General features: G+C 33.8%; 5 protein-coding genes across 10 annotated transcripts; 3 read left to right on the forward strand and 2 right to left on the reverse strand.

Annotated features, from left to right (window-relative positions):
- Positions 1–558: 558 nt before the first annotated feature.
- Positions 559–2,215, reverse strand: LOC148195742 (uncharacterized). Its single transcript, XM_088095274.1, has 6 exons — positions 1,828–2,215; positions 1,538–1,725; positions 1,235–1,458; positions 897–1,154; positions 708–810; positions 559–621 (listed from the first exon to the last, which is right to left on the reverse strand). The coding sequence occupies exons 1-6, from the start codon at positions 2,213–2,215 to the stop codon at positions 559–561; spliced, it is 1,224 nt and encodes a 407-aa protein (XP_087951400.1).
- A 4,428-nt stretch (positions 2,216–6,643) lies between these two features.
- FSD3 (Fe superoxide dismutase 3) lies at positions 6,644–20,037 on the forward strand. 6 transcript variants are annotated; one of them, XM_088095450.1, is made up of 9 exons: positions 6,644–6,792; positions 8,198–8,307; positions 9,098–9,178; positions 13,571–13,762; positions 18,737–18,908; positions 19,138–19,211; positions 19,292–19,318; positions 19,437–19,502; positions 19,593–20,037. In XM_088095450.1, the coding sequence occupies exons 2-9, from the start codon at positions 8,212–8,214 to the stop codon at positions 19,608–19,610; spliced, it is 726 nt and encodes a 241-aa protein (XP_087951576.1). In that variant the 5' UTR covers positions 6,644–6,792; positions 8,198–8,211; the 3' UTR covers positions 19,611–20,037. The 6 variants fall into 6 exon arrangements, with proteins under 6 accessions (XP_087951576.1, XP_087951577.1, XP_047171078.1 ...); XM_088095451.1 differs by having other exon boundaries at positions 19,599–20,037; XM_047315122.2 differs by having other exon boundaries at positions 19,437–19,460; positions 19,538–20,037.
- A 9,885-nt stretch (positions 20,038–29,922) lies between these two features.
- On the forward strand, positions 29,923–33,798 carry EMB1379 (embryo defective 1379). The gene is made up of 6 exons (XM_047315128.2): positions 29,923–30,274; positions 30,567–30,763; positions 30,981–31,061; positions 32,323–32,562; positions 32,981–33,058; positions 33,151–33,798. Exons 1-6 carry the CDS (start codon positions 30,157–30,159, stop codon positions 33,487–33,489), a joined length of 1,053 nt encoding a protein of 350 aa, XP_047171084.1. The 5' UTR covers positions 29,923–30,156; the 3' UTR covers positions 33,490–33,798.
- Positions 33,799–40,273: 6,475 nt separating this feature from the next.
- Positions 40,274–47,804, forward strand: LOC124839335 (uncharacterized). Its single transcript, XM_047315126.2, has 6 exons — positions 40,274–40,431; positions 41,395–42,541; positions 43,071–43,142; positions 43,507–43,721; positions 45,946–46,169; positions 46,582–47,804. The coding sequence occupies exons 2-6, from the start codon at positions 41,452–41,454 to the stop codon at positions 47,345–47,347; spliced, it is 2,367 nt and encodes a 788-aa protein (XP_047171082.1). The 5' UTR covers positions 40,274–40,431; positions 41,395–41,451; the 3' UTR covers positions 47,348–47,804.
- A 3,500-nt stretch (positions 47,805–51,304) lies between these two features.
- Positions 51,305–54,390, reverse strand: LOC124839337 (protein ETHYLENE INSENSITIVE 3-like). The gene is made up of 2 exons (XM_047315129.2): positions 54,233–54,390; positions 51,305–53,566 (listed from the first exon to the last, which is right to left on the reverse strand). The coding sequence occupies exon 2, from the start codon at positions 53,430–53,432 to the stop codon at positions 51,609–51,611; it is 1,824 nt and encodes a 607-aa protein (XP_047171085.1). The 5' UTR covers positions 53,433–53,566; positions 54,233–54,390; the 3' UTR covers positions 51,305–51,608.
- Positions 54,391–72,089: the final 17,699 nt, after the last annotated feature.

Below are 72,089 nucleotides of genomic sequence, written 5' to 3' on the forward strand. Positions count from 1 at the left end.
TACCTGGCAAAAAACAGATATAATTACATAATATCACTACTTCCAAATATCACAACATAATATCAATACAACTATAATAACATATTGAATTAAAGTGCTTAATAAGAATTCAACATAGACAATTAAAGTGCTTAATAAGAATTCAACATACACAATTAAAGTACTTAATAAGAGTACAAAATACATCCAAATTTTCATTTAAATCTATGGATCTTTTCTTCTAATATTTAACTTTTTCCTTCGTTGTGGCTGACTTAAATCTCGGATGGAATCTTGACTTGGTTGTGGTGGGTGAGGAGATTGGGGACTTGATGACTGTGAAGGTGCAAGGGGTTGTGAACTTTGTGCCTGTGCTGGTTCTGTTGGTTCGATGATGGCTGGACGTAAAGGGCACAGTTTTTTGTTGTGCCCCAGTTCACGGCAGATGCTACATTTCTTTCGCTACCCACCAACACTCATTTGGGTCCCATCTTTCGTTAGCTCCCATGGCTCCATTCTTCTTTTTTTCTTTGGTCTCCCAGGCATGTTCCTCTTAAGTGGTGGCAGTACATAGGAGAACTAGTTTTTTCCCATAGGAGGTGGCCATTCACAGGATAGATGATGGACGCATATGTGGATTTCCTGAACCAAATTGGAATAAAAGTTTCTAGATCTACATTTGAATAGTTCATTGATGCAACTGCATGACAACATGGGATGCCACTGACCATCCACTTCCTGCAGCTACATTCTTCATTGTCCAGGTCCACTGTGAACTTGTTCCCAATGACTGAAACATGCCTAACCTCAAAAATCCTTCTTGCAGACCAGCTGCATATCAACAATTGGATACGAACATCAATAAGGCACAAGAACAACTGCATATGAACATAAATAAGGCACAAGAACAATATTACCTTGGGATCCAATATCTTGACAAATTACATTCCTTCATAAGTCTCTTTTTGATCTTTGGACAGACATTGAAATCCATAGATGCCACCTTGGTTCTGTTCATGGCCCATCTTTTCATCAAATACAGTCTAATATCCTCCAGCATGGTTATAATGGGCTTTCCTCTAGATTGAACAAGAACACTATTGAATCCTTCACTGATATTGTTATCCAGAGTATCACACATTGCTTGAGTTCTGAACCTACTTCTTGACCAATACCTATTGCACGAGAATGAAGAAAATGGGTTACCAAACATTAGTAATGCAGAATCTTTGTGCATGTAATGGAAAGAATGTACCTTGGGGGAATGGCTATGAGGTATTTATATGCTTCTTCATTCACTGCTCTGATATTCAACATCTCTCTCTCCCAAGCTTGGGGGTATGTGCTTGTGGCAGCCCTCCACATCAAATTCTTCAATATCTGACCAGAAAATCTTTTCCTAAAGTTAGCATAAAGGTGCCTGATGTAGAATCTTTGTTCTGCCCTAGGCAAAAGCTCTTTGATAGCTGGCACCAACCCCTGCCAACATCAATTTTTTAATCAAACACACATGATTAATAAAGTATGCATAATAAAATAATTTAAGTACTGCATGTACCTTTTGTTGGTCAGACATCCACGTGTACGCCCCACAAACTTCATTGCCCCCAAGGTCATCAACCAATAATTGCAAAAACCAGGACCAACTATCTTTATTTTTGACTTCAACTACTACATATGCAAGGGGTAGCATTTGCTCATTTGGATCCCTCCCAACAACAGTAAGCAGCTCTCCCTTATAAAGACCTTTCAAAAAACACCCATCTAAACAGATGATGGGCCTACAACTAATAAAAATGTCCTTACAACTAATAAAAATGTCCTTACATCTCTCGAATATGGACTGACCATTATCACTGTTCACTTTAACCTTAACCGTTGACCCTGGGTTACTTCTCAATACCTCATGTGCATAGTCATAAATCCTTCGAAATTGTTCTTTAAAATCCCCTTCACGTTGACTTGATGTCATTAACTTCGCCCTTCTTGCTTTAGAAATTGATACATTGGTGTTCCATTTCCTTAATGCTTTGGTACGTATGTCTTGGACCCTTATACTAGGATTTTCATGTAAAGACTTATCTATTTCATGACTCAACCACTTACTATTCATCATTTTAATGTTCAGTTGCCTGCTGCAAGAATGAACATCAACAATCTTCCTTAACTGCCAAATCTTGCGTGATGGCAAATACCCACAGTAAGCTACCCATGGACACTTTTTTTGCCCACCCATGTATCTCACCCTTACCCTACGGTATCATTTTTTACAAACGTAAGAGCCCTCCCAGCATGAATAGCATAGCTTCTAATGGCTTCCTTAAACTCATCCTTATCGGTAAATATAGTACCAAGTTCCCATTTGTAATCTGACATTGACTTCTTTTTCCCAAATGTAGGAAAGGGACCTCTACTTGGTCTGTCCTCAGTTTCATCCTCCTCACTTCCACTATTATCTGGAGTTAACAGCAAATCTGACTCCCATTCATCATCTGACAACCCCCTACCATGTCCTTGTGCTTCGTTATCACTATCTTCCATCCTGTATTCTGAATCACTATTGTCCAAAGCAATACCCAAATCACCTACCTCCTCCAAGTTCTCTTCAACAGTAAAATGTGCTTCATCCTCAGTATCCACTTCCACTTCTTCCTCACTATCCACTTCCACTTCTTCCTTAGTGTGCAGTTGTACTTCTTCCTCAGTGTGCAGTTATACCTCTTCCTCACTGTGCACTTGTACCTCTTCCTCACTCTGCACTTGTACATCTTCCTCACTGTGCACTTCTACTTCTTCCTCATTATGCACTTCTACTTCTTCCTCCACTCCACCCAGTTCCTCTATGTCAACCTGTACTCCATCATCTCTCTCCAAGTCACCACCACAGTGAAGAGGACCTTCCTCAACCTCCTGTTGCACTTCAACAGGACCTTCTACACCAACCTCAACACCACTACCCTCACCACTCTCTGCAGGCCCTTGGCAAAGGTAAAGAATTTCATCCTCATTTTCTACAACCACTGCTTCGCTCACTTTATGTACAACATACAAGTTGACTTTCCCCAACAATTTTCCCACATTCATCATGTTCAAAGCTCCTTTATCGTCATATAGCTTATATAAAACATGTTCAATATCGTAATATAACTCATGTACTTCAATTTAACCCAAATCTTTAAGTGAACCTACTACTCCAAAATAGCTCCATGTATCGGGGTCAATGTCCCAATAACATATCTCCCCACCTATATAATTAAAGGGCACTTCCTTTATCAAGGTCCCACCGTGGTGGACCACTACCTCAAACCTATCGTTAGACATCCCTACACTGCAAATGGAAAAGGGGGACCACTCATTAACTTAAATTAACACACCATGGGATCAATTTCAACACCCAACGCCAGTACTTTTTCCATAAACCCCCCACCACGCCACAAATATAATCATATTTTAAACACAACAAATATAGAATCCACCCATTAAATACAAATCTGCACTGACAAATATAGAACAACATAAAAACAGTAATGCGATCACTAACCTCACTAGCACTGACGAACGAATGATGCTCTTGGACGAACCACGAACTTGATTTCACCAAAAATCAAAATCTGCATTCTTCGAAAGGTGATTGTTGAACCCTAAATCGCCCCGAAATCGCTAAGAGATTTTACCCCAAATGTAATTAATCCTAAAATTATTTGTAACCCTAAAATTATTTTTAACCCTATCTTTTAAATTAATTTAAATCATTTTAAAATATTTTAAATCATTTTAAATTATTTTAAATCATTTTAAATTATTTTAAATCATTTTAAATTATTGTATTTCAAGATGAATCAGTAATTCACAGTACCACCTCAACCATAACTGTACAACTCATCAGTTTTGTGCCAGCTGGGCAGCTGTGCCGTTAGTCTTTTTAACGCCGTAACCAAAAAGGACTAAAGTGCATCGTTTTTGCGAGAAGTAGGATGTTTGTGAACTTTTGAAAAAAAGGAGGACTACTTTAAACAGACCCTACGAAAAGAGGGACCAAAATACGTATTAAACCTAAAATAAAAAATGAAAAAATACCCTACCGAATGCATTGTTTCAAAATCCTCATGGGCAAGGCACTCGACAAGTCCGCGGGCAGAAAGGTGGCAGGGTAACACATTTATAATCCTAACGACCTCCAATTTAGCTGGGCTCATTAGGCCGACCGACCAAGCACTTATTTTTCGAGGCTCCCTTGTCCAGTAAAAGGGAAACAAGGGATGACATGTCCTGTCATGGAATTCGGACCGACCAGATTCTTTTATTATGACTTTAAAATATTTCATCTTAAACCCTTTGAAAGAATCAGAAAAGGGTTTGAATAACAATTTATTCTTGACAAACATCAGAAATACCCATCCTCACTTAGCATTTTGGCGTACGTTGTAGTAATGGAGAAAAACAGGAATTGTGGGAGTAATCCCCAAAGCAGAACAAACTACTACAAACGCCTGTATGGAAGCCCGACCGTTCAGGTATAGTTGGGAAGGAGCGACATTGAGCTCGCGAAGAACCATCGACTGAAAGGCTGTAAACGGAACCCGAACAGACATTTGGGAGAATATATACGCATATATGAAAAAGAAATCCTCCGTACGTGATCCTTTACCGTGAAAAACTTGTTCGTTCTTCTTTCTAACAACCAACCTTATCAAACGAGCATCCTCTATGTCTCGAACTATACATAACTATTCGACCCATCATTCTAGTTCCTTTTTAACGTTGAAGCATGACGTATAAAGCCCAACGTCATGCGACGCCCACCCGTAGCCCTAAACGATCGGTCATCCACTAGCAGGTATCTCCTCGTCATCATCAATGTCAACTCCACCAACAAGAATTCTGAGGGCCACCCCATTTATGACCCTCTCACCATGATAAAGGGGAGAGTGAGGCTCTGAGCTACCCTTCCACTCGGTTGTCTCAAGGTAGGAGGACAACACAGAGCTCGGAGATGATGACCAATCACCTCTACTTGTTGCACCCTCGTCGCCTCTGCCCGACGACTCCTCAAATGAGATAACGTGAAGAATAGCCATTATTATTACCTTGGAAAAAAGAATGAGAAAAGCTTGTCGGGCGGTATGCAGAGCAAAGAAAATAAAGTGGTAAAAATGATGACATACCCACCACCCTATTTATAGAAAAATTTTAGAAACCGTCAATCCATCGCTGCCTTAAAATTGGCCACATCCAACAGTCCCGATTGAGCGACCTTACCACTGCCCGAGAAGGAGATTGCATGCGTACACGACACGTATCTTCCCGCTCAAATGAAATTTCAAAACACGTCGAACGACCAGGACCAAACCATGACAGATCAACCACAGTACTGCTTGCAACAAACCCCAACGCCAACTATGTTTTCCAGGGCTTGGGGGGCATGTGTACAGTAGGGGCCAGACGACTTGTGAGATAATGCATATCAAGAAGACCACACAGCTAAACAGTGGATAAATGTTGCTAGCTAGGACCAAACGACCCTATCAAGGTCGGACGACCTTAGTCGACAGATAAGCTTTATGTGCAAAGATTAAGGTAAATGGTAATTAGGGGTAATGGACTAAGATTGGATTGAGATTAAGGTTTCACTAATCTGAAACCCATATAAAAAACTATAAATTGGTCAAAGATAAGAGGTAGGTGATCACATTTACTGTGCATTTAATATCACTGTTTTGAACACCGTACGGACTGTTTACTAACTTAAGTATCGGAAAACCTTTGATAGGTACCCCTGGACGGTTGAAGTGAAGACGAAGATAATAGTATCCTGGACAGCTTTGGAAGAGAAATTGTAAAGGTATTAGATATTACTTAGCCTTATACCGGAAGCAACTTAGCAAGATTGTGTGTCAAATTGTATCTCAACTATGTCTAATTGGGACACATATAAACCACCCTTGAAAATGACGAGAGTTACAAATTAGTTAGAGTACAAACATAAATCTAATTACTAAATACCAGACGTTTTATTGCTCCGTCAAATCGTGTACTCCTAAAAACTCTTCTTAGATGATCTATCAAAATGTTTAATACCCCATGACGTAGAAAATTCATTTTGGATTGCAATCTCTTTCACTTGGAATTACTTCCACCAATCAACATTCAACAAGATCTGAAAGTACATAAATTTGATTTTGCGAATTAGCTTCATCAACATATTTGTAGGATTTTATTTAATGTTGATCTTCTCCACTTCAATCATCTTCATCTTCTATATATGTACAAAGAAAATGATATTGTGATATTGATGTGGTTCGTTTTCTAACATATAGTTTTCTATTCTACTAATGATTTGCTATGAGAAATCCCCTGCTACGATGCAGAGTGAAATGTTATAGCTTAACATTTATGTTGAAATATTATGGCTTAACAAGATGGTTCTCAATTTAGTGATAAATTAGTTATTAAAATAGACAAAATAGTTTTGCCAAACATAAATTATTAGACTTTTTTATTCAATAACTAATTCATGTTATCTATTCTTTTAATTACTAAATTGTTGCTTTATCCTTTTAAAAATTAAGGAATTGATTTTTTAATAAATAAAGAAATTAAATTGAACCAAATTGAGTGAATAAAACAGTAACTTAATAAAAGCCTAATTAAATCAAATAAATAATGGTAATTACAAGTGGACGTTAAAATGTAGATGTTACATTATCTTCTACACTTCACCATAACAGCAAGCAACAGCTGTACCATCCTGAGAAGATTTAGTTTCCAGTTTATGTCGGCATAACCTTAACACGAACACCCTCAGCAATTCTCGTAACTTCCCCTTTTCTCTCTCTGAATTTCCCATGTTTGGGTTTAATGTTTTCATCAAGACGTTGTCTTCTTTTTTGTTTTTCATGATTTTTTAGCTTTTTTTATAAGCTCGTGTGTTTTTCGTTGCTTCTACTCTCTCTATTTGAAATTTATGCCACCAATCGCTTTTATAATTCAAACTTTTCGTGGCTAAGTCATGTCTCTCTTTTTTATTAATTTCATTTTTGAATCCTAGACTCCACACTCACTAGTTAAAATCTTAGCTACAATTATGGGACACATGATGGGTGGTTTAGCATTCCAAGAAAGGTGGCATCTTTGGTGTGCTTTGTTTTCCTGGCCTATGTTTCACCATTATATTGGGGGTTAATCTGATGGACATGGTGTTTCGTCTTGTTGAAATATTAAGTTCATAAACTTGGCAACTGCTTGTTGAAATGTGTAAACTATTACAATCTCAGACTTAGAGAAGTTCAAATTTAGGTAGTATTATGAGATGCATTCGTAGACAAAATAGATGGTTTATCATTGCAAGAGAGGTGGAACGCTTTAGAGTGTTTTGACTGGTTGGCCTATGTTTCACCATTATATTGTGGTTTAATCTAATGATCGTTGTCTTTTGTCATTGAAATACCAAGTTCACATGCACGATAAATGCTTGTTTAAATGTCTAAACGGTTACAGTATCAGACTCTATTCTTTCTGTTTTTGTCAACACTTTTAACCGTGCTTCACTACCGTATCTCAAAGCTTCGTGCTGTTGTTCTTGTCTTTTAGGGATACTTCATCATGTACGATATTGATACATGCTTTGGTTGTGTTTTGTGTGAAATCCCAACAGTTTTCAGTTTTACATTCTGAGATCTAGTGATATTATTTCCCAGTCTATTTCCAGTTGCAATCACAGCCCTCATGCACTGAGTCACACCTCCTTATATGAAGCTTAACTGGCTGAGTGTTTACAGAAAAGAGTAAACAATTACACCGCTTCAAAACAATCTTTTGCAGTAGCAATTATGTGTGTATTTCCTATGTACATACAAGGGGAAAAATGCACTATTAGACTATTAGATTTTTAGGTTTAATTGAAACTTAATATCCATAATTAATAGCTGATGCCAAGTGAATCCCTGGGACAAGTTCTGTTCAATTGAGTTTTTTTGTCTATTTGTTGTTCTATGTGGGAAAGGCGCGTTCTAGGTGGAGGGTGGCCTCAGTTTTGTTTTGAAAATGCTGTGATCACTTTATGTTCTTCAGTGCTTTGTTTCTCATCTAGAATGTGAAAAACTCAGATGTGAGAATTAAATTGTTGCTATACTAAATCTACATATTTGGTTATAATTGTTGTTTTCTGGAACATAATCCACAGCTTACCGATGCCTTGATATTCTGATTTAAATGCTAGGGAATAAAGTAGCAATGGCTTCCTGTTATTTCAATCCTATCTCTACTAGCCCTCATCTTGTTTCAGCAAACTTATCAAGAAAGTTCAAGATTCCAAAGCTTCTTCACAGAGTAACTTTCTTGGACTGATGTTTTGTTGTTTCTTTGTCTTACTGATTAGTTCCCCTTTTAAATTATGGTAGTTTCTCCAGGTATCTTTCCTGGGGATATAATTAAACATGAACGTGCTTTGCACTTAAGATTAATTCTGTGTCAACTTTTTGGTGTCATGTTTGTCTTTTGATTACTTTTGATAAATGAAGTTACATACAAACAATGAAATTAATTTAATATTTGTGGAAGGCGTGATAAATCAATGAATTGAGTGAGCCTAATGTTTTGCATGAAAAGGGTATGAGTTATTATTCTATTTCATACAAATTGAAACCGATAAGGCTACAAAATTAAGGCCTAGATTTGCAATGTTTCCATTGCTTTTATGTGGGTTTTCAGTATTGAAATTCATAATATTTTTTTAAAGAAAAAAAAAATATGAATGTTAATCCTACAGAAAAAGTAAATGACTAATAGGCATAATGTGGGAAACAGTGAGGCTTTGAAATTTTGATTGTCTGTAGAATGTGTTTGGTCAGTTTCTATATGTTTTTTAGTATAAAAGGTTTATGACTGCATGGTGTAACTATTGGGATATCATCATTCCTTAACATAGAAAAGTATGAAGAACCATTGAAGGTTTACATCTAAAGTATTTGGGCAAGCTAAATGAGTTTCATTATCAGCCATCGTCTGCTTCTCTAATAGATTAAAATTGATTTTATATCATTCCTGAGAGGAGATTTATTCGCTAAGGCAACGTCCTTTTCTTATTTGTGCTGACTTGTTTTCATCATTACATTTTAAGCAGAAAAAGAGGTTTGATGGCTCACCCAGATCCTCAAAAATCACTTCATTTTACGGCTTGAAGACCCCTCCGTATGAACTTGTAAGTGATTCACTTAGTTGTCTGAATCCATGTCTTAGTTTGGAAATAAGTGTACTGTTTTGTCCTATATGCTTGGATTAGTTGAGTCATCTATTTCAGCATCAAGCTTATCGGAGAAATAATTGCATCTGTAGGTTAAATTGTTATATTCACTTGTGCTCAATCTAGGTGCTAGTTATAATTACCATTGACCTTCAACCATTGGAATGATCAAGAAAAAGAAAAACTAGGAAAGGGATGGCATTACTTTGAACTTTTTGTTTTTGGAGAAACATAAAATTATCCAACCTTCAGTGAACTCTAAAATTTAAATTACGATTTTGAAATAAATTGTGACAACTTATTTCTCTTAGCTCATTTCTTTTTACTATAACCATCTTGTTTATTGGGACAAAGAGGTATGTCTTATTGGATCTTATATTAGTAGCTTGTATGATCTTGTTATAATTATAGCAATAAGTAGTGGATCCTATATAATCGAGAATATCTAGATTCTATATCTATTATTAGGAATCTTTTTATTTATTTTTGTATCATATATTCATTGTTAGAGGATATCAAATTTCTTGTATTTATTATATCGATTCCTTTTTCTCAATGCAAAAAAAAAAAAGGATCAACGTCTAAAGAACACATTTCTCAATGTCTCTCACTTTTAGGAGATTTTTTCCAGATTTCAGTAATGGTTGGAGCACAGCTTCTTACAGAAACGGAAAATAGGAAATGTAGACCATGCAACACCTTTTTCCTGAGGAAGGCCTGTTTGTTTAGTTAGCCAGGCCAAACAGCTTACTTCCCCCTCATCCGTTACCTTCCCCTATAATGTACCCCTCCGTCTCCTCTTTCTGCATGATTTTCATATCCTCCCCTCCAATCTCCATCCAGCTTTCCTTTTTGTTATGCCCCTCTTCTCTCTCTTCTACTCCCCTCAGCTGCTGTGACGTGTTTCTTTCATTTTGAAGACAAACTAGCATTGTTTCTGGGGTCTGTTTTCCCATTCTCCTATTCCTTCAGCCCCTCCTCCCTTTCCTTCTATGTTCTTGCATAATGGGCCTATCACTGCCACTAGTGTAAATGAATTAGTGCTTTGTCTTTAGTATCATGTCATTACCCACCAATGTCAATAAAATCTTACTCTCTTTTCCGTCTTCCCGGCTTAGGCTCTATAATTTGACACAAATTAATTTTTTGAGTTATCTATTGTGGATCAAATCGAAAAAAGGTACTGGTTTATTTGCTCAATGTGAAACACAACCTTTTTACAGAGGAAAGAGTTTAGGGAAATAAGAAAGTTTCCATTCACCAAATAAACAACAGTTCTAAATAGCCCATACGACATTGTTATTGAGAATGCTAGTACTTTTTTGTGGCCCTTATAAATCGGATGCTCAACATTAAGCACAACAACCAATGTATTCCTTTCAATGATGTATTTGACACAGATACGCTTGGATATGTTTTAAATACACATCTGTAGTGTATCAGTACTTAAAATCAAAAGAGGGCTTAATATAAGCTGAAAGAGTGCTTGTAAATTAGAACTGTTGCTTTTTCGTACAAATAATATTACTCCTAAATTACAATTTATTGTCATCCTTCAAGTAAAATCTTGTTGTTTCTGGAGTAGGCATTCACCAAACTCTCACATAGAGTAATGTGAAATAGGGGAAAATAAGAAACTATTATTAAAATAAATAGTTGATTTTAGTGTTTTCTCCCCCAACTTAATACTTATCTTGGGTATATAGGGGTTTGGGTGATTGTTGATGGTTACCCAAGATGAATGGTTTGAAGTTGTTTGGCTTGCAGAATGGCGATATCCTTGTGGTCCTTCTTGGTGGGTTTATTCTTGAACGAGAAGTTGGTTTTGAGGATGAGTTGGTTGGTGAGGTTTTGGAGGGATTGTCTTAGGTCAAAGACGGTTTTGAGGGAGGTTCGAATGTCGTAAGAGGGGTAGGAAGTAGGAGTTTCGTAAAAGGGATTGGGATTGTTGGAGTTGGAACTCTGTTGAGGTTTTAAGTTGGGAGAAGTGTGAGAGGATGGAGGAGATGGATTTTGTTGAAGATTCAGAGTTTGTTGAATGGCTTTGGGGGAGCTTCGAAAGCCTTTCCACCATTGTGAAGTGCTTCTTCTGTTTCTTTGTTTTGTCTTCCATGGAGGGTGAGTGTTCTTGTTTCTTGGACTCCTCAAACTCAATTTATAACATTCTTGGAATTACATGTTTCTTATGCTTTGTTGCTTGATTTCATTGTGTTTTAAAAATTTGTTTCCTTTTGTTCTAATCCCAAGTCTGTCGAGGTACATTGTTAGGATCAATTACCATACATTTGAGGTATTGTCCGCTTTGAAGCGTAGAACTCTGTCACGATTTTGTTCTTAAAAGGCGTCTCGAAGGGTGGAATGAGTATTTAAATTGCCTTAGACCTCGACTCTTAAGCGATGTGAGACTATTAGGTGTGGTAGGAACATAAGCCCTCAATCGAGTTCTAAGGGCAATGACTAGTCATCCCCAGTGGAGGGCTTAAGGAAACTGATGGTTTGTTAGGGTCAATCACCATACATTCGAGGTTTTGTCCACTTTAGAACGTGGAACTCTGTTATGGTTTTGTCCTTAAAAGGCGTCTCAGAGGGTGCAATGAGTATTTAAACTACCTTAGGTCTTGATTCCTAAGCGATGTGAGACTATTGGACGTGGTAGGAACACCTTTAAAAAAATAAAGGAAACAACATGTGTCAAACATGTGTGACCACACAATATCTATGAAACATCGTTTGTCACATAGGATTAACTTTAACGTCCTTGAAAAATGGGAACTGAAACCAATACTTTTGAAAGTACATAGACCAAAATGTATCAAAGTTTCGACCAGAGTCGATTTCCAATTTTACTTAATAATTCAGGACCAAAAACATATTTATCTCTATTTTTATTTAGTATTCGTGGATATAGGCCTTGAGGTGCCAAAGCATATCAAATTTATTGTGTACTTTTATTTGAACTATATGCTCTTATTTTTAGGTTTTCCGTTATAAGAGATTATTCCTATTTTGTGATTTCCAACAAACCTTAATCCTATAAAAGGCTTATTTATTACCCTTGAAAAATAAGCCACCACGAACCAAGGATCCCACACCCCAACCCCTTTTTCTTAAAATAGCCTAATATATAACATTCCACTAGTATATATAAATGTCATCATTTTTATTTTTATATATTTCCAAATATTAAACATATATAAAATATATAATTTGTTATTTTTCCGTGAGTTCGTTTTTAGGAATTGATACTTGAGTACCACTTAATTAAAGAACAAGTGTTGTTATAACAAATGTTGATCGAAGCAATTCTCACCCTTACCACTTGTTCATATGAAACTAGTGCTGTAAAAATGAGTTGTAACCCGTGAGCCAACCCGGCTCACCACGGGTTTGAGCGGGGTTGGGTTTGAAAAAAATATAAGTTTTTTTATGCGAGCTAGTTTTCAACCCGGCTCATTTAGAATCCAGCTCACTGGGTTGAACCCGTGGTGAGCCGGGTTGGCTAACCAACCCACCTCATTTAATTTAATTATTTATTATTTTGTGTTTCAATATTATTAGTTAACATTTTGTTATTATATTGTGGATGGTGACAAAGAAGAAGATGTTTCTAGAGAGAAAAATATTATAGATTTATATGTTCAAGATTCTAATATTATAAATGGACAAGTGATACAAAAATTATCAATATTAAAAACTTATTTATCGTCTTTTGTACATGTTTTTGGATTACGCTTTCATTGTATGATACTTTTTTTTTTTTAATTGTCTTTGGAGTTTAACATCATTTTAGTGGATGTTTATTTAGATTTGAATTAAAAAAAATTGTAAACTTTTTATTTAAAAAAAAAACTTATAATTAAATGAGCCAGTGAGCTTACCCGTTTAACCCACCAACCCGTGGTGGGTCGGGCCGGGTTCAAATTTTTTCCGCTTGCTAATAAGTGAGCTGGGTTGGGTTGGCTCACTAAGTGACTAACCCGTGGTGAGCCGGGCCTAGTCAAGTCGGGTTATCCGTTTTGACATCTCTATCTGAAACTATAAGTTGTATATACATTTGAGTTTCATAAGTTTAACTTGGTAATATTTAATAATGATTGTCAATTTTAATATGATTTCTTAAAAGAAAGTACTATAACATTTATTTTATTTTGTGGATTGTATATATGCATATATACCTACTTTAAATGTATCTGACAAATCCTATATTTTTCAAGATGAGAGAAATTGCTATGTTAGATATGTGTTGTAGCTGATACTCATCACATTCATGCATCATAGGCAGCCACTAATAGGCAATTTGTGTCAACATTGATAATTCTAACTTTATTTTGCTGCTTCAATATTTCTTAGGATGCCTTAGAGCCGCATATGAGTAAGAAGACAATTAACAAGCATTGGGGTGAATATCATCGGAGTCTTTTAGAAGGGTTGAACAAACAGCTAGAGAAGGACGATATACTATATGGTTACACCATGGATGAACTAGTCAAAGTGACATACAACAGTGGAAATCCTTTCCCTGAATTCAACAATGCAGCTGAGGTACTTGTTACATTGTTGCTCATAGGCTTTGAACAATAAATCAATTCTGAAATTGCATGCTTGTTCGTAAAACTATTGAAAATGCTCCGTTCTATATTATATAGGAAAATTAGAATATACACAATGTTCACAATATTAAACATCCTCCAAGATTTGCAAATTTACACTCACCTCTCATCTTTCTTCAGAAATCACACTTACTCCCTTTTATCCTTTGTATATGAATGGTATATATGACTGGAAAAGAAAAATTGAAGAGGGAAGTTGAGATTAATTTTGTTAAATCTCAATTAAGTGTAATGTAGTCTGGGTTGTTTTTATTCAAAGAAGTACACAAAAAGTTTCTCTTATATATGAATTATATCTATGAAGAGCATCGGTATAATAATTGTTAGTATTTTGAAGGTTGTGAAAGGAGTAGTTGATGGGATAGAGAAAATGTAGAGATAGTTGAATGTAGAAGTAGTAGTTGGAAGATGTGTTGTAGTCGTCTTTAGTTGTAGTAGATGTTGGTTCATACAAAATGATAGATGTTGGCTACATCTTACATCAAATGGTAGAGTTCATGGGTATTTATAGACCCATAGATTATTCTAGAACATCCTAGGCACAACTTATGTGGAATGTTCTAGATTTTTACCTATGTAGAATATTCTAGATTTTTCTTCCTATCTTAGGTTTTTCTACAACATTCTAGAATTTGTATTGCATTTCAATTCTTCTATCTTAGGAGCTTCTAGATTCTTCTAGAATTTGCATTACACTTTAATACTCCTCCTTAATGCAAATTCGGTAACTTCAAGCATTATGCGCTGTAGTTCAAATCTTGGCCTTGGTAACATATCTTTAATTTGATCTTCTTCCTCCTTTGCCTTGACCATAGTTCTTGCTTTGATGCTTCTTCATAACAGTAAGGCTCAATCATGGCCATATTGCAAGTTTCATATATGCCTACCAAAGATCTTACTCTTCTTGGACTAGATTCATGTGAAGAACCTTCCTGTTGTGGAGGTGGAGAAAGCGTACCTGAATTTTCTGCCTCTTCTTGAGTTTCTTCTTGAGATTGTTGCACTGGAAGTAGAATGTTGCTTTTAACAACTTTTTCTTCTTCCCAATTCCAAGAAGCATTTTCATCAACTTCAACATCTCGACTGATGATGAGTTGTTTTGTTTGTAGGTTGTAGACTCGATAGCCTTTTGACTATGTGCTATATCCCAAGAATATTCCTTGTATAGTTTTGTCTTCAAGCTTGTGCCTCTTTTGATCAGGAACATGTATGTAGCAGATAGATCCAAATACTCGTAGATGTTTAGCTGATGGCTTTCTCCCACTCCAAGCTTCAATAGGAGTCTTGTCTTGGACGACCTTAGTTGGGCATCTATTTAGAATGTAAACTGCAGTGTAGACTGCTTCAGCCCAAAAAGTGTTAGGCATACTTTTCTCTTTCAGCATTGATCTTGCCATCTCCATAACTGTGCGATTCCTTCTCTCTGACACGCCATTTTGTTGTGGAGTATATGCGACTGTAAGTTGTCGCTCTATGCCTTCATCTTCACAGAATTTGTCAAACTCGTGAGATGTGTACTCCTTGCCACGATCACTTCTAAGTACTTTTAGCTGTTTTCCACTTTACTTCTCAACAAGGGCCTTGAATTTCTTGAATACTCCAAAAACTTCTGACTTTGCCTTTAAGAAATAGACCCATGTCATTTTAGAGAAGTCATCGATGAAGAGGATGAAATACCTGTTGTTATGATGTGAAGGTGTTCTCATCGGTCCGCAAACATCGGTATGAATCAACTCCAATAAGTCTTTTGCTCTCCATGCTTTGTCTGTCGAGAATGGTAATCGATGTTGTTTTCCGAGGAGACATCCTTCACATGATTCATTATTCTCCTTCAAGCATGGAAGATCTCTCATCATGTTTTTCGTATATAGAAGTTTTAAGGCATGTGTGTTGAAGTGGCCAAATCTCCTATGCCAAAGCCATGAGTCATCAACTTCTACCTTCATGGCAATATTAGTTCCAGGTTTGAAGCTTATAGGAAAGCTTCTATTTCTCTTCTCCATTTTTACTTGGCCAATTTCTATCATTTTATTGTCATAAATTTTGCATGTATCTTTCTCAAAATGAAGAGAATATCCATTCTCCATCATTTGGCCAATACTTAAAAGATTTTCTTTAAGATTTGGAACTAGTAAAACATCCTTGATGAATTTCGTACCTTTCTTTGTCTCCACCATGACAGTTCCTTTGCCTCGAGACTCCACTGTGGTGCCATTTCCTAGCCGAACTTTGACATTGACAGATTTATCAATGTCTTTGAAGATACTTTGATCTTTTGCCATGTGATTACTGCATCCACTATCCAAGTACCAACTTTCTTCTCTACCAGAAGATTCTTGATTGGCGTAGAATAAGAGTTTCTCTTGATTATCTTCTTCTACAAAGTTTGCTTTATGCTTATTTTTATTACGACAATACTTTTCTACGTGACCAAATTTCTTGCAATAGTGGCATTGAGGTTTTCCATGATGCCAACAATCTTTTTCCAAGTGACTTGTCTTTTTACATATGTCACATGGAGGATATTTTTCTTGACGAGTCTTAGAGAAGCTTCTAGGATTTTCTTTATTTCTAGAAATTTCTTCTCTACTTTTATTTCCTTCATATTCTTTATTCTGAGACCGTAATTTTAGTTTTGATTGAAAGGCATTTTCAACCGAGTCTTCTTCATGCCTTTTCAATCTTTGTTCATAAGCTTCAAGAGAGCCCATTAGTTGTGTGACTGACAATGTAGCCAAATCTTTTGTTTGTTCAATCGCGGTTGCGATTGCATCATACTTTTGGGGAATAGAAATTAAAATTTTCTCAACGATCTTTTTGTCAAGAATATTTTCCCCATAGGCTCTCATCTGACTAACTATTTCTTTTATTCTAGAATAGTAGTCTTTAATGGTCTCAGATTCTTTCATTCTTAATAATTCAAACTCTCGTCTTAGAGAATGAAGTTTAATATTGCGTACCTCGTCACTTCCTTGAAACTCCTCTTGTATTGTATTCCAAGCTTGTTTTGCACTTGTGGCACCAATTATCCTTGGAAAAATTGTCTCATCAACTGCTTGTTGAAGAACAAATAAAGCCCTTGAATCCTTCTGCTTGTTTTCTTTCAACTCCTTCTTTTGAGCTGCAGTAAGAGTAGAGGTGTCTTCTGGAATATTGAATCCCTCTTCTATGATATCCCATAAATCTTGAGAGCGGAAGAATGTCTTCATTTTGACACTCCAAAAATCATAATTTTCTCCTTTGAAAATAGGTACTGGAATTGATGATGTTTGATTAGTAGTAGCCATGTGTTGAGAATATATTTGGAAGTAGTAGAATGAGTTATAGTTTTGTTTGAGGTAGTTGAAAATTTTATCTACGCCCAGTAGATGACCGAACGTAGCTCTGGTACCACTGTTAGTATTTTGAAGGTTGTGAAAGGAGTAGTTGATGGGATAGAGAAAATGTAGAGATAGTTGAATGTAGAAGTAGTAGTTGGAAGATGTGTTGTAGTCGTCTTTAGTTGTAGTAGATGTTGGTTCATACAAAATGATAGATGTTGGCTACATCTTACATCAAATGGTAGAGTTCATGGGTATTTATAGACCCATAGATTATTCTAGAACATCCTAGGCACAACTTATGTGGAATGTTCTAGATTTTTACCTATGTAGAATATTCTAGATTTTTCTTCCTATCTTAGGTTTTTCTACAACATTCTAGAATTTGTATTGCATTTCAATTCTTCTATCTTAGGAGCTTCTAGATTCTTCTAGAATTTGCATTACACTTTAATAATAATCGATTACATACATGTATTCAATGGGAGAGTGAATAATCTTCATGATATGTAAACCAAGGGAAATTTATATTATAGCACTTTAAAAACTGAAATTTCATCTTTTAGCTTCAATATTGTAAGGGGGATTCATTATTCTGACATACTAAGATATCTGTGGTTGCAGGGATGGTTTGAACTTAAGATTGGGGTCAATATGTTGACAAGTAACTTGCTTACTGCTATAGGATAGGTACTGAACATGACAATTTATACTAAGAAAACATAAATGACTTTTAGGGCAGGTACCCAATTAACATAGTTCCTTTAATTTCAGCCTAGAGAAAAATGAATTTTTCACGCATTTGTTGAGAATGTGAATTTTGGAGTTCTCTCCACTTTTCTACTTACATATCTATTTTTTTTGCTTATTTTTTTATCTATTAAAACTTTAGGGCTCTAAAAGTTGTCTACAAAGTGTAAAAATACTAAGTTATGTTAGGCAATGCCGTTAGTACTCAGTCCTCATTCACAACAGATGCATCAGTTATCTATTTGTTAATTATACTTTTAGTTAGTTTTGTAAGATAGTTTCATTAAAGCATGTTGCCCGTAAATAAGAAGAGAGGTGAAGAGGGAGGGATATCTTATCATTTGCTAGAGAATATGCCTTGGGTCTTGCGAGGTGCAGTCCCATGAAGAAGTACTGAGTGTGTGTGAATGTTCTATTCTGTAAAATAGGAAGTTTGTCCCTATATCTCTCTCTGCAATAGAGATATCAAGTTTGTATCCCCATAAAAGTACTAATATAACAATCTGAGTTTGAAACCAAACAAATGTAACTGGGAATGAAACAAATTAATAATCTTTGTTCCGTTGGTTCCTGTATCATTTCCATTTGTATTTGTCTTTATGAAATCATTTTTCCTTCTCTAGATTGTAGTTTTTATTTCTTCAAATATTTATCTCAACTTTACTTGGTTGTTTGAATTTTCTATAGTTGGCATGATATTGAGAGCAGTCTGTCCTATCTTGTGATGAAGCTAATCTTGTCTAGTCATCTGTAATATTGATTAAATTACAATTGTGGTTTCTAGGTGCTTTTATATTTAAATGCTGTCTGTAATTAACTCTGCCCTTTCCACACAGGTTTGGAACCATGATTTCTTTTGGGAATCCATGCAACCAGGAGGGGGTGATATGCCCAAACTAGGTTTCCTTCAACAGATTGAAAAGGATTTTGGATCATTTATGAATTTTAGAGAGAAGTTTGTAGAAGCTTCCCTCACATTATTTGGCTCTGGTTGGGTTTGGCTAGTTTGTAAGTTCATTCCATATTGACCTCCCTATCTGCGGTCTCCCAATCCTTATAAAATAATGTTTTAGCTTCTCAAATTCCATATTATCTTCTTAATATGCCAAAAATCCTTGGATTTTCCTTGCAATAAGAGCCTCTATTATGTTTTATCTCGAGTGGTTGTTAAATTCTAATTTGATATATTGCTCTAACAATGCTGGTGATTGATGCTAATATTCATCGGTTGTTTTAGTGAAGAGAGAAGAGAAAAGACTGGAGATAGTCAAAACTTCAAATGCCATTTGCCCAATTGTGTGGAATGACATAGTAAGTTAATTTCCATTTTCCTCCATAAAATTTATTTCATTTAATATTGTAATTGAATATAATAATCTTTTCTCATGCAGCCACTTATCAATTTGGATTTGTGGGAGGTATGCCCTCTCTTTCTCTCTCTTCCTCTTACTCGAACAACTCAAACTACACCTGCAAATTACTTAATGAAAACCTTTATATAGTCATCACTAACTGACTTTTTTGTCGTTGCTGCAGCATGCATACTATTTGGATTACAGGGTATGTTTAACCATCATAAATCATTGGACATTTTCCATAAAGGTATTAACTTAACATTCATTGCGACTTTTGAACAGAATGATAGAGCAAAGTATGTGGATGTATTTTTGAACCACCTTGTATCTTGGGAAGCTGCAGCAGCCCGATTGACTTTTGCAGAGGCTTTTGTAAACTTGGGAGAACCAAAAATTCCTATTGCATGAAAATACAGAAATGCCTGAAATGCTTAATGATTATAGTGGTAGTAGCTACGACCATATGGCAACCTAGGTGGAGTTGGGGAAGGAATGAGTTTGCTTCAATCATCATTTACAAATTTTATAGTGCCCCGTGTGCTTCTCTCTGGTTGTCAAATTTTGCAGTATTTAGGATTCAGGACAACTTGACATTGGGGGAGATCTAGTGAATAGCAGGCAAGTATTTCAATGTATAACAATAGAGAAAAACAACCATGATCTTGGACTGATTATAGTCTTATTGTATGAAACTATGAATGCTATAATCAATGTGGCAAGAAACTGTTAAATTTTGAAACAAAGCACCACAATATGCAGTAATATTACTTGATATGGTAATTGATTCTTGCATCCCACAATACTAGAGAAAAGCTCACACCATTCATCATTGCACCACACCACCCTGCCGCTGCTTTCACCGCCTTTACCGTCTTCGAAGAAGAGAGGAAGAATGTTGCAGAGGAAGAAGAGAGAAAATACAGAAAAACAAACTCGTTTCGAGAAGTTTTTTCCAGAACGTATTTAATGGGTTTCAGAATGCTCTTTTCAGAAGACATTTCATGTATGGATGTTCTGGAAGGCATTATTTTAATTTTGGAAACATTTTTTTTTAAATCCTATTCCAGAACACATTTTACACATTCCGAAAATTATTTTCCAAAAATCACATTCTGAAAATTTCTTTTCAAAAATTCTGTTTTGAAAATTTTGTTCCAGAATATTATTTTGAAAAGCTTATTCTGAAAATTTTCTGAATTATATAATTCCGAAGTTACTTTTCAAAAGATAAAATGATCGTTTTGAATGTTTGAAGGGGTGCACGAAGAAATTGTGGGAGTACAAGGACTATGATATAAATAAACTCAAAGCCCTTTTAGATGAGCTTTTTTTTTACCATACTTTTGCATGAGAAATTGCTTTATGCACCCTATATTTTTTTTCTTGCATGAAACATGTGAAATCACACTCACAAGTCACAAAGAATATATCAAATTGCATTTTTCTGGAATACTCTAATATTTATTGGATTGAACAAGTTGGAATATACTTCTAGATTTGGTGAGAGATTTTGGATTGTACATTTAAAAAATGTGTGTTACGAAATATATAATCTGAAATGTTTCATCAAATCAAAAGTATATTCTAAATTATTCAATCCAAAACGTATACATACATAAATGTTTTGGAATGTTTAATTCGGTGGTACAGGGGCATTAGAAAAGGGAATCAGGAGACAAGAAAGAAAGAAAGGGATGTAAAATTAAGGTTTTAGAGTTTCTAATAATTTTTTAATGAAGGGTAAAAAGGGAATATAAAATTTATGGGTGGTGTATATAAAACCTATATAAATAAAATGATATTTTATTTTAATGATTTTATTTTATGATATTAAATAATAAATGGTGTGGTGGGACCATGATGTGAGAAAGTGGGAGTAAGGTATTGAAAAGTCAAAGGAAAAGAAGGAGATGGAGAAGGGGCATGCATGGTGTGTACGTAAATTGTGGTGGAGTTTGTGAAGAGAAAAAGTATAATAAAGTAGCATGAGTAAATAGGTGTAGAACCGTGAGTTAAATGAAGGAGAGAGAGAAGAGAAAATGGGTGGTGTGAGAACGGGTTGTGTTACTTAAAAAGAAATGGTGCATGGGAGAGAGATTAGTCATCTTAACTTAGAAAAGTGAGTAAAAGTAATAGAATGGGAGTGGGGTCCACGGTTTTTGAGAAAAGATGTAGGAAAAGTGAACTTTGTGTAATAGAATGAGAGAACAAAAGAGGAAGAGAGAAAGGGAAGAGAGTAGTTACGTAAAAACCAAAGAAAAAAGATAGAGAGAAGAGAGTTTTTGGTGAGAAATAAATGTGTCATGTGAGGTCCACTTGGTGAGAAAAAATGAGTTTTGTTTCAATTCTAAAAGGACTAATGGGATCCATTTGTGTGGGTAAAATATAAAAAGAAAGGATATTTAAGACAAAAATGGTACATTAAAAAGGTATGTTGTTATGTGTTGTGAATTTAGTAGAAATGGGGTACACTAGAAATATTTGTTCCAGTGGACTAGTTGTGAAATTAATAATTTCACCCGATGCGTCACTAAAAAATTATTAAATGATTTAATTGTAAAAATTAATTTATTTAATTATTTGTAAATTTTAATTAATTGTTAGGTAATGAATTTGGTTTACTTATACATGTTATGTGAAATATATATGGTTGTGATGGTGTTGTTTTGGGGGCAAATGTTATTTTCTTGGAATTTTGTTGAACGAATGATGTTCTTATTGTGATACGATGGTGTGTGGGTCTCTACGGAGACAGAGATTCGAGTGTCACCCTACCTCGTGTGCGAGAACTTGAGAGGGTTGGATGTCTCGCTCAATGACTTCAGTTCGTGCTGAGTATAGTTCACTAGAGCGCATAGTGTCGGTGTTTTTACTCGTTAGTCCTTGAAGAGTCGCGAAGATAGGTCTGAAGTTGCGATAGAAGACGACTCAAATCACCCTATTTTGCGAAACAGGTTTGGTACGACAAAATTCAAGAAAACAACATGAGCTTGTATGTATGATTCGTGTTATGAGTTAAACACTGAGATGTGTTGTGATGTATATGACTATGATAGTTTGAGTTGTGTATTGAGATGTAATGTGATGTCGGCGTTATGAGTTGTGTAATGAGATGTAATGTGATGTCGGAGTTATGAGTTGAGTATTAAAATATAATGTGATACAACGACTAGTATGGTCTGTGTTTTAATGATATTACACTGAATTGTATGTTATGTTATGTTCTTAGTTACTCACCCTTTTCTTTTGTGGTTGTGGTTCCACCTGCAATGATCGTACTTGTACGAGAGTAGATAGATGGTGTTGTAAATAAGGCAGCGCTGGAGTAGCATGACGAGAGATATGAGAATTAGTTGTGGGGAATTTATCATGTTTTGAAGTTATTTTATGTTTTTGAATAATGGATTTGATATTTGTAAGGTTTGAACATTATGTTGTAAGACGTTTAAACTTTTGAAGTTTTTGTTTCCACGATGTTATTTAAATGAGAAAATTTTGGATTTTATTAATTAACAAGTGACACTCCGTAAGGGGTGTTACAATGTAGGAAGAAAAAAAGAAGTGTAGGAATAAATGTCTCGATTAACATACAATATATACTTGCATAAGTCCGCACTCATTTAAGTTTAAATTTTGCCTAAATTTATATTTGGAAAGGGAAAATTATCATATCAAGTTTTGAATGACTTGCTCATCAACTCTGTATTATCAAGCAGAGCATATAACACCAAGATCTTCATCTCTTCATCTATATTTGCTTCCGCTACTTTCATTGATCATCATGGAGTCCACCTTTTTGAAGAAGTTTCATCAACTCATCATGGAGATCATCTTATGTCGAAGGAGCCTCCTCAAAGCAACCTCCATCATTTTCTATCAAGAGTTATAGTCTCTATCTTGGAAGTCTTCAAGAGATAAGTGTTTAAAAGTTCTTACCCATTTATGTTCTTGTGAATTCCTTATTGTTTCATTTTTGCCAACATGTCAAATATGTTGTTTGAGTCATGAGTATGTGTTGTATGTCTTGAAATATTGCTTCAAATTAAATTTTCTTCTTGAATCATCCATGTTGTGTGCCTAGGGTTTTCATTTTTCTATTTGTATGTGTGGAGAGTTTATGGTTTTGGGTCATCTTTTGAGTTATTTTCTCTACTTTTACGATCATATTGTTTTATCATAAGTCTTGTATATCGATATATGTCATCAGATCTTTGTTGAACTTGAAAGAAAAATTGAAAATATTAAAAACTTGAAGCCTACCCATTTTCTGAAATCTAGTGTAAAGAGTTGTCTGAACTTCAATTTTCAAAAATCAACTACAACTAGACTAGAGGTCCAAATGCTACGTTTTTATGTTATGGAAAGCGCTTTGAGTCTATTTCCTAGGAAAAAAGAACCATCTCATTTAGAGCTTTGTAGAAAAAGATATGGGTAAAACATTGAGCAAAGGAGAGTTATCCAATTCCAGCGTGAAATTTTGGATTTTGATGTTTTGGGTTTTTCTGGGTTTTCTTTGCGTTTTATAAGTGTATTAATACTTGTTACTAGTTCGTAATCTTAGTATTACGTTTCCATTAACTCATTTTTTTAGTTGTCAAAAGATCATTTGATTCCTTAGGATTTCCTACATACATCACTTGAATTAGTCTTGTTTTTTAATATGATTTGTGAAAAGATTATCCCTCAATAAAAAACAAAAGAAAATAAGAAAAGAAAAGGGACTAAAGAAGGGGAAAAAATTGCCAAAAGAAAAGGACACAACAACAACAAGAAACTCAATTTTGAACTTGAATTTAAGTGTTCTTTGCATTTTTCCAGCAAGTGTTTTGCCTTGGCTAATCTAGTTGGTCTTATATTCTTAGTTTTATTTTGGTTTTATTCATCTATTCTAGAACCTTTCCTTAGGGATTCCTTTTGAGTACTTACCTAATTGATACCCTTAATTTTTTTCTTATCATTCTTGGCTTTCTTTAAAGTGTTATCACATCTTACTCCATTTGAGTTTAGCTTTCAAATTGTGTTTTTGTTGCTTTCATTCTTTGGACACTTTGGTGCTTGAAATCAGATTTTTCTGGAGCTTTCTTTTGGGAGTTTAACTAACTTTGAAGGTAGCATCTTGAAGGCTTGAAAGAAGGCTAATAGAAGCATTTCTTTGGACTTGGGAAGAAGGAGTTCTTACATGGATTTGGAGTGAACATAAAGAGACGATAAACACTTGAAGAAACTAAGAATATATGAGTTTTTTTTTGCATTTTTATTTGTTGTTTTGTATCACAAAACCTCTGTGTTCTTGTAATTTTTTAGTTTCATTTGGTTATTTGCTTGGTGTCTTGGGAAAATGTCTTTGGTACAATCCCATCTCCATTTATAAAATTGTGTAATAGTTTAGTTTCCACTCGTAGAAGTGAAGGTGTGTCAAGTGGCTCTTAAGTGTCATTTGCATTTTCACATAGGGTCGTTAGTTTACTTGTTTACATAGTATTCAATTCCTTCCATTTTCCTTTTATACATTGTATTGTTTATCTTTTAAGTCTCCTTGGTACTTAGGTTGGTTGAAAGCATTTTAGATAAATCTTTCTTTGGTTTTAGGAGCATTCTTTACATTTGCATTTAAAAAAGTTTTAGAAGATTTCTTCTTAGAAGCTTAGGTAAGGCAACTCAAGGACACTCTGTCTAGGAAAGACTTGGTTTCTAAGCTTGTCCATTGTGACTCACCTTTCTTTCTTGGGAGATACTTGAAAGATCTCTACTCTATTGTTTCTCTTTTGAAATCATCCATAAAAACAAAAATTTTAATTGTGAAAACCTTTCTCACTCATAGTTGTAAAGTGTTTTGGAAACCTTTGTGAAAATATTTTAAACTTTACAACATGAGTGATTATTCTTATTCAAGTGTTCATAGTAGTATAAGAGGTAGTAAAGAGGACTTACATCTTAGGTATGAACTTACACAAAAAGTAAGCAAGTTAGAGAGTATGTTTACTAAGTTTATTATGGACAAAAGGAGAGAAAAACAACAAGCTAAGTCATCCAATAGAAGCAAGTACACTAGAAACATCCACCTCTCATAGTAGAAGGAGCTTCAAAATAGTCACAAAAATAAAAACTTCTACCATTTTAGTTTGCGTGATGGTTTTTGGGATCATGATCGTTTCTATTATAGGTATAGTGAGAATCATTTGCATTTAATAGCTGAGAATGACATTCTACACTTTGGTAGAGAAGTTAATTCGATGTCATACTTAGCTTGGGAAGAAAAGTTTGAAAAACTTCAGCCATACATTATTAAGTGTAGTTAGTTTCACACCGTTTGGTTGTGTTCTTCTAGATTTGTGAGGCATACATATGATTGGTGGTATCAAAGGAAAAATGATGTTCAAAATGGTATCAAATCACCAATTAGAGATTGGAATGATCTAAGAGCTTGCATAAGAAGAAAATATGTTCCACCTTCTTTCAAGAGAAATCAAGAGCTTAAACATGAAAGGAGAGAACTCATGGAGAAAAATAAAGAATCTATTAGAGGTGAAAAAGAGTTATTTCTTAAAGAGAAGGAGTTTGAAGAGAAACGTGAGAAGCTTTTGAAGGATAAGGAAAGAAGAGAAATTGAAAGAAAGAAAGAAGAATAAATACAACTAGAGAAAAGAGTTAGAGAAAAGGAAGCTAGAAGAGAAAGGGAGGAGAGAGAAAAGAAAGAGAAAGAAGAAAATAAGAGAAGAGAAAGGGAGGAGAGAGAAAAGAAAGAGAAATAAGAAAATGAGAGAAAAGAAAAGGGGGGAAAACATAAGAAAGAGAAAGAAGAGATTGAGAGGAGAGAAAAGGCGAAGGAAGAAATCCTACTCAAAGAAGAAGTATTACTCAAGGCACCTCCCACTCCCCCAATCATAATTCAGTCAAGAGTTCTAAAGAGAGTGTTAGAATAGAATGGCTTAACTTTCAACACCAAGAGGGGGAGGGGGTGAATTGGTGAAATACAAAGAAAAACTTTCCTTAAACACAAAGAAAAAGTAGATGACTTTAAAAACTTTCCTTAAACACAAAGAAAAAGATTTTTAAGTGCAGTGGAAATAAAGTTGATTAAACGCAGTACAGAGTCGATTAAGTAAAAGTGTAGGGATAGAAAAATCAAACACTGCTTTTTATACTGGTTCGGCCAAGCCTACATCCAGTGTCCTTCCTCACCAGGAAGCAAATGCACTATAATGATCAAGATTTTTACAATAAGGCTTTTATAGAGACCTCCACGTCAAAAATATAAAACACCTCTCTAACCTTCTAATCAAAATATAGGCATACAACACACAAAGATCAGCAGCAAGATGTCCCCTCTCCTGTCGTCTTCAACCCTTTGAGAAACCCCTCAAAGTCCAGAATGCAGCACGTCCTTTTCCTGTAGTCACAACAGGGTGAAAACATCAATCTTCACAAAATTGAATTCCAGATCACCAAAACAAACACCTTCAGTGCAAATTTGATCAGACAGTAAAAGCACACAATCCTTGCTCTTCAAGCTATCTCCAAAGATGAACACCACGGTCTTCTTTAAGAATTCTTGGAGCTTTTCCCAAATCTGTAAGACAACACTAATCTGAAAATTATCACACAATTCGTTAGATTCTCAAAACTCCTTACAGAATTCAAATTTGTGTTAATATATAGTTTTTCACAATTCCGACGTTCTTTAGTCGACTTTGCCACTAATGAAGTCGAATACATTCATGACAATTATAACAGTTAGTAGCAGTCATAGCAATTAATTGATTACGCAATTAATGCACTTGTTTCACAATTAATGTTTGGTCAAACATATTTAAAAATATAGTCGTTAAACACTTTAAGACAAGCATTAATAGAATTTTAAAACATAACAAACTTAGTCGAATGGCTTGCGCACATAGTCGATTTTGTAATAGTTAAAAACATAATTTTGAAAAAAAATTTCTTTAAAAATTCTCACAACACACTTTGAAAAAGTTTGTGCAAAGCCACGAGTTTTAATCGACTTACTTCATAATGAAGTCGACTTAAAACTTTTGTTTTTCTACACAATTTAAGTTAAACTAAATTGCATGTGGTTTTTCTTTTCCAAAACAATTTTCATTCAATCACAGATTAAATCTCACATATATAACATAGTGAATTGCAATGATCAACACAACACAAACATGTTCTCATATAATCATAATCATGAAAGTAATGAACATGTAACACATAAACACATGTGTTATTAATTATGTGTTGTCATCATAAAAAACCAAAAGCTCTGAGATTGTAGGTTCAGCTGAACCAATGCTCCCCTTTCAACAATCTCAACAGAGAGTTTTCCAAACTTTGAACTCTTATCATTTCATTAATGATTTTCATTTCTTGGTTTCAACCTTTACTTTTGAAAGTCTTTTACCTCCATTTTCACTCCCCATTATATTTAACTCCTCGATAACCTTTGAAAAATTACTCTTTAAGTTGTTGTTACCTCATAATTTACAAATAACTCAAGGTGAACAAAAAGATTTTTGTAAATTAAGTCTTATAACTTTTGAAGAAAAATGTAAAACTAGAACAAGAGATGTCCAATGTGTCAAGTGTTTTGAGAGAGGGAACATTTCCTTTGAATATCCTCCTAAAAGAACATTGCTTTTAAAAGATCAATACACTAGAAGCTTGGATAATTGTCATTCTTCACGTAGTGAAGAAAAAGTTTTAGAGTATGTAGAAAAAATAAATTTTCCTAAAGAAAATCTTTTAAAAAATAAAAGGCCTTATTTCTTTTATAAATGTTTTTATCACTACAACAACTTTTTGAAATAAAGGTCAATAATCTTCTTCAGAAAACCTTTTCCAAAAACAAAAAGGCCTTCTTTCTTTGTTCTTTTGTTTAGGTCTATTCTTTTAATAAGACTCTTATTTGCTATTTGTTGTAGGTACATTTTTTATCCAGGAGGATATCATTAAATCAAAGTTGTGCTTCCTCAAATATCTTTCCGATGTGAGGACAAATCGTTTTCAAGAGGGAGGGTATGATAGAATCCGTTTTAGGAACCGAATTGAAATCCATGAAGGGAGCATCAACTAAACTAAGGCTAAGAGATTGGAAGAAGAAGAAGGACTTTCAAGCTTTTTCTTGTTTTCCCTTAAGTCTTAGAAGACATTAGACCTCTCATAAAGAGCTATGGTCAAAGAAGATAGAAGAGAAAGATGGAACTTCAAGAATTCTACTATTGTGGAGATCACATTTTAGTCTTCTTCTTTATCTTAAAACACTTTTTGTAAATATGTAATATAGCTCATTTTTAGGCCTTGTATTTGGCCATGACACTTTGTTTAGCTTTGTTTAGAAGGCTTGGTGGCTTTAAAAGAGAGCTAGTGCACCATTAGGTCCTTAGTGAGAAGGTAGCACCTAAAATGAGTTAAAAGTGGGGGGTTTTGAAGGAGTTAGTTGCAAGGAGCCTTTGCATTAAATGCTTTTACTAAGTTAGTTACAAAGCATAAGGCTCATCACATTTAATGTTTAGGATCCTCATTTAATGCTTAGGCTCCTCATTAAATGATGGAAAGACTCCTAAATATTTCATGTACTCTAGCCTTCACCTTCACCCATAAAAGAAGAGACACCCTTTTGTAATCCTTAGAACTTGATTGAATGTAAATTCTTTTTGCCAAAATTTCAAGACTCCTCTTCTTGAGTTCTTACCTTATGAAATTGTCTTCTTATAGACTTCTTCATACCTTCCCCTTCATGGTTGGCCTATTCTCCTAGAAGGACATCTACCAAGACCATACAACACCAATATCTTCATCTCTTCACCTATATTTGCTTCCGCTACTTTCATTGATCATCATGGAGTCCACTTCTTTGAAGAAGCTTCATCAACTCATCATGGAGATCATCTTATGTTGAAGGAGTCTCCTCAAAGCAACTTCCATCATCATCACTTACAAAGTGTTCACTATGGTGTACTTCAAAACGCTCCTCGAACATTTTATCTAATAGATTTCTACATGTGTAAATTATACCTACAAAATAATAAACAAATTACAGTCCTTACCACCAAAACACCCAAATAGGAGATAAATTACGATCTCTACCACTAAAACACCCAAATGGAAGACTACAACTTGTACAAATTTCAAGATGAAATAGGGAACCACAACAAACAATACATAACAAATAACAATTGTTACTCCAAGAACAAAATATTCATATCCCAATACAAAAATGCAATACCCAATCACCACAACAAATAAGAAATAAAGTAAAATAATACGAAATGAAACTCACTGATAACCATGTTCATTAGATAACCTTGCATCACTAATGAACGCATAATTTCTACTCAAAATCTTCTTTCTACTCCTTTAATCAATATTCACAAATGATTCAAATCTCTAATTTTGTTTACAATGTTTTACCTAATGCACAAAAACAAAAATTAAATTTAAAGTAAAAAAGATTCACATCACCCTGTTTACTAGCTAGTGTATAACGATTTAGATAGTCTTTAACGATTTAGACTTATTTATTACATATTTTAAAAAAACTTAATTAAAACAACTCAATCTGAAAAATTAATTGATATTTAAGAAAAAACAACCACCAACTATTTAAATTTTTTTTTTTAAGATCACGGTCAATCATCCAAATATTTATTTTTCAGTTCCCGCCATATTCCTGTCTTTTACTATTTTGATTTTCATTCTCTTTCAGCGGACCAAAACGCTCCGACTTCCTAATGACATGAGTTATTTGTTAAACCCAATCCATCGGAGCAGAATCCCCCGTTTTCTAAAAATTTCCCAAATCGCTTATTTTACCTTCCAATTCCCTTCTTCAGAAACCCTAACCGTGGTTTTCAGCAAGTTTTCCCAGTCTCAAAATCTGCATCAGGGTTTGTGAAAGAACCATGTCGAGAGCGTTAAGCTGGAGACACCATGTCGTGGTTCAATCTCTGTTGTCGCGGGGCCCACTCAGCGAGAAGGACTTCCACGCCATGTTTGAAGAGCTCACCAAGAGAAACCCAGGTTTCTAAATGTTTTCTCAACCCTAATGCCGCTTTATTCACTTCTGGTGAAGAATTGTGTATTTGTTTACTGTTAAAAAAATTTAGTTTACACTTGATTTAGGTTTTGAATTATGATTGGTTGTAGAGTAGAATTGCTGCATTATGAGTACTGAGGGTGAAAGTTGTCTTGGTTTGATTTTAAATGCTGGTAGCAGACTCTTTTCTTTTAAATTAGAATTTGGTTTCTGTGTTTCATGTATCCTTGCTGGGTTTTATTGCGACCTTGACATGGGTGAGCTTGCTTTTATTAGGTACTGAGCGGCAGCTGCTCGATGGTTTTATTCTGAAAATCAACAAGGCGCTTAGTTGTGCTAATTTTGAGTTGCGTGCCTGCATAAATCAATATGATGGCCAAGTTTATTATGGGGTGGTCAATACCGTTTCTGACGAACATTCCAAGTTAGGGACGAAGTATAGTGTTCCGCAAATTGCCTTTTACAAGGCCATTGTAAGTTTTGCTTAACTTGATTGTGTTTTTCTGTCTGTGTTCATTTGTGTAATGTGTAGTATTTGGTATTTGCGGTTCTGTGTTTCCCTCTTGTGCATTACGTGCGTGTCACTGGATGCATAGAGTGGTTTCTTTGAATTGAGGGAAGTATTTTTTTCTTGCCTGGTATTTGACATCTGACGCAACTAATATTGTTTATTTCTTTGGCTAACAACAGATTGAAGCAATAGTACAGGATGCCTCTGCAAAAGGTGTTATCTTCAACATCCATGCTCTCAATCTTAGTTTGGATGGCCAGGTTATAAACTTTTTCACCTGGCTGAATGTTTCCGATTGTAAGAAAAGTAATGTTGTTTCAGCCTGCTGCTAGCCAAATGTTAAACTCAAGGGTTGTAAGAGGATTGGAAGTGGTAAAGGATTGAAACTCAAGGATCATAGTAAACTACTTGTCAGAGTTATGTACACATGCAAAATTTCCACAATTTTTTTCAGAATCTCCATCGAGATTATCTACCCTACTTGTTCTTATGGGTGTTCATCTCAAAATGATTCTAAAACATATGTGTAGGTATGTAAGTAACTTAGTGCACAATAGGAATTTTAATTGAGAGCAATCAGCAGAGAAATATTTGTCTAGAAAAACTATCAAACACATGATTATTCTATCCCAAATCACTACCTCATAAATGCAAACAAAAATACATAATTGTCCCCACAGACATTAAACCTGTAGCTGCTATTTAACTAAGTCTTAATATAAGTGCTATTAAAACTGCAGTAATTATTAAAATAAATTCCTATATTTCCTAGAATAGACTTTCCAAACTTTTGTTCTCTGAGGGTGGCCTGACATCTTATCAGACAATTTGATTATAAATACTCTATTTAGTGCACAAGCTTAGAATTTTCTCAAAACTCACATCAATAAGGACTATGGCATTTGAAAAATGAATTTTGAGGAACTACTTCTTGCTCAACTTCATTAATTTGCTTACATGTCTTCTATAGTTCAAATTCACACAATACAAACTCTATTATGGGTTGGAGCTTTCCTCAAGACTCTTATGGTCTTGGTTCCATATCATAGGTTTTTTTTTTTTGCATCATTGAAGGCCATCTGCAGATCTTATGGTTAACATTTTAAATTTCTAACAAAGCCTACTATAGAGATATGTAGTCTCCATGACATAAGACAAAGTTGATTCTGCTACATGTAAGTCTTCCATCTTAATAAATCATATATAGTTATACTTCAGTGTCATAGTATGACTGATTCTATGTTATAAGTTATACCATCTAACCTAAACATTCGATGTGCAATGTTATAAGTTATACCATCCCTCCAACTCTAACTCTTGTTTTACCTCCATTTTTAAAATTTTGCAATAAATTCTAAGCATGAGAATTTTTTCTTGTGGTTAAACATTCCTAGTCTATTTTTGTTTCTGGTTTTTTGTTAATCTGCAATGAAAGTAATAGTTGTATTACTCCAGTGTATCACTATTTATTTGATTTGCAAATTTAAAATAAAATGTACAATTTTCATGGTATATGTTCAGGTTACAATTATGACAGATCCACAATCACAAGGAAGCCAGTCAAATGTTCCATCTACTTTGAAAAATTTGAGTTTGTCTCAAAAAGAGAAAACCCTGAATGAACTTGTAGAGGACCAGTGGCTTAATTTGACAACAGAGGGTGTTATTAAACTTGGTCTGAAGTCATTTCTTGATCTTCGCAGTTGGTTTCGAAATAATGATGTTCCATCCTGTCATGTTTGCAATGAAGCTGGAATAAAGGTTGTTCCTGTTGCATTGTGACAGCTCTTTTTTGTTATTCTTTACCCATCAATAGTTTTGATTACTTTGATTCAGTGTCAGGCTTTCTTTTTACGTTTTTTATTGGGATTTAAATGTTCTGTTTTGTTTATCGTTCATAAATTTGTAGTAGATTTTTGAAAAAGGTTGCTTATTGATCTGATTGGAAGATCTTTAATAAATTGGGTGGTTTCTCTTATTATATGCACACCAATAATCCTTTTTCATATATTAAAATTTCTCTAAATATTATGAGGAATTCCTACTGTCCAATTACCTGGCTTGTGGAGGCCGTGATCACCTAAAACAATAAAGTCACTTGTTTTGTTTGTTTTAGAAGGAACAAAAACACATTGCTGCATTGTTTGAATCTGATAATTCATTCGGCAATGTCTGACAGGCTGAGTTGTGCCAAAATGAAAATTGTACTGTGCGAATTCATCAGTATTGCCTGAAGCAACTTTTCTTGCAGGGAAAGGTATGGGTATTGTTATTATTAGTCTTATTTCATTTTTACTGTAGACAGGTGGAAAGATTCTGATTATCTTGCTATTACTAACTTGTGTTTAGGTTGCCAAAGTTTGCCCAAGTTGTGGGACTTCCTGGCCATATACAGTACCGAAGGAGGCCTTGCGGATGGAAGATGACAGTGAACCTAGACAAAGTCAACGGGTGACCAGATCTGATCGAAATAGGCGAAGTGCTAACAGGGTTGTTGTTGATGATGAAGTTGGATGCAGTAATCAGGATGAGCTGAATGAAAATAGAGAAATCCAGAATGGTAATGTACGGAAAAGAAGAGGACGCCAAACAGATAATGCAGAAACAGGAGGATCTGGTGCATCACAATCTTCAGCAGCCATTTCGGGTTTGAGAAGAGTAACTCGAAATTCTACTCGTCTGAAGTAAACAATGGTGCTTTACACTGCTTTTTGGGGAAGCACTGTACATTTTTCTGCTGACTGCTGTAATTTATGCTGAACTTTTGAGGATATTTGTATGGACTTTTGTTGTAAATGCAGTTAGCTAGTTTTAGTGACTATTTGTAAACCAGCAATCTTATGTTATTCCTCTGGCGTGAAAGGACAAACCTCTAGCAAATACAGTGTAAATTCGTCCCTTGTGTCAAAAGGATCAAAATTAGAGCCGCATCGACTCGAGGTAGCTGCATGATTATTTTCTCAACTGATATGGAATTCTTTAGTAGTGTTGTGCTTCTTTAATGGATAAAGGTTGTTCAACACTGTTTGCTAATCATTTTACAACCATTTGACATGCATGAGTGGTGCCAAATGGTGGTAGAAAAATATTAGGTGTCAAAATACCATTAGTACTTTAATTATGTTATTGTTATAGAGATAATCATCAATGTTTATCGGAAAGTAAAGTAACATTATGTTGGACTCGATGTTCAAACTAAGTTTCATGGTTTAAGTGAATAAAAAAATGTGATTGAAATTAGAAGAGTTGTTAAAATTAGTTTCAGTTTTTTTTAAAAGGAAAATGACACTTGAACAACCATTTTTGACAACATTTAGACACGCGCACACGTGTCAAAATCTGAGTGGTCCATTTTCATTTAATTTTTCCAACTGGACCACTCAGATTTTGACACGTGTGCGCGTGTCTAAATGTTGTCAAAAATGGTTGTTCAAGTATCATTTTCCTTTTTAAAAACTAATTGTTAGCAAAATTGATAATTTGTACTTAAATATTTATACGAACATTCTTTTAAGTTTTGAAATATGTATTCTCTTTGTAAGCTTCTGATTAATTTTAGTAAAAAAAAAACATTTAGACATATTCAACAGAAATTTGGCAGGATCTATTGAGTATTTGTCTTGAAATAATAATAAATAAAAGCCGAACTCAACCAAAGTAATGAAAAGGCTCACGATTTAGTGTTATGCTAAAAAAGCAAAATAACTCTCAAGTTTTTCTTGCACCTGAAATAACTAGCAAAACCACCAATTCCCGAGAGGGAGAAATGTAAAGTATTTTGTGCAACTCTTACACTGATTGGTTCAGAAGAAAAAAAGGTAAAAAACTAGAAAGATGTAACGAAAGAAATGATATTTGGTTAGAAGTAAATAAATGGAAAAAATGATTTTATTTATTGTTAGTAATTTTATTTGTTATATTTATTAATATTTGTTAGTGCATACACAATTAGACTAACTCTACATGTTTGCTCATGAATCACTCAATTTTGATAATAATTAGTGGTATATCAAACAAGTTTGTCAAATGTAAATCAACTTAAGTTGTTTAAAACAACACATATGCATGACATCTTATTAGGAGTTGTCACATCTTATTAGGAGTTGTCAGATGATCCAAAAATAGAAATGTGAAAAAGAATCATCAGAAGTCTCGAAATATAGCCGCACAAACAAAGACTAGATGACTTACAAGAAATATTAGACAATTCATGAAGAGACATCATACGCATGACAAGTTTGACCATCATAATCTTGGCATATGTCTCCAATGATTCATTGGATGCCTAGAATGATCGTTTACCTATTGTAAACAATATTGTTCAATACTAAAAGTGAGTGAATTGATTTAACTTTTAAAACACTTTCCAATTAGTAGTAGATTTTGAAAATTTTTCTCGAAACACTTGATTTAATATAAGAGAGATTGCACAAAAAGGTTTTAGGTTTATTTGAATCAATCGATTATGCATCTGATATCAATCAATTCAATCTTAAAGTGATTGTTTCCATTATGGTGAAATTTTAGATTACAACCACACGACACCGGTGAAACATGAAATTACAGTCAAGATAGTGCACCTACAATTCACTTGAACAATACTTATGAAGAAAAACAAACCAAAGCATATACACTCTGCAACCAATGCACCAAATAGATGTATTACAAGAAATTACAATATTTAAAAGAGATGTCACCTCATTCTTTATGGGTCACAAAGATGTAAATTCAACGAGTAAGCGAGTAAGATCACCCTACAACCTTAAAATTGATCTTATTGCAAAAGTAGTATTTTCAAAGATTTTAAAGCTTCTTGAACAATTTCATGGATGCATGTTAATAATAACTTTTCAAAGAAATTATCATATTTCAATAAAACTCAAGAAAACCTTTTATAGAAAATATATTAATTATGACTCAATTGATTACGTTAAGTAAAACTCAATTACTTTGTTCTATGTGGTCTTTAGAAACACAATAGGAACAATATGATTAATTATGCTTCCACTTAATTAATTATTCATGTGAGTTAGAATTTGACAAACCAATTAATCTAAGTTATAATTGATTATCAATTTTGAAAAAAAAAATACTAATTGATTATTTATAAAGATGGTTAAACATTGTTAGATATTGTTATACACAATATTTTATATTTACCATATTTATGTGTATTTGTTATATTTTCCAGTATTATTTTTCATTATAAATGGATTACTTTATGTGTATTTTTCATAGTAGGGGAATTAATCCTTTATCTATTTTTTTACTATATTCAACATGACATTTAGAGCTAGAGTTTGCAAGTAATCCATATACAATTTTTTTTGTCGTAATTGCAATTGCAACCATCATCAGAGCCACAACCACCATTAGAGAGCCACGGTTCAAATCGACGAGCATGCTGATAAGTGCTAAATATTAGTGAATTTCAATGCTTAATTAACACTTATCTTGCTTTGATTATATATAAAAATTATGGTAATTATCCCAATTTTATTTGTTTTGTAGAAACACATGAATTCAAGGAGTTGAATCTGTATTTGGTTGAAAAGAAGATTTGCATTGATTTTGGAAGAATTTGTTTTGCCACACTCGAGCGCCACCTGATGGCTTGAGCCACTAAAGAAAACCTACCAATGAAGGTTTCCTAAAGCCATCAATTAAGGCTTAAGGAAATATTATTTTCCTTAAGTGCCACATATCATATTATTGGTAATAAGTATTTTTTTCTCATCTCTGTCTACTTTAGGCTATTTGTCTTTCATTAACATGGTCAATGGGTCTAGGGTCTCCTCACATGGTGTTGCTATTTTTCACCTTCTTCCTTCACTATCAATTTTCTTTTGTCTTGAACTTTTTTCTTTTTCTTTTCTTCCAAAAATGTACTTCTTTTTAGCTCTTGGATCCTTACATTTTCTTTTCTTTTCTTTTAATATATATTTGTTTCCTTTTGACTTTAATCCATTACTTTTTCTTTTCTTTTCAATTTTACAATTCAACATGCAAACAAAGAAAACTAAATAAATTATCCTTCAAACCCTCAAAACTTATGCAAAATCAAAGTAAATCGTTAATTAGGACTACAACTAATAGAAAAACACAAAAGTAGATAATTTCCACAAATCAAATGTATAAGTACACAATTTAAATAAAGAACACAAAAAATTAAAAACTTAACGGAATATGATAAAACCTTAGGGGTTTTACTCCTTACAAAATTATGAGAACAATGAATTGAAGAAAATTTCAAAACAAGTAAAGAAAACAAACATTCAAGTTTTTTTTTAGTGTTTTCATATGATAGAAAAATTATGATAGAAGAGGAAATTCAAACCAAAACCTTACCCTAGATTCTAGATGATACAATCTAGATACTAGATGATATGTTCTGGTGTTAGATGATATGATCCTATTCAGGAAAGAGTATGATCGTTTCTGAATTTGAATCCTCAAGATAAAAAAAAATATAAGAATTTGAAATTAAGATGAAATTGAGTATGTCACAATCTAGCATATTGAAGAATCAATGAAGATTCGCCATAAAAATTTTCATCTTTGATAATAACATAGGAAGATGCCACAATCTAGCAATTAATGAGTCAATGAAGATTCACAATAAAGAAGTCCATCTTTGATAAGAATAAGAGTTCTATGATAAGAACTAAGATAATATTCTCTTATTGAATTAAAAATTTATATATTGACCAACCAAGGTGTCTCCCTCAAATTTTGGTGTGTTTATATATAAACACAAATGTTTGTCAAATTTTTTTTTAGATCCAGATATACTCCAATATCAATAATTATTTTTTAAATTTATAAAATAAAAAAAACCTGAAAGTTTTAAATTTATAGGAGGAAAAAAACAAAAGGTAAAAGACCATTAAACATCTTAAGAGCATAGGATGAAAGGTTAATTTTGCTAATTATCTTACATGTGAGGTGTAACATCCCAAAATATAGCATAATATTATATGCTAGATTAATCACATATAATAATATGATACATCAGTTCACCAAGAGTTTGTAAAGTATTTTAACAATACAGTTATCCAAAATAACCATAAAACTAAAAACATTACGGAACAACATAAGTCTGATACAAATTAAAAACATAAATCGAACGGTGATACAACACCCTGTATAAACCGATCGGTTTACAAAAGATAGGTTAAGCCTATTGACCGAACGATTCATTCTAAAACAATAAACCACTGATGACCGAGTGGTCCTAACTTAAGTAACAGGGTCCTCGCCTTCCAATGCTTGCTCCACCGAACACTCATCACCTTCTGCTCACATCCACAGGATGATCATTGCAAAAGAAAAGATAACCGGACGGACAAAACAAGACAAACAAGAAAGTAGGGTAAGCTAATGTAATTTAATTATAAACACATATATACAATTCATGCAAGTTCAATATGTACAAAGACGAACGGTACATTATATAATTACTGAATACATTTAATCACATACCAACCGAACACCACCATTCATATATATATATATATATATATATATATATATATATATATATATATATATATATATATATATATATATATATATAAACCGAACGCTATGACTTGACCATCCAGATTGTATGAATATGTAGCTACAGTCGTCCTTGCACTTGTGGTAGTGTAACAACTGACACCAATCAAGCTACTACCCAAGGTTAATCCCATAATACCTACCTCGACACCCTGAGGTGGTAGGACCTCCTGTTATTCTCACAAATGAAATACCTCTCTCTATGTAAGAATGATACTCATAGAATTTCAGGATGAACGCTAGCTTAGCATATCCATATTCATACTTTACAATTCAATAACCATACACGAGACATTCCGCCTTGGAATTCTCTTCCACAGTATTTAAAGGTCACAATTCTCATATTTAACATAATCTATCATTCATCAGTTACATTTTCATTCATACAGTAAAGAGAACATGTGAACGTTAGAGACCAAACACTTTCCCACTACCCAACCGAGAGAACCGAACACTTCGTAAGAGACAAAACAAAAGAAAATAACCGAATGCTATTATTGACCGACCCCTATAGAAACCGACTACTAGGAACTTAATAGCTTACACCGCACACTCATAACTCAAACCGAACTCTAGTTTAATATCAGAAAATTGTGATTAGACCGAACGGTCATACTTAGATAATACCTCTAATAGACCGAACACTTGTAAATGACTGAGTACGTAACACGACCGAACAGTCAATCAAAGCAAAACTCTGAATAACACTTCTTAAACCAAAACAAGGCATTTTTCTTAATTTCTAAATTTCCAAACTTGATTTCTAAGTTATTTTAAACCTATTCCACTGAACCTATTACACACTACTCACCACTCATATTTTCACATGCTCTCATTCCCAAACCAGAAATGACCGAACGTTCTACAACAGGAAAACCCCAGTCCAGTTCACATGTCGCGGCCAAACACTCAGAATTTGAATACAATTCAATCAAACACACCATTATTCATACATGCAAGCTTCCACACATCAATTCCAAACATAGAAAAATATAATTAAATCACTAGCTTCCCTTACCTTGAATAAACTAGGAACTTCCTAAGCTTCCACCACTTTGACTAACCAACAACCACTTCTAAAGCAACCTACTACAATTCCGATCGGTGAAAAGGGACCAACCAGAGGATCAAAGACAAAAACAGGTTCAGAGAGAGATAAATGAAGAACACATGCAAGCTAAACAGTGATTGCATGTACCAGAAATTACCGAAACTTAAAAAGAACGAATGAGTTTACTTACCCACTTCACACAACAACTAGATTGATGGAAAAAAAACTCTTGCCACCAAGGAAGAACTCAGACACAGCTTAGATGATGATTAGAAGAAGGAGAAAGTGAGGATTTTTAGAGAGAAGAAGGAGAATTGTAGAGAGAAGGAGAAGAAACTCAGAAATTTGGAGAGAAGAGGTGCATGCAAAAGTGGCTCAACGTTTGAAAGTTTTACTTATATACTACCGTAAAAAACGGATCAACCAATCAACTACACACACCTGTCTTCCGCTTTCTGAATTTTCTAAACCCTTTCACCTACACCTGGCTTCCACTCACAGCTGAATTTAATGGTTCTAACATCAGGTATCAATAAAATTCGAAATTAAAGTTTTTAACCTAAAGATTAACTTTTTTTATTATGCTAAATATAAAATACATCAATATTTATCATATTTAACAAATAAGTGGTATAAATAATTTTTTTTTATTTTAAAAATGTAACTAGTATATCTTTGTTATATTTTGTATGCATTTTTACAATAATTTTTGATGAAAACTTATTTTAAATATGTTTCCATGACAACGTAAGACCAATTGTTTTTTTCTTCGATTTTCATGTTACTTAATGGTCAATGTGCCTTCAAACATGAGTGGGGCCCACATCTAAACTCAGATGGTTTGTCCTTTTTTATGCCTTTTGCATGGAAACATCTAATGGGCCGATCGAGATTCGTCCTCCACTCTCTTTCTATTTCTCTCTCTAGACAATAAAATAGAAGTTCTGTTCTTCTCTGTTTACAATTCTCGCTGAAATCCAAGTTCTTGCCGTGCACCGCTGCTTCACTGCACACTCTAGGTACCCCAAATTTCTCAACCTTATGAAATTCTATTTAACGTCTCTCGTTTTTTGTTTTTTTTTTTGTGTGTGTTCACTGTGCTATTCGGGTTGATTGAAACTTTTCTGGGTTTTATAGAATTACCCTTTTTCAGTTTTCATATTTTGCTGGTGGGTTTTCTCTTATTTCCGTGAAAGTTGTTTCTGTTGAAGTTTTTTACTTTCTGCATCTCCAAGCACTGTAGTTTAGAATTGGATTGTGAAGTTTGCGTATCTTTATTGCTATATTGGTATGCTGTATTCCGTTGTCTTTTCTGTACTGTCCCTTTATTATTTAAACAGCTTCGTAGTTTTAGTGGGAAAGTTGAGGGGTTCTGGATTGAGAGTGTGATGTTGTTTATGCATAGTTCATGTGAGTTGGTCTGCTAAATTGAGAAACTTTGGCTGTGGAAATATTCATGCGGTTCTCTTGCCTCTTTGCCCCCAACTTTGGTGGTTAATTTATTTATTTTTTGTTTTTATGATGTCAAAATAATATCACCTGTTTTAGTGTGTATTGTGCAAGGTTAGTGTTGTCTGTGGATGTAATTTGTTTTCTTTGCTCCTTTTTGATATGCAAACAAACTTGGTTGGAAATTTGTTTCTTGGGAAAGTGAATGGTTCAGTTTTCCTTTGGCAGCTGCGGAGGCTGTTTATTGGATTGGTGATTTTATTAAATTTTTTGCTTTTAAGTTTGATTTGTTGTCGTTGTGTTCGTCATAATTATTCCTTTTGTCTGAAGGAGAGATTTGGTATTTATAACTCGTTAGATCTTTGCCACTTGTTTATACTTGAATGCTGATTGGTTACAATTATTATGTTTCATAATCTGGATTTGTGCTTTTTAACTGTAACTTGTGTTGTTTATGGTGTTTATTATCATTTTCTACTAGTATATAATGAGTTGTTGTTTCTCTAATAATTTGATGCTAAATTAATGTGCAGATAGAATTTATACACCAACAATTGCATAAAGCGAAAAGTAAGACTAGATTTGTGATAATGGGGGCCTCGAGCTCCAAAATGGATGATGATAAGGCTCTCCAGCTGTGCCGTGAAAGGAAGAAATTTGTTAGGCAAGCACTTGATGGGCGCTGCTCTTTAGCGGCTGCTCATGTTTCGTATGTCCAGTCACTGAAAAGTACAGGAACAGCTTTGAGAAAATTCACAGAACCTGAAGCACCAATTACCAATGCCACACTGGAGCCATTTGAGAAAACCCTGTCCCAATTTTCACTTTCTTCACGCTCTGTTTCTCAACACATTGATACAACTGAAACCTTTTCTCCAACTCCCTCTCCTCCTAGTTCTAGTAAGTTCCAAGCAAATCATATGAAATTTAGTTCCAGTTCTTCCAAAAAGGTTGAAGAAAAACTACCTGTTCCTGTTGTTGGAATAGTAACATCATCAGGTACTCCACACGATGCTGCTGCTCAAACCCCTGAAAAGTTTGATCCATCAGCATCTGCTGGAGATTATTCTCTTCCAGTTGAAACTCCACCGTGGGATTATTTTGGTCTCTTTCATCCTATTGATCATCAATTTTCTTTTCAAGAAGGGAAGGTCATGCACCAAGATATGGTGGGGAATGCTGATGATATAACACAACTTATGGAGGAGGAAGGAATTCCTGAATTAGAAGATGATGAGAAGGTTTCTTCTCATGGTAGGGAAGACTCTACGGACTCTGAAGATGAATTTGATGATGAGCCTGCCACAGATAACTTAGTCCAAAGGTTTGAAAATTTTAATAGAGTTAATGATCATGTTAGAGCCAATGACTCACCTGCCACAATTAAGCCTCTGAAAGGGGATTCTGCTTCTGAATTTGAACATGTGAATGTGGAGAAGGGGAACTCTCCTGTTGTATCACAATTAGAGACAGCTTCTACAGAAGTTGAACTTCCAACCGAATCAAATAAATTGACGGAGAATGAAAATCGCAGTGAAAAAGTTGTTCCTAAGGATATCTTTTCTGGCATGAAAGATATTGAATTCCTCTTTGTTAAAGCTTCCGAATCTGGTAAAGAGGTTCCAAGAATGCTTGAGGCAAATAAGTTGCACTTTCGTCCTCTACTACCAGCTAAAGAAAGTAATTTTTCGAGCTCTCTAGTTTCCATGTCTTTCCTTGTTAGTTTCTTATAGTTTTGATAATATTAAATTTTAGAAATTTTAGGAGGATATTTGACAAGACCATGTGGATAGAAATATTGACAAATATTCTCGGAACTGTCAAAATTGACATGCCTTGAGCTGGGTCTCTGTTTGTCACTCTTAGTCGTGTGAAAATGTCACATGAGAGTATTCAAATCCATTCATAGAAGAGACAAATAAATAAATGATGCTTTTATGATATGCTGCACTTTTCCTTGTTATATGTCACTTAAGATATGGACAACAACAATGCCTTGACTAAAACAATAGAATTGTTTACCCTTTGGCTAGGCAGCTTCTGTTTAAATGTCCATAACCTAGATCATGATACTTTGAAGAATATATCTTGTTCTTCTTTGGGTTTAAAAAAACATTCAATTTATAAGAGGTTTTGAAAGTTTCTTTACATTATTCACTTCAAGATTAAAGGCTTTGAAGCTTAAACATGAGAATTATTATCATAACAGGTCGTTCAGCTGCACCCTCATTTTTAAAGGCATGTTTCTCATGTGGGGAAGACCCAAGTCAGCTTCCAGAAGGTAATTTCATATTCTTTTTCTGTTGATCTCTCACATTACTAGGACTTTGTAGATATTGTGTGTATAAGTAGGAAATATAATATCCTTGTATTAAATGTTTGTATTGTTGGAGTTGTGCATGATGTTATTGGAAGTTTATAATGAATTTCAGCTGGAGCAGATCTGGTCTAATTAAATTGTTAATATTTTTCATGATCCTAACCTTTTTTGTGCTTATATTGGTGTCTAACGACTCTCCAATTTGCTGATATTACAAGCTTTTGGAAGTCTCTCAATCTGTAGTGACCGACTGCTGTTTGTTGAAAGCTGTTTCTGGAATCCTATATCTAATTTTTGTTTTCTTTTTTTCACTACATCTTCTTAGAACCTGCTCAAAACTCGGTTAAGTATTTAACTTGGCAAAGGACTATGTCATCTTTATCCTCTTCATCCAGAAACCCTTTGGGACCAAACTCAAAAGATGATATAGAGGACCTTACGAATAATCTTTTTGATAGTTTGTGCATGATCTCTGGAAGTCACGCGTCAACCTTGGATAGATTATATGCATGGGAAAGGAAGCTCTATGATGAAGTGAAGGTACTGTATACTGTGTATTTCTCAGCACCATTTAGACTTTTCTTTATTTTGGCCATGTTATGTTTTTATAGTAGGATGTTGCAGAAGTCATGGTTTGGATGTCAGAATAAGCTCAAAAGTTCTTTTCTTAACAAGTATTTAAGCAATAAGGTGTATGCAATATTAGAAAGGATATCAACTGTTTCTCAGTGAAACAGTTTATTAATTTGATAGAGGTTCTTTTTTTTTTTTCATACAAGGTAGGGACAATTATTATTCTGATTTGTAGCATTTCATTCTTTATGGTCCACTTGATACCCTATAGTGGATACTATTGAGATATACGGTGAAGAGACAAAAACAAACTCTATGTGTGTTGCAACATAGAGACATGTGTATATATAACAGTCTCATTCAAAGAAATATAAAGAGATAGGCAAGGCCCATATATTTAGTTACATTTAACATCCCCCTTAAGTTGGTGCATATAAATCATATAAACCAAATTTGTTACAAATGTAATCAATTCTAGGACCCCAAAATGACTTAGTGGAGAATCTGCCAACTAATTTTTAGAGTAAAGAAATTGAGTGGTGATGTTTCCATATGCAATTTTTTTTCTTCACAAAATGTGACAATCTACCTCAATTGGTTTAGTCCTCACTGAATTTTAAAAAATATGTAGGGCAACTTGGTTATCATAAATAAGAGCCATTTGTGTGAACTCCCCAAATCTGAATTGTTCAAGCAACTATCTGAGCCAAATACGGTCATAGGTGGTAGAGGTCATAGCTCTATATTTTGCCTCTCATTTGATCTTGCTACTACCGTCTGAATCTCGCTTTTCTAGAATATCAAGTTGTTCCCAATAAAGACACAATATTTAGAGGTAGATCTCTTGCATTTGATCTTGCTACTACCGTCTGCATCTTGCTTTTCTAGGAGATAAAGTTCTCCCCAATAAAGACACTATCTAGAGGTGGATCTCTAGTCAGAAGGAGATCTATAGCCCAATTTGCATCTGAATAACCCATAACACTAGTGTGATTATTATGACCATATAACAAACCTATTTTAGGGGCACCTTTAAATTACTTCAAAATGCGAATAACTGCATCCGAATGTCTTGGACATGGAGGATTTAGAAACTTACTAACCACATTAACTGTAAAGAAAATGTCGGACGAGTAACTGTGAGATAGTTCAATTTTTCAACAAGTTTTCTGTATTTATCAGGATTAGGAAGTGGCTCCCCATGGGTGAGTCAATGGGCTTGGAAGTCATTAGTCCAATTTCCTCTCAAATATCCTATTTATTGTTCCTTCGAGAAATGACAGTTCCTTTGAGAAATGACAATTCCATTGTTTGATTGTGCTACCTAAATCTCCAAATAATATTTGAATTGTCTATACTTTTGGAAATGATGACACAGGTGTGTAAGATGCCATGATGATCACTACTTGTAAGAACAATGTCATCAACATACACTACAAAGTAGATACATGCAATGATTGTGGGACAATAAAACACTGAATGATTAGCTTTGCATCGAGTCATACCAAATTGTTGGAACACTTCACTAAATCTACCAAGCCATGGTTGCCCTAGGAGATTGTTTGAGACCATATGAAGATTTTGGAGATGACATACCAATCCGGAATACTCCTCTTAATTAAGCAAACCAAGAGGTTGCTCCATATAAATTTCCTACAACAAATCACCATGAAGGAAAAACTTCTTGACATCCAAATGATAAAGAAGACGATGAAGAGCAGCCATGGCAATGAATATCTGATAGAAAGCCATCTTAGTGATGAGGGAGGTGTCACCATAGTCCAATATCAATATCCAAGTATAACCTCTGGCTACCAAGGAAGTTTTGAGTCAATCAATAATGCCATCAAGACTAACAAATTAGAAATCAATGACCCTAATAATTAGAAATCAATGACCCTAATTTCCTAGAATCTGTAATAGCTACTGACTAACAAATTTGTAAAGCAAATGACTAATTATAAAGGTAAAGCAAATTAAATTTATCACTTTTTCATCCTTCATATTATTGAATGCATAAATTTATCATTTGTGCATATGTGTACATGGTTCAGGTTATGCTCAGGTCACAATATCTGAATCTCAATTATGTGGATCCTTGCAAAAGATTTGTCTCTGATTATCAGTTCCGATTCCTTTTATGTTTTTAATCATTTTGAATAGATTTTCGACCTATTTCTACTAATTGCAGGCAAGTGGTATGATCAGAAGGGAATATGACATGAAGTGTAAAGTCTTACAGCATCTGGAATCAAAAGGAGAAAAGACTTATAAAATTGATAAAACACGTGCTGTAGTCAAGGATCTGCATTCAAGAATTAGAGTTGCGATTCTCAGGATAGACTCTATATCAAAGAGGATTGAGGAATTGCGGGATAACGAGCTCCAGCCTCAACTTGAGGAGTTGATTGAAGGGTATGATTCTATAGATTCTTCTTGTTTTTACCAAGGCCACTTTTTATGCTGTTTTGTGTTAGCTTTATATTATGATATTTCAGTAGGGATGAGAAAGCAGTTTAGAGGGCCTTTAATTATCAGAAGTTTGTTTATTGTGACTGTCATTCTAGGTCTCACTCAGACAACTGAAACACAGTTTCAAATTGTTATTTATTTATTTCTTATAGTGAATAGAGTTTAAATTGGTTATCCCTAGGCCTCTGTTAAATGATTGTTATTATTCTATGCTCATAGGGTTGTGACTGTATTTTGTATAATAACCTTCTAAAATGGATCAACATTTGTTTTTCCTAGGTATTTCTATAGATATGAACATCTTGCTTTTTGTTTTCTTTTTGCTTATGATGTTTATATTTTGCTGTGGTGGCAGGTTAATTCGGATGTGGGAAGTGATGTTTGAGTGCCACAAGCTTCAGTTTCAGATAATGTCTGCAGCCTATAACAACAGGCATGCCAGAATGGTCACTAATTCTGAATTACGCAGACAAATTACTTCCTATCTTGAAGGTGAGCTTCACTATCTATCCTTAAGTTTTAGCAAGTGGATTGGAGCTCAGAAGTCCTATCTAGCGGCCATAAATGGATGGCTCTACAAATGTGTCTCTCTTAAACAAAAAACAAGCAAGAAAAGGAGACCTCAACGACCACTCCTAAGTTATGGTCCTCCACCAATATATGTCACCTGTGAAATCTGGTTGGAAAAACTTGGTGAATTACCCATCCAAGATGTTCTAGATTCCATGAAGAGTTTGGCCGGTGAAACTGCCCGGTTCTTGCCGCGTCAAGAGAAGAACCAGGGCAAAGGTTCAAAGAATCTCCACATAAAATATTGGAATGCTCATATCCGCAGTGAATCATCAGATAATCTACTGAGAGATGACCCACCAGAGGATTGGGATTCAGGTTTCGATCGATTTCGGGCAAGCTTTCTTGAGTTTGTTGCTCACTTAAGTAATTTTGCCGGGTCTTCTGTCAAGATGTACACTGAACTAAGACAAGCCATTCAGAATGCTAAGAATTACTATTATCATAGGTCTAATTCTCAGGCTCAAGATGGTCAGTGGAATTCTCAACCGCAAGATGATAATTCCAAATCTCAATCTCAAGTTTCCAATTCTGAAAATAAAAAGCCCTAACAATAAGCAAAGGGTTGCATAAAACATGGTGGAGGTGCAGCATTGTATTTCTAATGAATGTTGAGTTTCATACAAAGTCTATTGCATAAAACATAGTGGAGTTGAAGGATTGTAGGTTTGGTTAAACTAATAAATGTTGAGTTTCATACAAAGTCCATTGGATGTGGCATTTGTACATGAAAGAAAGAAAAAGGAAGGAATAAAGTATTTATAGGATGACCATACTTATATGATAGTTTCATCTTTTGAATAATACTGTACAATGGAATGGTTACATTACAGGTTAGGCAAAGCTGTTGTTGGTTGGTTCTGTTGAAGTGTTGTTTATGGAAAGAGAAGGGACTTGTCAAATGTCATTTTTGTTAACACATATAGGACTTTTACTTATTTTCATTACTGATGTAATTATTTGAATTTATGGTGTGCATATATGAGCATTGGTTAATGTTTATTTGAATTTTGTAATGGAATACTGATAGAGGGTATCTTTTAAATAAGCTTCCTGCTAGGGATAGCAATGGAATGGGGCAAGAACGGGTCTTGTTATCTTATATCCATCTTCAAATAAAAAATTCATTCACATCTTCATATTCGAACATTATAGGTATGGAATTTTTCAATATTAATTAACTTTTACAAAATAATAAAAAGATTTTGCAAATGAAATATAATATTGTTAAATATTTAATGTCAAAAGAAATTATTTTTTAATATTAAATATCTATAAAGAAATTATAATCATTTCAAATAAAATTTCATGATAATCAAAATATTTATTAAATTTGTAAGTATTAATAAAAGAAAGTTGATAAAAATATTTTATATAAAAATCAAAGAAAAATAATGAAAATTAATAAAATAAAATAAATTAGTTTTTTTATTATTTTATGTATAGTGTTGATAGGGAGAGCCATGTGAATGCTAATCCCAATTTTCATGTGTTTGGTTTTTGATGATCACAACACATATATGTTATTATGACAACAACAAAAATATGTTTTTATGTTTTATACATATGTTGCTAAACTAATTGTTCTGCATACTCACTATGATCATAAATGTGTTTACATCTGTTGTATGCATTCTCATGGGTTCATATGTTAAAACCACTTGCATAAAGCAAATCTGAATGAAGTAATAGATTACACTGGTTTAGTAATCAATTAAGTTCGTTAGATAGATTATGCTTAAAAATTGTGGCAAACTACACAAGTTTCAATCAATTACATAAATTGTAAAATCAATTACATAAATTCGTGTCTTTGCAAACACCTTTTTTGAAATGTGAAGTGATGTGTTTTTGAAGAAAAGGTTTTCAAAACTGTTTAAGTGTAGACTTAACCGATTACATTGTTTCCGTAATCAATTAAGTTTGGTATTATTTGAAAACTGTTTTCAAGCTAAGTCATAACTGTAATAACGGTCATATTTTCAAATGTTTTGACTTACCGTTAATATGCAATCGATTACATTAAATACTTAATCAATTAAATATGTTGTACTGTAATCTTGATATAACTTTGATAAAGCATAACCGATTACATTATTTTTTTAATCCATTAAAGTGTGTCTAATATGAGAAAAACTATATAATAACATGTTGCACACTATTTTAACAACTTTTGACACCTTGATCATTTTGAGAATTTTCATATCTGCTATAAGAGACTTTTAAAAAGAGATTGCAGGTGCGCCTAGTGCTCCAAGAATCAAGGTTCAAAGGTTTTGAAGAATTCTTGAAGGCTACCATTGAACGTCTATTGGTTGATCACTTCTGCATAATTTAGGTGCATTCTTTACTGATCATAATTTGTTTTGCAATCAAGAAGATTGTTGTTTCCTTGTGCGTGTTGCGAGGAAGATGAACTTGGTGTTCTTAGTACTTTGAGAAGGGTCTAGTGAAGAGAATTGTTCTTCTGCAGGGTGTGTTAGCTTTATTAGATTGGTGTGAGTTAGAGAGGAGATTTACATTTTGATAGTGGGTCGCTGTAATTCCTTGTTGTAAAAGCTCAAAATCTTTATAGTGGAAAGTCTTTCAATCTAAGGTTGATTAAAGAGACTGGAGGTAGGCATTGAGGCCGAACCAGGATAAAAAAAATTGTGTTTATTTTCTATCCTTAATCTCTCTACTGCATTATTTTGATAATTGTATTATACGCTTTTAAAGATCATCTAAAGTTTCTAAAAAGACTTAAAAAGAAAACGTTTTTATTGATTACCAATTCATCCCTCTTGACAAGAGAAACAAGCCATAACTTTTCTTACATATAGTTTGGTGTTAGATTGTTGGTGAATAAATAAATTAAATTATAGTTTTATATATTTATTGTTTTGTTTATATATATATATATATATATATATATATATATATATATATATATATATATATATATGATGTGTTGTGTATGATGTATATAGATATGGTTGTGTATATAATTGAATGAGAAATTATGGTGTAGTAGTGGAAGTGAGTGTTTAATGGAGAGGGCCATAGTTTAAATCCATGTAAGCCCAGTTCTCTTGCGTTTATTTTTCTTCTTTTGCTTAAAAAGTAAAGAAACTTTCTTTTTAAACATATTTATTTTGCCTAAACATGTTGGACTCCATAACTTCAATGTTTGGTTTCTAGGTCCAATCATATCCAACAAACCCTCAAATAACAACATTCTTGCTTTTATAGCCACAAATCAGACTTAGGTACAAAATTGTTTGATCTTTGAATGTTTGCACAAACTATAATAGCACAAAAAATATTTTTAAAAATCAAATTTACAAAAATTAAAATTAACAAAAAATATTAAAATGTTAAGATAAAAGTCCATTATATTTATAAAACCTAAAAGCATAATTAAATGTTCATATTTTTATAAAAGAAATATGCTTTCTTTATTTGAAAATCATTATTAATTTACGTGGATACTTTTTACTTAATGATTTATTTTATATTTAAATAACATCGTTAGATGGGATACAACCTGTTAATAGTGATTTATATGTTTGTCATTCTCGTGATAAGATCAAACGTCATATCTATTGTTGTTATAAGTTTGGTGTTTATTTCAAATAAATTTTGAAGTTTTAACATTATTATCCACCATTTATTAATTAATTACAAACCATACTTGGTCCAAATAAAGAAACTGTTTTCTTCTTTATTTCCTTTTCTTCCTATCAAAGATCTTTTTGAGTCAACACGGCCTCTTCCCCTTTCCCGAATTTTGTTTTCATCACGTGCTATTATTATCCTCAGCACATTTTCAACCAATAAAGTTTATTCACTAAATCCCATGTCACTGGTGCCATTCTACAACCACTTATTTTCAACCAGCTAATTGCCTGATACCAAAGAAAACTAAGTTTGACACAAAATTCATTGCATCAAAATTTTAACTTTCCAAGAAGCACAGTACTACTTTTATAAACTTTTTCATAAATTTAAATTAATTTGTATGACATAAAAATAAAATTTATGAAGCAATTTTACACATTAACTTTAATGTATAAAGTGATGAACTGTCTTTTTTATTTTCTTTTTGCATTTTTTCTGTTACAAATCTTGTAAAATGTTTATCCAAATCCTTATGTTCAGCTGCGTCGGCCAATTGATGAGATTGTACTTTCCCTGTCGCATGAACAGCACATTAATGGTGTTGAACAATGAAAAGCCCTTCATGATTCATTGACCAATGGGACATCAAAGATGCGAATGGTGTGCCCCACCACACAGTCTGAACAAGCAATCCAAATGGAATTCAACTTAACATCAGCCAAAGAACTGTTATGGGGTCAGAACTGCAATGGGGTCCATTTTCACATGGAAAAGGATAGGTATTAGAAAAGGCCAGAATAAAGGACAAACCTTTCACCTATCCACTATTTTACCATCTACTGGGTCAAACCGCCACACATTTTCTTAGATTATATATATATATATATATATAAATGGTGAAAGTAAAATTTGGAAGAAACTTTAAATCTTATTTATGTCACAGTCTTACAGGGAATAGTGATTTTAAGTAACACAGGCTAGATTGATAAAAGAACACGGCAGAACATTGGGGCTACTTAGTGGGAACATGTAAGTTTTTTTTTTTATTGTAACAAATACTAGTCCTGTAGAGGATAAGCATAGAATATCTAGTTCTAGAAATACAGAATTACATGTGAAGAAAATTGGGTAAGACTTTTGGATGAAGGAACTTCACATGAAAGTAAGAGTTTGTGATGTGGACAATGAGCTTCCGGATTCCACTTGTCATCTTCACTGATACCATATGGAAAAGTCTGGCTGTTTCTGAAGAGCATCATCCATCCCTACTCCTTGCATGTCCTCCTTGAAATCAAATGATGCTAAATCACAAAAGGACCCAAACATTGAATTGAAGTTATGGTTGTTGTGATTGGTCTCGAAGGGAGCATTATTCAAAGCTTTGAACCGCTCATATTGGCCTTCTTCTCTAGAAAATACGTGATGATTATTGGACATGTTGGGCTCATCAAAGATGTTTCCTTCCATAGTGATTCCATGCTGTCGAAGGCAGGGATTCTCTGCAGCCATGCGATTACATGAACTTATGTTTTTGTTGCCTTGAACATTTGTTTCATAGTTAGCCATAAGGTCACTGATCATTTTCTGACCATCTTCTGAAACTTCAAGCCCAGTAAGATCAATTACAGGCGGGACCACGTTAGCAGACTGAGCAGTAGACTTGGGTGGAACAAAGGACTGGGGGTATATCACTGGCTTTACCTCATTAACATGAAAGTTTGGACCCCCAAAATCTGAAGGACCTCTGAATGCACAAATTAACCTATGATTGTCTCTAGAGATTCTATCAGGGAAACCAAGCTGAACTTGACTGTAAGGGCACTGAGGCTGTTCACATGTGTAAATCTTCAAATCCATCATGTTAAAGTCATTAGAGACCTTCCTCTTCCTAAGAAGATCCAAATTTGTAACTGCCTCTCCCTTGATAGAAAAAGAGGGCTGCTGAACACCCATAGTTCCCCTCATTCTCTCCATCCCCAGATTGGACATGTGAATATTCTCATGTTTCCTCTCTTCCACATCAAAGTTAGGCTCATCCTCACCCCCTTCAACATCATATTCATTGCCATCATTGACCACCAAAGATCCACTCCCTCCACCTGAGGCTAATGGAGGGACATAGTCAGGGTAAAGCTCTCTTGCCAAGGCCTCCTCCTGATTGATGATTGCAAGCCAGGTTGCACTTTCCTTCGCTGTCATCTTATCTTGGAGGCACTTGGACTGCCTCACAAGCTTCCGAATTTTGGCAATATCTGGGGACATATGCTTGATAACTGCCGTCAAAACGCCAACTTTCCATGCCTTCTTTAGGTCATGGGGCTTCTTGTAAGGAGGGGGACTGTGATCTTTAGGCAAACCAATCTGGGGCCACCACTCTTCATTTCCTGTAGGCCACCATGGTGGAGGAATACCCTTCTCCAATGGAAACCTCCTCTGGGGAGGATCACAGTGTTGCATGAGTGCTGACAAGAGAGAACCCAAGGTTGTGTCCTGCAGCTCTTGCAAGGTATGTGGAGTTGGACCAATTGAATTGCATCCATCATTCCTTCCAGGTATAGAATGATCAGCTTGGTATTTGACTATGGCAGCTGGACCATTTCGATCGAATCTGACTTTATCCTTCCACCATTCACGAAGATTATCCGATGCTCCTGTCACTGGTTTCCCCTTCTCGGGGATTATCCCATAAACAAATCCTTGTGCCTTGCAAACCTCCATCATCTTCAGCATGTACTTCAAGATTCCATCTTGAGCCCTGGACATCTTTTTCCTCCTTGCCTGTTCTTGAGACTGTCTTTGCTTCACCGCATCAATTCCTTCCTTAGATTTACTCTGCTCCTTCAATCGCTTGAGACGCATTTTGTCCTTCCACATCCTCCTTTCAAGCTCATCTACCCCGATTTCTTCATCACTGAAATCATCCTCAACTATCGCCTCTGGATCAGTTTGCCGGGCGGTGATATCCTCGTCCCCAAGGACAGTAGACATCGTGTCCAAATCATTACAAAACCCCATCTCCTCAAACATCATCATCATTTTCCGAGGAAAAAATAAAGATCGAACCTGTGAGCTTCTGATGATGGAAGTAGGAAGTTGGATTTCAAACTAACCCCTTAGCACTGTACACCAATTCAAGTTAACAAATTCTTAGCTCTTAAAGGCCTTTGCACCTGCCAACAGTAACAAAACAAAGATCAAAGAAAATTCAAAAAGGCACAGAAATCAAATACTCTCCAGATGAAGAGAATCACATCGTAAAATATGCACATATATCTCGAAGCTAAAATCAACATTAATCTAGGCTAAAACATGAATTAAAAAGAAAAAAAACATATCACCTCAAAATTCAAAACGTTGATGAATATTAATAGATCAGGGCTGTACCATTTCGACAGATCCAATCATTAACGAATCAAACAGGGAAGCAAAAACAACATGGGCAAAGACAACAAATGAGGTGACTATAAAAACAAGGACAACAAATGACGACTTCGAAAGGTTTTTTCATTAAAGCATCATAAAAGGCTGCAGCTTTCAGATAAAACATAAAAGTTAGTAAAATTGATGAGGAGAACAATCACGCCAAAAAACCCCCCACAAAACCAGCAAGCTAAGAAAGGGAGAAAACTTCCAACATGGAGGATGAAATAAATAGATGAAATAAATAGATGAACATGAACTTCTCCATGATAGATCATAAGGGTAACAAAATCAGTATCGACAGAGACCAGAAATCAAAACAACAGAAACCCATGAATCTGATTGACCATGCAGATAGCACGAAGCAGTTTAACAGTGAAAAGGGCGAGCGAAAGAAGAGGTGCACAGATTATTACCAGAGGATCCAGAACAGAGTCTCTGTGGTGGCCACGAGTCAATAAGAGAAGAAGAAGAAGGTTCTTTGTATTGAGACTGTCATGAGAGAAGGTGGGAAGAAAGAGAGAGGGAAAAGGGACAGAGAGTTGAACATTATCTGGTTAATGGGAAGATGGTGGCATTTTATTGGTAATTAAACCCCACATCGAGGAAGAGTGTTTGTTAGTAATAAAGTTCGGTTATTTTTTTCTCCACTTTTTTTTTTTTCTTTTCGTGTATGGCAAAATGTGTTTTCTTTTTTAAGTTATATATCCAAATATGAAATTATCAAGGAATTAGACGAATAAAATTATTTATACTTAACTTATTATTTTTTAATTATTCTCATTAGATACATCTCATTTTAAGTTTATCCCTTTCTGGTTATTTTACCTAATATTCAAATACTGTCATTCCTCTTTTCTTTTTCTTTTTACTACTACTTCAATATTTTGCTTCTTGGTGTCTCTAATTGTTTTGACTATTTAGTGACTTCATGGTTTGGCTAGTTTCAATTAATTAATCCGTTTCTAATTCGTGAGTCCAATTTTCTTTTATCATTGTGTCGTGATGCATAGAATAAGTCTCTGTTATAAAATCTAAATGGATTCATAGTAAATTGTTGATAAGTAATTATTCATTTTCTTAGAGATATAATTAATTTTTCTTAAAATTTATAAGAATATAATTAATTTTATCTTTATTGTTTATATCATTTTTTAAAAGTCTTTTTACTTTTTGCTTTGATCTTATTATAATCTTTAAAAAATTCTCATGATCATCAATTAAACATTTTTTTAAAAGTATGTGAATATTAAAGTCTTGTTAAATATCACGAGAATTTATTTATATGGTACTTTGAGTGAAAATGTAAACCAATACACTTGGTAAAATAAATACATTTTGCCTCGAGTGATATCTTTTATATTTGATTTTCTTAGTAATTTCAAAAATAAACTCGTGTGAAAAATAAAATGTTTTCATTTGCATATCCATGATAACATGATTTCTGGATGATTGATCTCTATCGAATACTGTTCATTCTTATGATATGAGGGTGAATAAGAGATAAAATAACCCAAAACAAAGTTTTGAAATCACTCAATTTTCCCGAGTGCAAAAGGATAACTATGGAATGTGTAATGAGTACATATCTATGTCTGTCTTGTAGGTTTAGTTTTTGAAATTTTGATGGATTTACGTTTAAATAATTGATTTAAATAGGATTTATGACAATATGACTTATCGAATTTGTGAATTAAAAGGTCTTAAAAAGTGATTTTTAGTTGCATCAATTATTTTTAGATATTCTAATGTTTGTTGAAGAACCTCAAGTTAAATTTTGATTCATTCAAAGTATGAAATTAAATTGTCCAAGTTACAAAATAAGACAAAAATTAGTAAATTATGAAGAAAAAAAATTACAAGGAGCAAAATGCACCCTTAGTTTTCACTTATTCACTTCCTTTTTAGTAATGGGCCATGAAATTAACTTTACTCCTACACCTCTCTATTTGTCTCTTTTCACCACTCCTATTACTCACATTTAACCAAATGTTGTCATGTGTCCTGGTCAACTACTTTTAAATTTATCCATTCAGATGATGCCACATGGTGATCCTATCACATTCATTTGAACACATCACATATCGCCACGTCATCTCCATCTTCAACACCCAACCACAGAAACCTTAGTTTCCATGACGTCCTCAGTCCTTGTTGCTAGCCACCATCAACTACCATGAGACCACTATGATCCACCTCCATGCCTACTTCGTTATACACATAAACCCCAAATAAACCACCACGAGCCTCACTACAACAAGTGTGAACAATCAACGAGTAGCTACACCACTATCCTCCATCACGAACATTAGTCACAAAAACCCTTAAGCCACCAATAGCCACCACTGAACAAACACCTAACATCAAATTCACCATCGCGAAACCTATAGAAAATCAGAAAAATCCCTAATTGCCAGCTTCTCCTCCTTTAAGAACCTTCTTCATTTCACCCACGCGAACCACCTCATGTCATTGAGAGTCATCAACTACTGGAATCACGCCTCCATCGTCTTTTTCATTCTTTTAACCACGCCGAAACAAAACCCACGCATAGAACCTCGTGAGCGTACACTTTCAACCTTCATCGCATCACACCTATTCAGACCTAGAGCAGCCTCTGTCGCAGCAAAACCCTAACTTTGTGTGAAAGAGGGAACTGCCATGTGGTAGTCCCTCATTGGGCAGTCTCTCGTAAGGTCAAACAACACAATATGGTCAAACAAGGGGGCCTAAAGTGAAAAAGTTAAAATCTTCTGGATTTCTCTATAATTTTGGACAAAATAAGAAAGGATAAATAAGGATTTTAGGAAATTCAATTGTTGATAATTTATTAGATATTTTACAAAATATTTAATGTAATTATATATGAAAATATCAACGAAAATATCTGCCAAATATTTTTAAAACTGATTAAATTTGTTAAATATTTTGGAGATATTACATCATGATATAAGAGATTTCATCAACATAAAAGTCAGAATCCAAGCTCAATCAAATTCTATATAAAGAGACCAAGGGAAAGCAGGAAAAGGGCATTAGCAACTTTGGTCTAGAATTGACATACACCCCATCTATTTTTCTCTTACTTTTATTTTCATTCATCATGTATTCTACTCCATCCATGGAGGGCATAAATTATAGGGCTGTCCCACTATAATTTCATTATGAATTATGATGTTAGGTTGAAGTAATGTCTTTGTTCTTTCGATTACTGCTTTGGGTTATCTTTTATCTATGTCTTTTCATCTATGTAAAATGTAATGGTTTTTATATCATAGCTAATTCGTGAGGTGTTTTAATCTATATGCATATTAATCATATGAGTCTAAAGGTTTTTAATTTTTATTGAGAATGTACTTTGATTAGTGGTTAAAACTTTAATAATAATTAGTCAAGATTATCCTTTGATTTATTAACTTTTAACTTGGTTGAGAGATAAAAAAATAGATATGATTAAACATAATAGGATTTAATTGAGAATGTACTTTGGTGGGAACTACTTAGCAAAAGGAAAAGAGTCAAGCCCAATACTCGAGTTGTTTGAGAGTTCGTCCTCTACTACCCTTATTCCTTCACCATTGATTGCTCACTTAAGGACAATAATAAAGCATACTATTCCTGCTAGAGGTAGGAGATTTAGAAAACTAAGTCATACAACTACCTTAATAGGCAGGACTAATACAGCCACAACAACCTCAATTATGACCAACACCACACCATTTTAACCTTCCTCAATCTCATCAACTTAAACATAAGTTGTAACCAGATAAGGAGAAATCTCCCAACCTTCTTCATAATGGCACTAATTTATTCATAGTTCCTTTTCGTGATCAATAAGGTGATCATGAAATAGAAGTTCTTCATGAGCAACTTATACTTAACGTCATAAACGTTATCCCGTTGCATGCGTTGATAGAGCTAACTTTAATTCATTCCCCGCAGGTTTGGTGAGGAATGAATCTTTTATAAGATTGACGTGTTTGATGAGACATTACTTTTCATATGATGTGATTGATTATAATGTAGACTCTAACACACAGACATTTTAAACTGGTTCACTCGAATAGAGCTATGTCTAGTTCTCCTCTAACCACTCATGGTAACCCTAGACACTTCTGGTATTAACCTGATACACCTTGTATGAGTTTCACCCACTCCTGGTTATGCAATATTCTTCATCACTCTTGGTATCACTAGAAAATTCTGGTATCCCCTGATATGCTGCCTAGTTGAGTTTCACCCACTTCTGGTTGCGTAGTATTCTTCACCACTTCTAGTATCCCTAGTTAGCGAATAACTTCTGTTACCCTAGATTAATTGAGTTTCACCCACTCCTGGTTTCCACTACACAATCCTGGTATCCCCCTATACGCTGCCTAGTAATCCTTAACTCTTCTAAATTAAACAAGTGTTTGAATTTTCTTCTGAATTTGTAATCAATCTGATTGCTTACAAGTAGTTAGATGATTACTCTCACAGAGAGGATATATGTTCAATACAATACTATCTACAAACTCGATACGTATTTCTCTCTTTTTTCTCTTCTTACAAATAGTAAGCTAATATTGTAATGAAGCTTGAGAGTATTTTTATATTTTTGCTTTTTCTCTTCTTCTTCTTACAAAAGTAAGCTTATAACACTAAAGCCTAAGAGTGTTTCCTTTTCTTAAGCTCTTCTCTCTTTCTCTCTTTCTCTCTTCTCTTGTGTAGAATGATTTGACTCTGGTAGCTTAGAGAGACTTCCTGACTCTTCCTTGATGGTGATTTTTCTTTACACTCTATGGATTTTCATCATCTCTTTTTTTTTCTTTTCTGATCTTCTATTTATAAACATTTGATTATATAGCCATTAGACGATGCTTGTCTTAAGATTTGGTGACAATATGACTGGTGGATGAAGCTTGTCCTTGTTTTTTTACATTTCGTAGCTTTCAAAATAGATGATAGTCATAGGTTGATGTCTTGTTGTTAGAGTTAACTTGCTTTTCATAACCTTATCAAAAGCATATTAGACAATTCATGTGGCGTGACTTTTGATGAACGAAACCCTCACTTATATCTTCTTCTTCTTCCTAATGTTCATTTCTGACTTGTAGGTAAATGCTTGTAGTAGATAACCTGTATTGTGTAGACTAGATGTTTAGATAGTAGATATATCTTTTTTCTTATTTATCTTGTTAATTTAAACTTTGAGAATTTAATGACATTTAATGCTTGTTCAAATTTTTTTATGTTTTCTATGGTTTGATTAGGATTTGACTATTTGAGTTTTCTAATTAGAGACTTATCGTTTTATCGTTTAGTGAAAATGTGTTTGGCATGTGGTATTGTTTAGTTTGTAAGAGACTTTCTAGGCATGCCTTCATCGTTTGATACTTTTATTAAGCTTAGGCTGTTGAGAGAATTTTACAGTTTATTGTAAACATTTTAGGATTCTGCTTTCTTTAGAAGAAGCGTTTAACAAGTTTGTCCTCTACAAGATTTTGGAATATTGATTGAGACTCTTAAAGAGCTTCATCAAAAACATTGTCTCGATACTTTTATCTATTTGAGAGCTTTGCCTAATTTCTATTTGGTACATTAAGATTTTTGCGTTTAGCAGGACTTTTCTCATAGACACTTTAACCTTTTGGGAATCGTTTAATGTTGTGTCTAGGTTGAACCTTAAGTGTTTTTATGAGTTTCTTAGGTCATTAGATTTTTAAATTTGGAAGTCGCTTAGTGTTGCATATAATTCTTATATCTTTCTCAATCCTTTTTTATTTCCAACTATGCCTGGAATTAGTTTGATCATTTTTTTGTGAGGCTCATCTAGTGTTTGTATATTTAGTTTTGAATAGAATTCTTATAAATTTTTAATCCTTTTTTATTTCTAACTATTCTTGGAATTAGTTTGATCATTGTTTGGTGAGGCTCATCTAGTGTTTGTATATCCTATGGAAGTCTTTTATAAATGCTTCTTGTTGGACCCTTAATTCCTAGTAGTTTTCTTCACTCCTTTTTTTTTTATCTATTATGGATTCCTAGTGTTTTATTTTTCATTAGTGAATTAGATGAACTAGATGTGTAGACTTATTGTGTGGACCTTTTATTTTAAACTTAGTGTTCCTATATATTGTTTAGTGTTTTGACTATTTTCACTTTACGATTATATCTAAGACTACTTCATTTAATGTGGAGTAGTTGGAGGTCAACTATAGTATCTTAATAGAGTAAGTATGAAGACCATAACATAATTGTGGATCACTTTACTCTTTGCCAATATAATCATAAATTCACATGTTTCAGGCACAACTTTTGTTAGTGCACACTTACTTTATTGTCTCATGAAGAGATACATGTTGAATGTTGCAGATTTAATCATAGAAGAAACTTTCAAGGTGGTTATTTCAGAGAAATTTGTGAGGGGTACTACAAATCCCCTTAGCTTCCCAAGCCTAATCACTCTCCTTTGGAAAATGTAAGGCATGGTGATTGTAGAGTAGTCAAGAAGGAAGGTGAAGCTGCTTATCACCAATGCATATATAAGAGTTCATTGTCTTAACCAACTAGACCATGAACTAGAGGCAGTAGAAGCAAGAAGGACGATCACATCCCCAACTCATGATACAATTGCTCAAGCCACAGGATAATCTAAACAAATCCATAATAGCTACCATAGAAGCTACAACAACCATAACTGCCACATCAACCAATACCTAATTCGAACTATGTTCTATTTCACCAACAACAAGAAACCAATAATTTTTTTATGACACAAATTGTATACATGTAGCAACAATTGGCAACAAGGCATGTAGGGCGAGGTTGTGGTTATTGTGTTGGTCTGCTTATCACCGGAACCATGGAAAACATGTAAAATTTGAAATCTGATATGCAGTGGCTGAGCGCACAGTGGTTTTGGCTAAGCCAAATCTGAATCCGAAAGGTAAATTCCTTCATGAGTCCAATCCGGAAGTCAAGCTTCAAAATCCGAAAAGCCCTCCTTTTCTTCCTTATTTTGGCTTCTTTGCTTCCCTTGACTTTCAAAACTTCTTGGGTAGTTCATCCATGATCAACTACCTTTATTGGACCCTACAAAACACATATAAGCATATTAAAAAGAATCCTTCTAAGACTTAGAGAAAGAAAATCAAGAAAGAGCTTATAAAAGTCCTTCTCCAACTTCACTTTCTTAGCCTTAGCTTAAGTTGGTACTCCTTTAAATGGAATTCCCTAAAGGGGTTTCCATCCTACACATCCCAGATACATATTGGAATAGCTCGACACTGTTTTCAACCATATAATAGTTTCACCCAACAATACCATCTAGGCATATATCAATATGGCATTACACATACATAAATCATTGAACAATCATACACACATAAATTAAAACAAATAAAATAGCACACATGATACATGTCACGAAACCTTCACAAAAAACACACAAAATAGAATGGACATGCACTCACACATAATTACTCAATCATAAACATTGAAGACTAGGTCCCCATACAACCTAAGTGTTAACTCATTGGCAAGTGTACCAACTCGTATATAGTAATATAAAATGGTAAGACGAAGTATCGTTTCCCAAGAGACTCGTGTAACACTAGTTAATTGCACGATTACCAATTCATTTAGATTAACGAATATAAGAATAATAAGTGCAATAAAATAAATTGACAAAGAAAATAAAAGTGCTCTTTGGCTTCCGGAGACGCTTAAGAGCGGAAAAGACTTGAATTGGTATGAGATGGCAATATTAAGGTTAATTTTCACCTAATTAACTTTCATGCATCTCAGAACTCATCTTTTTCATTGGAATGCTAATGTCACTTACTAAATTACTTAGAACCCAATCCCTTGGCGTAAAAAGCCCAACCTTGATTATTAGACCTCAATCCCTTGAATTCCTAATAACCAATTCCGCATTAAGAAAAGAAACTTAAGACAACCAAACATCCTATCTCTATCCCTAGATAATATTTTCTTTAGGTGAAATCCTCTAGATCATGGTTCCTAAGTATTTCCCAATAACAAAGAAATCCAAACATCAAACTATGAATGGCCAAAACATAACAATCATTAAGAATAGGAGAAAATCACTAACATTCAATGAAAGAAGCATAAGATATTTAAAACATGTTCAAATACATGAAATTCAAAGGTTACATCTTTCCCGAACAAGATGAGTTTGGCTCTCCGTTGTGATGGAGAGCCTTAAAGCTTACAACATGACCATGGAAGAAGAAGAAGAACCCAAAGAGGAAGATGAGAGTGTTCCCACAAACCCTAGTCGCCCTTCAAGCTCTCCTATGAGTGAAATCGCGCCTCCAAAGAACCAAAGACACAAAACCCTTCGCAAGTTAGGTTTAGATAGAACAGATCTGCAACAAACCTTAACCGCCAGCGCTTGGCGCCACTAATAGGGGCGCCTAGGGAGAAATTATGATAGCAAAAATGGCGCTCAACGCTCTTTCTAAGGGGCCCTCAGCGCGAGCACACCAAAAATTAGCTTCTGGGCAGTTGGTGCAGGTGGCGCTCAAGGCCCTTGACCCAACGCCCTCAGCTTGACTTTTCTATATTGCATCTTTTTCTCTTTTTCTGCCGATCTGCTTGCTTCTTTTGGTTGGTTCATATCTATACATTGTTGGAGATTCTTCCAAGCACATTATTATAGCTACAAAATAAAGGGATTATAGATGAAATTACATTAAAGTAGCCCAAAACACCATTATTCATAAAACTAAGATAAAAGAGAGGATTAAGCAAGTTACAAGTTAGAAAATAGTTGATTTTGTATCAAAATTGCATAACAGATAACGGTAAAATCAACCGTTATCACAACCCCAAACTTAAAACTTTGCTTGTCCTCAAGCAAAAGTACTTCACCTAGAAAACAATTCAATTGCAATGGTCTAATGACTCAAGAACAGTTTCAATCAAAATAAACAAAATCAATTATGCTTGCTCATCTTATAAATCAGACCCAAGAGATAATATGGTTTCAACAAGCTAAACATCAATCATGGTGCTCACAGTTCAAAATCACAAGATAGATGCAAATGATAGATCAACAAACACGGTAAGTTGTTTTCATTGAATGCATGGAACCAATCCTCACCAAGGAAAGTGTTTCACTCAAGCACAATGGTGTATAAGGATGTGTGTCTAACTCTCAACTATCACAGTGTTACACAAATCAACTTCGCCTTTCATTTCAACAATATCAAACTCATTCACAAGCAAGTTATCATCACAAGGAATTTTTAAGGCTTGTAATGTGGCTGGGCTAAGAAGAAAATTTGGTTTTTCTGGACAACAAAGCACCTTGACCTAAGAGAGAAAACAATTTACTTCATGATATAGCCTTAGTTTCTCTTTTTGCTTTACAATTGGATAAACCACTTCTCAACTTATCCCAAATTTTATTCATTGAGCTCATCTTCTCTTCTTCTTCTTTCTTCTCTTGCTTTTGCTCTTTTTCTTTTTCTTTTTATTTTTATTTCAATTTTTTTTCAAAAATTTCTCAATTTTCCAACAACCCCAAACTTGAACCATTCTCCTATACCAGACAAACATGCTCTACTCAACTCAAGGCAAGGATTTCAAAGTTTTTTTTTTAATATTCAGCTCAAGGTTCAAAGGATAAAATAATTTTTTGCTTTTTGGGTTAAAATATTGACATTGGGTTAAAATATTGACATTGGCTTAAAAGGGAAAAGAACATATGGCCTTGATCATTTGTAACAAGCAAGCAAATAGTTCAAACAGAGAAACTCAGGCAAAGTCAACTGTGATTCCAAAGCAATAGTATTCAACAATAAACTCTAGGGCACAACATCTCATAGATTAATTCAAAGGTTCCAAAATTTGATAAACATCATGCGAAGTATATTGATCACAATTGAAACCAAGCATCTATCTAAACAGATACAAGCAACCACAAGCTCAAACACATAATCTCAATCAGATTTTCAATGAAATTCACATGGATAAAGAACTAGCACAAGAGATTTACATTCAATTTAAGCACAACATATGATTCACTCTAATCACCAAACCAATTGCACAAGAACTATCCACTATGCAAGCCAAAAATAAATCATAAAAACTGAAAAGAAATAAAGCTTGAAATTAAAATTGAAAAACCGATCACAATGGACTCTTTGCAGCTCTAGCAATGTAGGACACTAGCTTCACTTTTCGTCTGAAACATCTTCCTCTTCCTAGTAGCTTATACTCCGCAACTGCTCCACCTCCCCTATTAATAGGGGCTTGGCCCCAAGGCCATGCTACACAAGCAACAAAATCTTCAAGTAATAGGTTGCTCAGCTCATGCATGCCTCAAAGGTTGACCAATGGTGGTTTTGAAACCTTTAAAGTCTAAGGAAGATGTTATCCTTGGTTGCCTCCCAAAAGCGCTTGTTTAACGCCATTAGCTTGACGAATTACTCAATGAAGTGCAGATTTTGTTGTTGGTGTGCTCCTTTCACCAACTGTTCTTAAACCACTTTCTAGCCATCAAATCAACTCTTCGAGCATATAAATCTCCATCTTAACCCTTTCCACTACAATGACATCTTTAAACACTCACTCCTCTTGATCAAATTTGGCTTGCAAGGCTTGAGTTCTTTGTCTCCTATCAAAGAGTGGTGATGACTAGGCTTTCTCCTTTGCTTCTCCCTTTCCCTCATTCTTTCAATGAAGCACTTGTAGCATCCTCAAGGAAGGGAGAATTATGGCAACTTGTGGTGCTCAACCTTGTTGTCTCACTATGACACCATTATTCCTTCAATCTCAGGGTTTACAAGATGCTTTGGAGGCTGCAGTCCTCCTTGTATGAACATCCCCCTGCATACACTTAGACACAACTAGGCTAAAGCCACAAATTAGCCCAAGTAAAACTGAAAATCTATTTACAAGAATAAAGTAAAGAATGTACAAAAGAATAAAGTCGAACTAAGTTGGAAATTGCACAATGGTCTAGTATAGACCACGAGTCCTCGGCAACGACGCCAAAAACTTGTTAACTCATTGGCAAGTGTACCAAATCGTATCAAGTAATATAAAATGGTAAGACCAAGTATCGTTTCCCAAGAGATTCGTGTAACACTAGTTAATTGCACGACTAACAACTCATTTAGATTAACGAATATAAGAATAAGTGCAATAAAATAAATTGACAAAGAAAATAAAAGTGGTCTTTGGCATCTGGAAATGCTTAAGAGCGAAAAAGACTAGAATTGGTATGAGATGACAATGTTAAGGTTAGTTTTCACCTATTTAACTTTCATGCATCTTAGAACTCATCTTCTTCATTGTAATTCTAATGTCACTTACTAAATTACTTAGAACCCAATCCAGCCTAGCCTTCATAAAGGTTGTTTTTAAGGTCAAAATTAAGTAATAAAATAACGGTTTTTCAATCGTTATCAAGGGGCGCCTAGGGAGAAATTCTGACAGCAAAAATGGTGCTCAACGCCCCTACTAAGGGGCCCTCATCGTGAGCACACCAGAAATCAACTTCTGTGCAGTTGCTGCAGGTGGCGCTCATGGGCCCTAAACCAGGGCCCTTAGCCTGATTCTTCTGCACTGCATCTTTTTCTCTTTTTCTACCAATCTGCTTGCTTCTTATGGTTGCTTCAGCTCTATAGATTGTTGGAGATTCTTCCAAGCACATTATTAGCTACAAAATAAAAGAATTATAGATGAAATTACATCAAAGTAGCCCAAAACACCATTATTCATAAAACTAAGATAAAAGAGAGGATTAAGAAAGTTACAAGTTAGAAAAAAGTTGATTTTGTATCAAAATTGTATCACAAATAACGGTAAAATCAACCGTTATCACTAAGATACCCATATACCCTAAAGCCTATGAAACCCATAAAATGATGAAAAAGTATTTTTTTTCATCAAAATATTATCTTTCTCAAAATCTCAACATAATTCAAATAGAAGCTCTTTTAACTTCAAAAGAATCAAACCAAAAGTAACACCAATTTAACTCAATTCATCATGTACACATAAAAACAACAAGGCAAGAAGGTTAAAGAAGAAAACAACAAATCAAGAATGTAAGCTCCCTTATCTCTACTTCAAGCACACCTTTATCCTTATTCAACCTCCAACACTTTCAACTTCTAGACCTTAGCGTGACAAACTCGAAATCCCTCTCTTTCTCTGAAAATTCTATCAAGGTGGCTAGGTTCTAATTATAAAGCTAACCCTAATTTATTTAGTATTTATATCCCTAAACTAGACCTACATGTATCGCATCTTTGGCCCATGAGAGTAAAATTATATAAACTAACTTACTCTCACTGTTTTCGCCAAAGTTAAAATACAGAAAAAAAATAATAAAACCTTATTTTAATTTTCTAGACCAGTTGCCAACCTTTGTAAATGAATTGGGGCCAAACCCAGCTACACTGGCCCGGCCATGGACCAAATAGGCCAAGTAGTGAAGAAACAAGAAATAAATTATAAAGTGTGCTAGAGGTTGGGTTCGAATAACGGGTCTCCACACATGGAGTCCTAGACCAACGTTTCCATCATTGTACCAACGCGCACCAAACTAATATATAGCGCAAAAACTAATATATAATGCTTTTTTAATTCTTTTGGTACCTTGATGGAAAGCATCCAAAGAGTTTGGTGAAGATTCATCAAGGGAGCTACAACTTAAGCTAGGGCTAGGAGAATGGAAGAAGAAGAAGGACACTAAGGACTTCCATTCTTGAGGAAGATGGCATTTTCAAGCTTGTTCTTGCTTTCTTTTAAGCCTTGTAAGTATGTACATAAGTTTTTGTTTTAGGCCTTGATTTTTTTGCCAAGATGTCTTTTCATTTCTAGACTTGCTTTCACATCAATGATTTTCGAAGTTCAACTACAACCAGCTCAAAGGTCCAAAAGATACAAGCTTATAGTAAATGGAAAGCTATTTGAGTTTAGTTTCCAACCCAAAAATAATCATCTCATTTGGACCTCTGTGGAAACAGTTATGGGTAAAACACTCAACCAAGGTTAAAGTTGACAAGACGATGTCTTGAATGGGTTTTGGACTTGTGTCTTGATTTGGGCTTGCATGGGACATGATCCGACTTGTTTTGTCTTTCTAAGCCTTAAGGTACTTGGAGAAAGGCTCCCTTGGATGTGATCAGCCACAAAAGAGGCAAGATGTGATTGGATGAAGGAAAGACAAGATGTAATTGGATGAAAAAGAGGCAAGAGGCTCTCATTCATTCCATTTTGGCCAAAGAAGCTTCTAGGCTATTTTCAAATGAATGTACTCTAGCTCTCTCCTTCAAATATAAAAGGAGAAGCATCCCTCTTGTATTTTCTTAGAACTTGAATGATATTAGAGAAACTTTGCCAAAATTTGAAATCCTCTCTTCGTAAGTTCTCATTGGAGTTGTGTCTTTTCTAGACTTCTTCCTTTTTCGTCAAGGTTGGCCTAACCTCCTTCTAGGATGCATCACTTATCCACTCATCAAGCCAGTCAAGCTCTTGATCTCCATGCTTTCACACCATCATCAACTTCATCAATGGGTCTTCATCAACATTGTTGAAGGAGCTTCCATCATTGCTCTACCCCATCATAAAAATTAACAATCACTTATACAATATTACATGCATTCACCCGACACATTTAAACTATGGTAAATTGATACAAATAATATTTATAAATATTCTTAATCCTTTCCTGGGTCTTACAACTCTCACGCACCCTTAAAATTTCTTTCTTTTTTTCTAATGACTTGGGTTTCTACCTTAATATAATATAAATATGAGACCTACCTATCCCTATTTGGTTTATTCTTCTAAACCTTTATATAATCTCAATGTTTTCATAATACATTAAAATTAAACTATCTTTATTCTAATTGATTGTGATAAGTCCCTAAATAATATATTTTAGTATTATTATTATGTAATATCTAATATATCTAACAATATCTCAATATATCTTTTAATTTGTAAATATATCTAGTATATAAAAATATACAAACATATCATTTAAAATAAAATAAACTCTTTAAATATAAATAAAAAACCATTTCATCTATTAAAATACTTAACAACATAAAATAAAATTGTTTAGGTTTGGATACACCACACATAAGTTCCAAACAAACACACCAAATCAAACATACCATCACTATTATCTTTGCTACAATCATGCAAAACAAATCATATAAATATATACACATACCACACAGAGATTTAATTTAATAATAAAATAATTTAAACACATTTTGTGCACACAACAAGAATTGAACTCATGACCATCTACCCATAACAAGAAACTCTAATCATTTATCGTATACTGCACTTATATAATACTTATATTCTATTATTAATTCATGGTACCCAGGTTTACCACCTTTCTAGACAATTATTTTTACTGGGTCTTGGAGTTAAACTGCCAATTTATGTCATACTATTCTTTTAGGTCACCAATATCTAGAGCGCTCCTTTCTAGGTTTCCACTAACCACCCTTCGTCATGAGTTGGCCCAACCTCTCTTGAGAACACTGAAACACTACCGTCTCACCACCTTAAAAACACCAAAATTGAGCTACTAAAACCATTCCCCCTTTGCTTTTTGCGCACCATTCACATCCTTAGTCATCTTCAAGCTTGAAGTTACCTTGATTGAAGAGGAACCATCAAATTAGGTTGTTTATTATATTTTATAAATCTATGATGTGATGAAGACGTAAGAAATCTTTGGGAAGTGTATCAATTTATTTCAAGTAGAAGTTCAAGTGTCAAATCCGTAAAGATTTGCAATATAATTATTTAATTAGAAACAAAATTACTTACACACGTCTTTAGTAAAAGAACAAAATAAAGATGAATTTTTGTTTAATTTATTGAGCAAAGAAGAAAGATGAATATTTTTTTTCAATAGATTACCCAAAAAGGACTAAAAAAATTCAAACTCTAAAGATAAACAATATGAATTAATAGAGAATAACATAAGAAAAATTAAAAGAATAAATACTGAAATAAATATATTTAGAATAAAAGAGAAAAATTCAAAACGAATAATAATGAAAAGATATATAAATAGAACTTTTATTATTAGTAAAATAAATATAAAATGATAAAGTTGTTGTTAGAGATTGATTTCACTATTTATTTTAATTTAATGTAATTCTCTCTTCTCCAACAAGTTTAATCACACATTCAATTCAATCTTCGCACCTTCCAAAGACGACTTATAAGCTTTTGCACAAGCGGTTAGGATACAAACAAAGTTCCACATAGACTAAAATAAGAGATGGATATGAGTTTATATACATATAAGATACCTCCCTTAGTAAGATGTATTTTGGAGTGGTACTAAAAGCATCTAATTTCACTTGTTTATCGTGAACAACTTCCTTCTCATGATATTTATCAAGTTGATTTTAACACATTTTCATACTCAGCTTATTTTACCTTCTGAGAATAAATATCATAGTTAAAATAACATACTTAAACTCAATTATTATCTAAGAAATCTAAGTTGAAGTGTTTCATATGTATATAAAAATGAACTCATCAATTATTAATAGTACAAAAAAAGTAAAGAGCAATATCACTTCGTTTATGATGAATTTTATGATGGATTACCTATAGTTTTAAATAGTTTTTTCGTTGATGAAATTTAAGAAAAGGTCAAAAATAATTTTCACAATATGATCAACTCGAGAAAAACTCTCTTCACACCACTCACTAATTAGACGAAAAGAAATAATTATTCCTTTCTTTGAAAAGAATGGTTCTTTTTAAAAGAAATTTTGTTATAACAGATCTTTTTAATTGATCAATATTGGTTTAAATATACTTTTAGCCCTTAAATTTAGATGTAAAATTGTAATTTGTCCCTACTCCAAATTTTGATACATTTTGATCCCTAAACTTTAACAATGAATGGATGTAGTCCTTGTTAAACAACGTCTAGGTTGACATTTGAGTTGGAATGTGTCACACAATATAAAAAGCTCAAGCGCTAGTCTTAAATGCGATTGACACGTAAAAAAAGGGTAACACAATTGGATTAAGATGACTATATCTATTCATTTTTAAAGTTTACCTAATTATATCAAAGTTTAGAATATAAACTAGTCCTAATTTCACGCTAAAGTGTAAGAACTAGAAACATATTATTATTATTTAACTAGATTAATTTATTACTTTTTAAACTCACATACTAGAATAATTGGATGTTAAAAGATTATTACTTAATCCTTAGTCTAAAAATTAATCATTAATAAAATTCAAACAAAACAAAATATAAAATAAAATTTTTATATTAAGATTATTCTTTATTACAATAAATATAAAATATGTAAGTAATTGTTATATTATATTAACTATTTATTCTAAAACTTTAATATAACAAAGCATGAAAATAGAAATAAGTGAGAGTAAACTCATATTATTAAAATTATCATAGTCATGGATAAAAATCAAATTACAATATATCATAACCACAATATATCATAATTACAAATTACAATAAATTTATTTTTTAATAAATATAAGAAGTTACTTATAAAATTCATATAATATATTAATATATCATTTTCATCTCAAAAATTTATATTATAATAGAATTTATGTTTTATATCTCTATATATTGTTATTCTTATCATTTTGATTTAAAATGAGTAGGGAGGGACGAAATGAACTCGACTGAATTGCACTTTAAAAGCTACACTGAATCAAAAAATAGTTTCCTTGAATTGCATTGAACTAAAAAGTAGCTCAAATAAATTGAACTCAACTCTATTTTGTTATATCAAACTGTATTGCACTAAACTACATTTTATAAACTGAATTGAACGGTTAACTACACTCATTTTAACTCATAAGGTTCAAGTTTTTAACTACAACATAAATTCTTGATCTTGTTTCATAGGAAGAAATCAAGTCTTAGATTTATACTTTTATAAACTATAACATAGTAGGGAATTATAACATATTCATTGCTTAATTAATATTAAAAATATCAACAGCAACATGGAGTTAATATATATAAGCAGTAGGAACCTTATGCATCAAGGTATAAAACTCCTACAAAGGAACAATATTTACTTAGCAGGGATAAATGAATAAAACTCCCTCAAAGGAACAATATTTATTGAGTTAAATGCAAAGATAAATGAAGCAAAGAGGATTAAAGATGTATTCACCAATTTGATCTTTAACAATTTCAATCTTTAAGCTTTAGAGAAAAACAAACATTTGAACTAGCATTATGTTATATTTCATGTGACCTATTATAGATTCTATCATTAAGTCAAAAAGCATACAAAATGGATGATAGTATAAGAGCAAGAAATTGTAGGTCTAGAAGAGAAATTTGTGAGAACAAATGACACATGGAGAAGAGTGTGATGCATTTTAAGAAAGAATAAAATGTAAAGAAAAAAACAGTTCATAAGTTAATTGGACTCAAAATATAAAAGGTTCAGTTTTTTTAAACTAAACTATAAAATAGTGTAATTAGTTTTTAATAAAAAATAGTTTAGTTTTTTTAAGTATAAAGATAACTATAGCTAATTACAGTTGGCTGAATTATGCGCAGCACTAAAAATATTGAATATTCCAAATTTGATTAGTATACACCTAATAAATTAGGAAAATCACGTGAAATAAAAAAGCAGTGGGTGAAAGGCAGAGAAGGATCTATCACCCGTGATGGAATAAGGTGTGATTGGTGCATCTTGAGTGATAGGTATGACAATGGACATAAACTAAATATAAATAATGTTCCCAAGAAAATAATGAAAAGAATCCAACCCAAAATATGAATCATGCTTTAAGAAAGAAAAAAAAGGTTCCATCCATATCACCACCATCACTCTTTATGGTGTCACTCATAATTGGTGCCACCTTCACTCTCAAATGTCTACTATGTCATTAATACACAATGGACCAATAACGTAATCTCTAGTAATTAATACAATATTGGTAGTATTTAACTAAAATGTGATTTAATTAAATAAATATTGGTAGTATTTAACTAAAATAATTATGAGGTTTTAAAAAGACGGCGAAATTATAAATATTTCATTAAGTTCTTTTTTTTTTTTAGTTTTAAAAGTTAGATAAGGTTTGAAAATATACGGTTTTAGATAAGTTATTTTTCGAAAAGGACTATAACTTTTTTGTTCGTTTTCGACGGACTTTATTCAAGAAGACACTTTTGTTTTTCTCTTTGTTGAAGATGATAGAAACTGTAACGCCTAGTAGCTTTCTTCTTAAATAATGTCAGGATGATGAGCT

The sequence above is a fragment of the Vigna umbellata genome, chromosome 7 (genome assembly GCF_029865625.1).
Source record: "Vigna umbellata cultivar VRB3 chromosome 7, Vumbellata_1.0, whole genome shotgun sequence".
NCBI classification, from domain to species: domain Eukaryota; kingdom Viridiplantae; phylum Streptophyta; class Magnoliopsida; order Fabales; family Fabaceae; genus Vigna; species Vigna umbellata.

Excerpts from the sequence above, each read along its gene's own strand:
- EMB1379 (XM_047315128.2), top strand. The coding sequence starts at position 30,157 with ATGTCGAGAGCGTTAAGCTGGAGACACCATGTCGTGGTTCAATCTCTG. Across the intron at positions 31,062-32,322 it reads ATCTTAGTTTGGATGGCCAG|GTTACAATTATGACAGATCC; the intron begins GTTATAAACTTT and ends GTATATGTTCAG. Across the intron at positions 33,059-33,150 it reads AACTTTTCTTGCAGGGAAAG|GTTGCCAAAGTTTGCCCAAG; the intron begins GTATGGGTATTG and ends ACTTGTGTTTAG.
- LOC148195742 (XM_088095274.1), bottom strand. The coding sequence starts at position 2,215 with ATGGGTGGGCAAAAAAAGTGTCCATGGGTAGCTTACTGTGGGTATTTG. Across the intron at positions 1,726-1,827 it reads TAAAGTGAACAGTGATAATG|GTCTTTATAAGGGAGAGCTG; the intron begins GTCAGTCCATAT and ends GTTTTTTGAAAG. Across the intron at positions 1,459-1,537 it reads GGATGTCTGACCAACAAAAG|GGGTTGGTGCCAGCTATCAA; the intron begins GTACATGCAGTA and ends TGATGTTGGCAG.
- LOC124839337 (XM_047315129.2), bottom strand. The coding sequence starts at position 53,432 with ATGATGATGATGTTTGAGGAGATGGGGTTTTGTAATGATTTGGACACG.
- FSD3 (XM_047315122.2), top strand. The coding sequence starts at position 8,212 with ATGGCTTCCTGTTATTTCAATCCTATCTCTACTAGCCCTCATCTTGTT. Across the intron at positions 9,179-13,570 it reads AGACCCCTCCGTATGAACTT|GATGCCTTAGAGCCGCATAT; the intron begins GTAAGTGATTCA and ends AATATTTCTTAG. Across the intron at positions 19,461-19,537 it reads CATACTATTTGGATTACAGG|AATGATAGAGCAAAGTATGT; the intron begins GTATGTTTAACC and ends ACTTTTGAACAG.
- LOC124839335 (XM_047315126.2), top strand. The coding sequence starts at position 41,452 with ATGGGGGCCTCGAGCTCCAAAATGGATGATGATAAGGCTCTCCAGCTG. Across the intron at positions 42,542-43,070 it reads TCTACTACCAGCTAAAGAAA|GTCGTTCAGCTGCACCCTCA; the intron begins GTAATTTTTCGA and ends TTATCATAACAG. Across the intron at positions 46,170-46,581 it reads CTTGAGGAGTTGATTGAAGG|GTTAATTCGGATGTGGGAAG; the intron begins GTATGATTCTAT and ends CTGTGGTGGCAG.